The following is a 72,089-nucleotide window of genomic DNA, read 5'->3' as shown; positions in this document are numbered from 1 at the left end:
GCTACAAAATTGCAATAAAATATACAAATATTTAAAAGAAGTGAAAGAAGCAGATAGGAGCTCAAGCGAGGAGGGAGAGAAACTCTTACAATGACGCCTAACAACTTATATATAGCAAACTGGTCATAGAGGAGAGACTAATGGTCAAGGAGAGGAAGCCTTGACCCTAGAGTGGATAGAGGAAAGTAAGTCATAGACAATAGGGTGGTGCATAGACCTGACACGGTCTACATGCAAGCAAAATAACCATACCCTGACAAGGAAATCCCAAGAAGAAAAGTAATTCTACAAGGTGGATTGTCTGACATTCCAAAGTCAGGATAGGTAGACCTGACATGAAGGCCATCGAGTAACCATAAATAAGCATGGCCTTGGACTTCTCTTGATCATAATCCTGCAAATATCATTAAATGTGCCCATGTAGCTCCATGAATGAAAATAGACAAACTGTAGGAATTGGCGGAGCATTAAGAGCCTTGAGTGTTGATCACGCCATCTAGAAGTGTAGATGTCACTAGAGGTTGGATGTTCGGCCCTATTGCAAGGGGAAAGGAAATGAGAACCCCAAAATTTTGGTATCTTGGGTTCAAGGAAGGAAAAGAGCTTGAGAACTAGGAATTTTGAGATTTCGGGTTCAAGGAAGAAAAGGCTTAAGAACTGGGAATTTCAGGATTCTGAGATTTCGGGTTCAAGGAAGAAAAAGGCTTGAGAACTGGGAATTTTGAGATTCTGAGATTTCGGGTTCAAGGAAGGAAAAAGGCTTGAGAAATGGGAATTTTGGGATTCCAAGTTCAAGGAAGGAAAGGGCTTGAGAATTGGGAATTTTGGGATTTCGAGATTTCGAGTTCAAGGAAGGAAAAAGGCTTGAGAACTTGGAATTCCAAGATTCTAGGTTCAAGAAAGGAAAAGGGCTTGACAACTGGGAATTTTGAAATTCTGAGATTCTAAGTTCAAGGAAGGAAAAGGGCTTGAGAATTGGGAATTTTGGGATTTCGAGATTCTGGTTTCAAGGAGGGAAAAGGCCTTGAGAATTGGGAATTTTGGGATTCTAGGATTTTGGGTTCAAGGAAGCAAAACGCTTGAGAACTGGGAATTTTAGGATTATGGGTTCCAGGAAGGAAAAGGCTTGAGAACTAGGAATTTTGAGATTCTGGGATTCTAGGTTCAAGGAAGGAAAAACACTTGAAAAGTGAGAATTTCGGGATTTTGGGATTCCAGTTTCAAGGAAGGAAAAGGCTTGAGAACTAGGAATTTTTGGATTCTGAGATTCCAAGTTCAAGGAAGGAAAAGGGCTTGAGAATTGGGAATTTTAGGATTCTAAGATCTCGGGTTCAAGGAAGGAAAAGAGCTTGAGAACTGGGAATTTCAAGATTCTAGGATTTCGAGTTCAAGGAAGGAAAAGGCTTGAGAACTTCTGCCTCCTGACAAGACAACGCTTAACATTTTATGATTTCATTGATTTTTTCCTTGATCAACTGGGGAAGCGTTGGTCCATGGAGCATATCTTTGATTGGTTACCACTAATAGACCAAGGATGTCATAAAATCATAAAATTTTAGCGACCTTTGTGGGATGCTTGCCTGCTAAGCATGAAATCCAAAAGCCTTAAGCATCTATTTGGCACTGAGTCATTGGAAGGTCCCAAAACATGTGAGTGCCAACACTTGGAGGGAAGCTAGAAACTAGAGCATACATTCTCTAAAGGAGAATGCAATAGGTGCAAAAGCACTTAAGAAAGAAAAACAACCTCTAATCTAATATTTACATTGTCATCAAGACCCTCTTTAGAAGCAAGGTTTGAAATGAATCCCATCACTAAAATTGGAAGAACTTCACCATCCAACCTAGAGAGATGAAAAGCATTAGCCTCATTGCAACTAATTATGACATACGAACCACTCCAGATAGCATAAAATTTGCTCGCCCTTCTTTGGCTCTATCTTCATCCCACTTGAGGACTAGATCTCCCTCTTTCAAGACCCTATTAGTTGCCTTTTTTTCAAGACTTCTTTTGACCTATTCTTTATGAGCCTCAAGTGTATGCATAGCCTGACCTCTAACCTCTTCCATCTCCATTAGCTCAGCTAACCTTAGTGTCATGGCCATATTCTCTATCAACTCTAGTTGATGTGCTAATTCAAGAGAGGGTAACCCATGGAAAAATGGGAACCTTGATTCCTTTCCATATACCATCATGAAAGGGGAGTTACCAATCACCCTCTTGGGTGTGATCCTGTCAACCCAAAATGTTGTTCTCAACTTAGTATGCCAAGACCTTTTTTTGTCTTCAATTGTCCTTTTGATTATCCTGATGAGGTTTTTGTTGAAAGATTCAGCTAATTCATTACCCTGAGGATAATGATTATATGATGTTTGTAAGTATATACTATGCTTAATTGTCCAAGAACTAATTTGGGTTCCAACAAATACCTTAGCATTATCTGATATGATGGTGGAAGGGACATGAATCTTATCACAATTCACCAAGGAATTCCAACATTAAGGCCTTAATGTCATATTTCAATGCAACTGTCTTTGTCCACCTGGTGAAGTAGTTTGTTTTGGCCAAGATCCACTTGTGGACAGCACTAGAAGGTGGATTTATCATTCCAATGAAGTCTAAAATCCATTATGTGAATGGCTAATATGCTTGAATAGGGTGGAGAGGAAGGGCAACTAGCCTTTTCTTTCTAGAGAAGATAACACATTTCTTCCAATTCTTAACCTATCTATGTGAGTCACTAATTAAGGTTGGCCAATAATAACCAACCCTCATTATTTTTATAGTTGTAGTCCTTGCATAGAAGTGTCCCCCTGAAGAACCATAATGAAATTATTTTAATAATCTGATGACTTGATTTTGCTCAATACATCTTAACAAGACTCCATTGGAGTCTCTTCGAAAAAGGGTGTCATCCACTAAGTCATAGGGGATGGATTGAAACTTGAAGTGTCTTCGTTTGGTCCTATCTAGACCTTGGGGGTATCTACCTTCCATTAAGAAGTTGGTCATGTCGCTCACCCAACTGACCTGAGCGTCATTGCTAGTTGGTTGACCTTCTTATAACATAAGGGCGACCTCTGAAGGAGTCTCAAAAGATAAGACAAGATTTTCACATAGGCCCTTGCATCTTACAAGTTGGGTGATATTTATGTTAATTTTGTATATCATGGCCTTAGTTATCCACCCAGCCCTCTTCTCACTGATGTCCTTGTTTAGAAGGAAATTCTTGACACTTGCATATGGAGCTAAGAGCTAGATCCTTTTTTCAGGCAGCATGTGTGTAAACTTTTTCAACACTCTTACAACAGCAAGGACCTACTTCTCTACATAGATATACCTAAGCTCATAATCCTTTAATCCCTCACTGAAGAAGGCAATAGGTTGCTCCAAATTATCATTGTTCAACTGTGTTAGGACAGTTGAGATGTTGGATTCTCCTCCGAAGGTATAGAGGATAAAATCATTTTCATAGTTAGGATTGACAAAAGTAGGGGCCTGAGCAATTGCTTGTTTAATTTCTTCAAAATTGCCCCTGCTTTCCTTGGTCCAAATGAAAGCCAATTTTTTCTTCAGCATGGAGGTGAGGGGTTTTACCATGGTGGCAAGGTTGTGAATGAACCTCCTCACAAAGTTGATCATACCAAGGAAACTTTGTAATTTTTTTGTGACTAGGGAGTGGAAGAGAAAGAATGGCCTCCACTCGCTCTGGATCAATGGCTAAACCATCCTTAGATAAAATATATCCTAACAATCTTCCTTGATCAGTAGCAAATACACATTTGATTGGGTTCAAGGACACACCATATTCCTTGCATTCCATGAACACATGCTCAAGATGACCAAAATGATCAACTGCATGCTTCAAATAAACAATTATATCATCAAGGTATATAAGCATAAACTTTGCTAATACACCCTTGAAAGCCATGTATATTGCTCTTTGAAACGTGGAACCTACATTGGTTAGCCCAAAAGGCATCTTCCAATAAGTGTAGGTATCCCACCTAGTAGTAAATGTAGTCTTGTATTGGTCCAACTCTTGGACTAGAATCTAATTGTAGCCTGAATACCCAGCCAAGAATGAAAATCTTTGTAAGCCATTGACCTTTTGTAGAATTTTCTCCATGGAGGGAAGGGGATAATGATCCCTAAGAGAATCCCTATTGAGGCCCCTAAAATCTACACATAGTCTTATTTCCCCATTCTTCTTCCTTATAGGGACAAGGTTAGCCACCCAAGAGGAGTGTTTGATAGGGAAGATGATATTGGCTTGTATGAGTTTGGTTAACTCCTTCCTCATCAATGGCTCAATTTTAGGGTTTATTGGCCTTCGCATTTGTCTAACTCATTTTGCATCTAGGTTTAGTTCTATAGTATGTTGGGCTAAGCTAGAGTCAAAACCCTTCAAATATTCATTGGTCCAAGCAACTATGTCAGCACATCTTTGACAAAGCATAACAAATGATTCTTATTTGGTTGAGGAACATACCTTTGACAAATTTAGTGACCTACCCTCGGCAACAATAATTGTCTTATAATCACCCTTCTTTGCAGCCAGATTCATCTTCTTCTTCAACTAACCATCTAAGTTGAAAATACCTTCCAAGGTAACTAGACCTTTAGGAAACTTGTTGGAGTTAAAATGCATGATCTAATCTCCATATTCGTCTTGCAGCATAGACTGATTTTTAGCAAAAAATTGACAATCTGCTTCATTTTGCAAAAAATTGACAATCTGCTTCATTTTGCAAAAAATTGACAATCTACTAATCACTTTCGAATACTTACCAGTTTGCTTGATTGTTTGAGACAAGAGGCCTCACAACAAGTCTGATGTGTTGTTCCTTCTTGTTTGCAATGTGAGTTGGTATTTCAAATAAAGCATAGTCAACCATTGCAATCCTATCAGCATGCTTATTCCGACTCCTGGGAATGATTTGGATGTTGAAGGCCTCAAATCTTGCAATCAAATCCCAAACTCTTTGTTTGTACGATTTGAGTAGGTTGTTCTTTTGTATGCTTTGAGATCTGATATGATTAACAACTAACTCACTATACCCAAATACTTGCAAAGATCTAATCTTTCTTTTTTGTGCAAGTTGGAGGCCTTGGACTTGGGCTTCACACTCAACCACATTGTTGGTGCAACCAAAATGAAGCCTAAAAGAGAAGAAATATTTATTTTTCTCAAGAGAAGCAAGCATCACACTAGCACCTACACCATTCCTATTTCTTGAGCCATCAAAAAACATGTTGCATAACCCCTCTAAATCTTCTTTTGTCTTGATGAGGTTAGGAATAGGAGTATCATCCTCATGAATACAATAGGTACCAAGCCCAGTCTCCTCACTCTCAACTAATGGATCGAACTGGAAAGCATTGCCCCACTCACCTAGTAGGCAATCAGGAACATCTTCTAGAAGAGTACCAGGCTCATGGACAATACACAAATCTCCCTCTTCACGCAAAGTGCAATTCATGTTTTTATGGATGGGGGTGTAGGGCTCAATGTGTCTTTGTGCAATGGGTTCTTCTTTTATGGTAACCTTGGTACCCTACCTTGTTTGAAATAGCATGTGGGACCAATCAGAAGACAAGTATCCACCTATCTTGGTAGTGAAGTCTCTAAACAAACAGATGGAAAAGAAGGAAGAGAGGTCAATGACTGATATGTCTTGTAAGACAGTGCAACCAAGGCATGCGTGCAAAGTTAACTTCAAATTTTTAACAACCCCTACTATCATAATAGAAGTGTCATCCAATTGGACAACTCATGTAGTCACGGGTTCATATTTCATACCAAGAAGGTCGGCTACCTTCTTAGGCATGACTAAGCTTCTAGCTCCTGAATCTATCATACAATTGTGAACTAAGTTATCTCGTGTGATTAAAGAGGGATCAAAGGGGGGAGGCTTACTAATCTTTCTTGAATCTTCTTCCTCCTTGGGTTGTACCTGTTGTCTCAAAGGATTGCACCTGTGATGCTAAACTGAAATCTCAGCAATCCTATGAAATGGAGACTTGTGGATTTTGTGGTATCGTTGTCGCTTTGTCTTTTACTTTTGATTTGATCGAACTTTTTGTGCATAGTGGTTGTGTGTTATGCTGCTTTGTCCATTGCTCTTGAATCCCACTTTATGTGTTGATAAGTTGTTTTGAGGGATTCATGATGTTAGACTTTTTGTTCTTTATGCTTGCTTACTATTACAGGCATGTCAATGCATTGCTTTCAACTATGTATTCTCTGTCACTTCATGATTTTTCTTCAAAATGTGAATTGTGCTCTATTTTCAGAGAAAGATAAACAGCATGATAACTGGAGAAAACGAAATACTACATACCCCTTGAAAGTCTCAGTTGAAAGCATGCACAATTTTAGTCTGAGCCCCAAGAAAGAATCACTTCAAAAAGAAAACCAGTTCGAAGTCCAAATACTAGTGAGTGCATGGCGGCAGAGGAGTTTTCTCCGAGAAGAGCAATATTGCAAAATGAAATGATGAGATTAGGGTTCAAAAACTTTTTTTTGCATGCCCTAGTTTCACCGAATGGGCACTTATTTTTCTTTTAATTTGTTTCTAAGAAAACAAATTACCACCATGGTCTTGACTTTAAGTCAATTGACCTAGGTAATGCATGTAAAGCCCCTCATGCAAGCAGGGTTAAAGGCTTGAATAAAAGCTTTTTTATATTTTTGTTTGTATTTTTATTTTAATATAACTTTATTGAGATTTAGTTTAGAAAAATCTTAATAAAATTCTATTTGTAGACACCTAAAATTGTCAAGTCTAATTAAATAAAAATTATTTTATCCTAAGTCTTCTATTAATTAAATAAATTCTTATTTATTTAATTAATCCATTAATCCTCTTCTAAGCCTTTCCTCATTTAAATAAATACTTTTATTTATTTAAATTGTCATTTTCCTAAATTAAATAAATATTTTATTTATTTTGATCCCACTTCCTTTATTAATTAAATAGATCTTTATTTAATTAATTTATTCATTAGCCTTTTCTACCCATGACACATGTCATTCATCTCTTAATTCTTCTCTTACCCACCCTCTTTATCATTTAATTATTTCCTCTACCTACCCTTAAATCCTAGTTGACCATTTATCTTTACACCTCTTAATCTTATCTCTCCATTTCCTAAAGTGTCTTCTATATAAGAGGATACTCTCCTTCATTATCAACCCTAATGACACAATCAAGCCTTATTGCGATCAAGCTATCAACCATATTTCTATTCTTTGTTGAGCTCTTGTGCACACATAAAATTTGAGAGCAAATATATCAAACAAGATCAATGGAGATAGGAAGAAATCGAGATTGAAACCCTATTAGACATGTGAATGGTATATTTGATTTATTTTGTTTATTTGTATGGTCTTAGGTATCTTCATTTGTGTATAGTGGATTATTTTCATTGTTAGGCTAGGGTTTTGTGGTTGGATCTTTGTTATTCTTTTAATATTGTTGTTTTCATTATTCCATTTTCACCGTATACATTGTTAAAATACAAAATTGTAACTTGTAAGAATAAATAATTTTACCTTGATATTTTTTTAAAAGACAATTGATATTGTATTTTAATAAATATTAAAATAAAATTGTTTAAGGGAAAATTAATATTTTTTATTTTTAGCATTTAATTAAAATGAATTGTTTTAATTAAGTGTTAAAAATAAAATTATTTTTAAGGAAAAAAGAAAAAAGTAATGTTCCCTTTCATGCAATTTTTAGAGGAGCAGATTTTTTTTATCTTGAGGCTATATTTAGCAGAGTTGGCATGCAGATTGTCAGTGGACGGGGTTTTCTTTTCCTCAGAGCTATTTTTGGACATTAGGACATGCAAATTTTTGGATAGGGAGTTTGCTTTTTTTCAGCTATATTTGGCAGCGTACATCATGCAGATTTTTTGACAAAGAGTTTGCTTTTTCAAATGGGCTATTTTGAGCAAAGGTGGCAGTTCTATTTTCAGCAGGGGGTATCTTTTTCATGCACTATTAGTTGAGGACCTATTTTAGCAGTAGAGGTTATTTTTGGTAGGGTTACACATGAGTTTTTTATGCTATTTTGGGCAAATTCGCCCAAGGCTTTTTCTCATGCAGTTTTTTATTTTAGGGTTTTGGAAGAGATGTTCCGTGATATCTATATATTCTTCTATTCTCCTTCTTTTTTCCCCGTGGTTCTTTCTTTTCTGCTACACAAATAGCAGAAAAAACATTGTATCTCAGCACTTAGCAATTTTTTAGTTATTGTAATAGAGTTAAACTTTATTCAGTTTTGCAATACAGAATTATTTCCTTATCAATATTTCTTTCTTTTTCTTTCTCAGGTGAGCGATTTGATAGAGTTATTGTGTTTTTTACAATCCTTTGCTTTGTCTCACTTTTTGCTTTGTAGAAATAGGATAATTTCACAGTGAATTCAAGTTGTGGGTTGTGTTCATCTATTTTCCAATTCTTTGCATGTTGTGAAAAAATCACTTTTTCGACATGCAGAAGTTGGATAACTTCGAACATTTTCACGAAATATTTATGAATTTGGTGATTTAGTTGATTTGTGAAGCGTTTTCATTCTTTATTGCATCTATCATAGTTTTAGTGCAGTAGTTAAAAACTCCATAATCTCGGTGTATCACCTCCATTAGAATAGGTTTTATTTCGCATGCAAGTGTTTTAACCCTTTTCTCACAAAAAGTTAATTGTAGGAGATTCATCAAGACAGGAAGTCGGTCTGGTCTCTGGAGGTTTACTTTCAGTATAGGTAACCCACAGGCCTGAAAGTATTCTCATGTTTCACAAGATTGTTGAGCTTTCAGTTTAGCATCGCAGGTGCAATCCTTCGTGACAACAATACCAAACTAGTAGAGACTGTCTTCCTCTTAACTACAACCTCATCGCTTGATTGGTTGATGTCCTTCAATGCATCCTTAAGCAAATCCTTTTGAGATGGGATGGAAAGGGCCTCCCACATAGTGACATTGAGATTGGCCTTCTTCATTTGGTTAACTATATAGAAAGGAACACTAGTTTTTGAAGGCCTCTTTGAAGCTACAAGGTCTATCTTTGTTCTTGGGGTACCTGGGCCTCCTCTTGCCTCCTGCTCCCTTGAATGGTATTTTGACTTTTACCCTGGACAACTACCTTGGGTGTTGGAGCTTGGGTGGATGTTGAAGGTGAGGCACCCTCTACTGCTTTCTTTTTTGACCTTGTGTATTGTAGCATAGCATCACCATTTGTTTGGTTTATACCACAGAACTCTACCTCTTACCAATTGACAAAAGTAGAATCTCCTTGTATGTGAGTCTGATAGTCAACACTTGGCTAATTTGGATCATATTGTTGGTCAGAGGTAGTTAGCTCATTTTGTACTACTAGAGCTTGGACAAACTCTCCATTTTGGCATGCACCTTGGTTGTATGGTAGATTGCATGGTTGACACCAATTTTGCTCTTGGACGAGAATGTTCTACATTGAAACTATCGTCTTTGAGTTATTTGCAATTGCAGGATTCAAACTATTCAAAGGCATGGTATTACTCCATTGGTTTTGTCCTTGAAAAGGTAGCCTATTCTACTGGTAATTCCGATTGTGTGTTTGATAAGGCCTGCTATGTTGAGCATGTTGCATCTTTAGTGTCAGCAACTCATTGCCAAAGTTCTGCAATAGAGTCTTGACCTCATGGAGCTTATTTGAGGATGAAGTGGATGTAGATGAATGGCTTTTGGGTGTCATGGGGATATGAGCCAAGGTGGGTTGTTGAGTAGGAGCCTCTAGGAATAGAGGCATTGGTGTCCTTGGAGCTATCTTCCCAACCTATATCAAACTAATTTTTGCCTTTATGCCTATGTCATATGCATCTAGTAGAGAAGTTTCACCCATTGATTGTATCATGATAGCTACATCACTACTGAGAGCTCTTAGATAATACAAGAAGGAATGATTGGGAGATGGCTTCACTAGGGTAGGGATTCTATCCCATGTCTTTTGGAATCTGAAATTAAAGTCTCATGAATTCATGAGATGCCCTCTTGATTGTAGTTAGTTGTTCAACAAGGGATAGGTGATCACTTTTGTCTTCAATATGGTCACACAATTTTTCCCCTAATTCATCCCAATTATGAATGGAGTTAGGCAGTAACCCTCTATACCACTGCAAATCTTTTCCTTTCAAGGAAGTGGCAAAGAGCCTAACAGCAACATCATCCTTGGTGACATTATGGATAGAGAAGATGTTTGCAATTTCTTGAATGTGCTCTATAGGAGTAGTAGTTGTTTCACCAGTGAAATAAGGTATTCTCTTTAATGCAGTCAGTGGTATATCACTTCTTTGGGTTAAAATGAGAGGACTTCCCCCATTGAAAGTAACAAAAACCTGATTTCTAGCCATTTGAAACAATGGTCTATTGATATGGGTGGTTGAAGCCCTAGACTATAATGGTCTTGTAAATGGAGGGGTAGAATAAGACCTAGGTGATGGAGTGCTTACAACCTTGACAACCCTGGCCGGTGGCAATAAAGGCTCTATCTTCTAAAATTTGAAAATGAGTTTCGAAAATTGGAAATTACCTCTAGAAATGCCCTTGCATGAATTATGGGCATGAAATTAGGAACAGATCATGAAAAAGAGACTAGATCTGTGAGCAGAATCCCCAAGTGCTTGAATGATGACTACCTCCAAAGGCTAAGATACTAAGAACATCACAAAGTTTCTACATCATCCATAACCATAGTAAAATCAAGTAAATAGCAATAATTCAAAGCTTACTACCAACATGAAAGAATATAGCAAACACAAAGTTTTGATATATTAATTCACTTCAGAGATGTCCAGAAAACCCCAAATTCTCAAACGATGACAAACATTTCAAAATATAACTTCACCCTTTAGTATTTTCCTCCCCTTTTTACTATCTATCATTTTATCTATTTATAACTAAAGTCTATTTCATTTTCAAAAACGGTTTCTTTAAAAGTAACGGTCTTGAAAATGACCGCTCTAAACATGATTTAAAACAAAAATTATCAAATAAACCCTATTCATGAACCACTAAACTCATGTTCCTTCTTCTTCATCAGGCACTGGATTTAGTCCTGCAATCTGATGATTAATCTTGTCTGTTTTCCTTTCTTCTTCAATTAGCACCCAAAGGACCAATAAATTTATCTTCATCAAGTATAGTTGCTCGAACGTAGTCACTCATGTCGAGAAGGATATCATCCTACAAATACTCAACATCATGTTAGATCAAGTGACCTTTGCCTTTGAGCACCATCCTGATGCTATTTGAACAAATTAATTATCATGAATGCTTTGTACAGCAAGCTCTTCCTGTAGACATCATTCGTTATTCTCAGCCTGCTCCGCGATTTTCTCTGACAAGGTAATAGATTTTCTATATTGGTTGAAGTCGGTATGCTCTTTGCATGCAAAAGATTGTAATTGTCGGATGATATCTTCCCGTTCAATTTCTGGCCAATTCAAGTATGGGTTTTGAAATGGCAGTTCGTCGTCATGAGGTAAAACCATTCTGACAGGGACAACTCATGATAGCACACGCTCCTTTAGTCGTTTTCAAAAGGTGGTGTATTAAATTATGTTTGCAAGGGTGATAATATCAAGTCCTACAACACGTTACCACCTTTATGTGTCCTCAACTGCTTAATCCTTTTATTAATGATAAATCTTCCTAATCTACTTCTCAGAAAATGTGTACCGCATGTTGGCATGGCAGGTCGAAGTTGGTAACGGCAGAAGCAATTGCCAAAGTAGATAAACTCGAACAATTTTCGTTGGTGGCTAATTATAACATGTTCTTTGTCAACACTCATGTCGCCACCTCAGCAGGCCTTGAGTCGTGTTCTTGAGAAATGTGTCGGCTTCTAAGTTAGGGGGTGGTCTCTCCTTGAAGACTTCATGAATTAACACAAGTGCATCGAGAAATCGTATGGTATCACAACCTACGAACCGCTTTAGCAAACAACCAGAAACCCAACCTTCTCGAATCTTCATGAAGAGCGATCGACCTTTTGTGATTTCTCTCAACCATGTCGAGTGATTGGGTACTTTTGAAACTTGAGAACCCCACGACAAGATCAATAAGGCAAGGGACCAGCTACTTAGTTTTGAAAATGCATAAAGTTGCGACCCGGGAGCCACATTATTGAAGCGGATGAAGGAAGTCCTTAGAGAAAACTACAAGGCATAAAACTTTATGACATGGTAGCAAAATCTAAATTTTATGGGTAACACTAACCATGACCAAAGAAGGTCCCATTCACCCAGGGCTACCTAAAATTATGGTCTTCGCACTTTGATTATTATGTTACATGGTAAAGTAATTGGCTACCTAAAATTATGGTCTTTGCCCTTTGATTATTATGTTACATGGTAAAGTAATTGAATAAACTTAACAGTCATACGATTGATGAATATGGTTGTTGTATTTACAGGTTAATAGTATCTTATTCAAATTTTCAGAAAAGAAAAATTGCTCTTCATGGCTGGGTTTTACAGCATTGCTCTTTCAAAGCTGCACTTGATAGAAAAAGATTTAATATGCAGTATGCGAATTAGCATTGGCTCCAGGTAGCATTTTATTACAACAAGACACAAGAATCTCACAACATCTACCTACAACTACTAACAATACCCCACAAAAATCTTAGCAAACTGGGTATGTCAAAAATTAACAAAAGCTGCATCATAAACGCAGTGGGTTATGCAAGTGAAGCACATTTAGTGAATCTTAAAGTTCAAAGATAAGGCCACAGACAAACTCTGAACATGTCAGACTAAATTTATAGATTTGTAGTTCAGTTTTACAAAATAAATAATTTCTATAGGCCATTCTTGGAATTTAATTTAATTTTCAGACCAAAATATATAGATATTCATACAAGCCCAGTAAAATAACGACTTATATTTTTAGATTTTCAAATCTGGCTGCAACAAATAAAAGCTTTAACTATGAATTAAAAAAGTCATTTTATGTCTAGAAGGTTAAACTATACAAAAAAGATAGAATATATGAGAACACGGCATTGGACTCGAAATAAAAATAAGGGATCTGCATGATTATTTAACCTGTTTATCATTGATACAACTAAAAAAATGTACAGGCACCAAAGCGACCTGATTTGGGTGGGTGCCGTTGGGAAGTTTTGTGTGGGTGCCCTCAATGGAGTGGCCTGTTCTACTCTTACCTTGGATTTGAATTGGGTTTGAGAGTCAGCTGTGCCCGACATCCCTGATTTTATTGTGGAAAGATCTTCTAAGGTGAGGAATGCTCCCATTGGACTTTTTCGGAATCCAGACCTAATATAGACGTGTTAAAAGAATTGAGGGAAATCACAAAAGGCCGATCGCTCTTCATGAAGATCCGAGAAGGTCGGGTTTCTGGTTGTTTGTTGAAGCGGTTCAGAGGTTGTGAAACCATACGATTTCCCAATGCACTTGTGTTAATTCATGAAGGCTTCAAGGAGAGACCACCCCCCAACTTAGAAGCTGCCGCATTTCTCAAGAACACGACTCAAGGCCTGCTGAGGTGGCGACATGAGTGTTGACAAGGAACAGGTTATAATTAGCCACCAACGAAAATTGTTCGAGTTTATCTACTTTGGCAATCACTTCGGCTGTTACCAACTTCGACCTGCCGTGCAAATGTGCGGTACACATTTTCTGAGAAGCCGATTAGGAAGATTTATCATTAATGACAGGATTAAGAAGTTGAGGACACGTAAAGGTGGCAACATGTGTTGTAGCACTTGATATTATCACCCTTGCAGACAGAATTTAATAAGCCACCTTTTGAAAACGGCTAAAGGAGCATGTGCTATCATGAGTTGTCCCTGTCAGAATGGTTTTACATCATGGCTAGAAATTGAACAAGAAGATATCATCCGACAATTACAATCATTTGCATGGAAAGAGCATACTGACTTCAACCAATATAAAAAGCTATTACCTTGTTAGAGAAAATCGCGGAGCAGGCTGAGAATCACGAACTACGTCTACAGGAAGAGCTTGCTGTATAGAGGATTCATGATACCTAATCTGTTCAAAAGTGTCAAGGATGGTGCTCAAAGGCAAAGGTCCCCTGATCCAACCTAATGTTGAGTATCTGCAAGATGATATCCTTCTCGACATGAGTGACTATGTTCGGGGGCAACTATACTTGATGAAGATAAATTTATCGAAGTCCTTTAGGTGCTGATTGAAGAAGAAAGGAAAGCGGACAGGAGGTGGGCTTGGGGAAAGTGAAGTGTTAGTGGACAGAGAAATATTGGTTATGCCTAAGGTCTTTCTTCTTGATATCGGGGCTTTGATTCTAAGGAAGTCTTCAAGCAAATCCCTCTTAGGGTTAAGCTTCCCAGGTTAAACTTTGAAATATTGGGAGGAGGAAGTGTTGGAGACATTGTTAACTTGCTCATACAGTACATTACTCTAGATTCAATGACCAAATCAAGCAAGCATATGTTTGTCAAATTCTGTGTTAATGTGGATGTTGACAAGATGCTTACGTCTTCAATCACTTTATCTTCCAAGCTAGGGGTCTGGACACATCAATTTGTTTATAAAATCTCTTTGATGCTGCCTCAAATGCTACAAAGAAGGGCATGCCATAGGTAGTTGCATGATTAATCAATGGAATTGAAATTCAAGGAAAAAGGAGCAACCAGTGCCCTCTCTTCCTCAGTCGTATTTTGGCGTACCCATGGCTCCGAGTGGTGAGGACATTCACCCATCTCTGGCTAGGGTTCTTTCAGTTGAAATATGTATCTAAACTCGAGCCTCATCCCAAATTTAGCTATTTCAAGAAAGTTGCAAGGAGTCGATTATGGTTGATCCTAGATCAAGTTGGAGGCTGGAGTTTGAGGAAAGGATCTCCTCATGCCCCTTATATCCTCCTAGTTCAAGTTTGGCTTCAAAGAATGGGAGTTCTGCCAAGAAGAAAATGCATGTCATCAAGTCCATGCGTGGGAGTGTTGTGAGAGTCCAAATTCGAAGTACCCTAAAGCACTTCAACTTCATGCCACCTTGAACTGGCTGGTCTTTGGTCACTGTTGGTGGATGGTTAGCCCAGTGGTCAGTTGGTTTTGATTCACTTTGTGACGTGCTATTAGTTTGCCTTTAAATAAAACCTTTTGCTATTTATTTATTCTTATCATTTGATATGTCCTAGCTGGGCTTCTTCATCGTATTTGCTCTGATCTCTGAAAAAGAATTTAGGCCCTTCCAGAAAACCCATACTTCTTTATCCTATTTATTTCATACCTAAGGTATAATGTTCCTATTTTACATTCCTCAGCCTTTCACTCAATTTTCCTGTGGTCAAACCCACTTGTTCTAAAGGATAAGACCACAACCCATCCTAATTAATAAAAACAACATTTATCAAATGAATAAATCTAAAAATTGTATAAATCAATGTCATAAAACAGGACTTTTTCCCCGTGGCATGAATCACTATTTCCCAAATTTAGAAGGGATCGTTCAGAAATATTCCGTTGACAATTCTTAACCAGAACTTGCGCAACAAGTGAAAATAAAAGTTTAAAAATCTCATTTCTAGAATTTTCTTGATGCTTCATTTGCTAACTTCCAACCAAACCCATTCTTCCACTGTTGGCACTTTTCAGTAAATCAAACTCAAATGTTTCAAACCTTGGGAACAGGCGGAAAGGACTCGTTGATTTATTTACTTATGCAGCCTGTCCTCAAATTAGATTACTACTCCCATTTCACAACATGATGAGCTCACAAATTAAGCAGCCCATACTTGCCCAGCTACAAAATATTCATCTCATGATTAGTTCGTTTACAAATAGATCTTCCAGACCTTGCATAATAGGAGATGGCCAATATAATAAAAGCGGTTGAATTGAGTTGGGTAAAGCCTTCAGAAGAAAAGAGTGCACCATTTTTATGTGCTAATATGTCTCAAAGTCCTGAACCAGATAAACGACTTTCAAGATGGATACTTATAATGAAAAGCGTACTCCAGTACTTCATTATAATGAATGCTAAATACAAGCAACACTAGACAAATATCTATATTATGAGGTAAATTTGTGCCACATCTGCTAATATAGTCTTATTCAAAACCTTCAATTTCCACCAAAGCAGGCATGGCAATTTCTTAAACTGTCCATTCAAAAGCTATTAGGCACATCTCAAAATTTCAACCAAGTTATCATCCAGGCTTGAAAAATGGCTGTGTTAAATAAAAAGCCAACACAGAAACAACAGTTATTCTATTATAAACATTTACTATGTTCATAATACTATAATTGAATAGAAAACTGTTTGGTAAGATGCATTTAGTTAGATGCATAGAATGCAGCTCAACCATTGCAACAGAAGAAAATGAGATAATGTTTGACGTGCTATAGTCAAAAAAAAGGTCATGCGCAACAAAAGAACATCATGTATGATGTGAATGGAAGCCTTAAAACACTATATGTTTCATATTTCTTTTGGATTGGTTAATCATTCGTACTTATTGCACATTTCTTCTGGATTGGTAATCCTTCACACGTAATAAAGATTTCTTAAACATGAAGAGTTTTAACGTGGGCGTGATACATTCGACACTGCATAAGAGAAACCATCGTTTGGACTGTATACAAAAGTCAATGCTTCACATTTCTTTTGGATTGGTTAATCCTTCACACATATTACACACTATTTTCACATTTATTTGTATTTCTATAATAATGTATAGTTGCAGTTCCCTGCAAATTCTTCTAGACCCAAAAACAAATTTGAAATTACATTTTTACAATATGATTACTATGAAAAAATATCTCCTAGTCCTCATACCCAAAGACAGCTAGATAGCCCAAAAAAGCCGCTATCAATAAGTGTCTTTAGCCAAAACAGAACAAAATCAATGACAATGCATCTTGACCAAACCCACTAGCAGCGCCGAAGTTCAAAAAATAAAAAAAGCTTACAGTTTAGAAATCGGGTATCTCAAAAGCCCAATAGGAACACTCCTATGCAATATCAGTACTATCCAATAGAGGCCTACCACGACCCATAGTGAAGCCCCGTGTTCCATCTGGCATTCTTGGTCCTGGAGGTTGTTTGACCACAACTTCACTACCTATAGAATTGCTAGATGCTGCAGTACCAACTGGATGGCCACGGCCATTGCCATGATATTGCCCACGTCCACGAGATTTTCCTCGTCCTCGCCCCCTGCCTCTTCTTCCCCCATTTTTATCACTTGAATGATGTCCGTCCCCCTGTCCATTGAAAATTACAAATTTCAAAATTTTATAAAAACATAATTACTAATTATTTTGAACAAACAGAAACAAACCAAAAAAAAAAACATAGAACTCACTTCAAAATCATCATGCCGTTCAGAATGATGTGCAGAAGCTTTTGTCTGCTTATCATTTCCTGCATCAGGAACATTTGATGTGTCCTCCTCTTCCCCATGTACATCAGCATTGTCAGATTTCCGTGCTTTTGTTTGATGTCCATACTTGACCTGCAACAGAGAAAGAAATGATTTATGCTGAATAAATACTATTGGTATGTTATAGAGTATGTTATATAAAAATGAAAACAAATGATACCATCCGCTTGGAGAGCAGTTGCACTTGTAGGCCACTTCTCCAGTTTCCTTCATCATTTAATTCTATAACCTGACAATTTTTCAAAACGATGAACATCAGCCCAGAAAAACAAAAGAAAAAACAAGCAAGTGTTTTTGCTTGTCAAAAAGAGTGAATCCAAACAGGAACATCAATCTGTCTCTGAACACAATAATGAAAATTCTTGTTTGTGACTTACAGCTTTCTCAGCTTGTTCAACAGTCTGGTACTCCACAAGTGCATGCAGCTGCAAGGAATACAAAATCAGTGCTCAGCAATCACAATATAAATGATATCTAAGAAAATGCAAACATAGTCCGTAAATACTACTTTTGCCTTCTACTTCTTATGCTATACAACAATGAACTTATAAGAATGACAAGATATTACTAAAACCAACAGAAGGGCGCATGCCGTGGATTGAAAACTACATGTTGGTTCACTGTTAGTAAGCATAATAACAACAAACAGTACCAACATAGGTTTATGAATTAAATTTCTCAAGTGACTAGGACAGTTTGTAGCATTTACCCTGTTGCTGACAAGCATGTCATTCTTGGAATGTCTCATTGACAATGAGCCGGAATCATTATATACATGAGGATCGCAAACACGCACCATTTTGACACTGCACATGCGTGCAGCAACACAATTAATGTTTGTCTCAAAAAAAAATATCAGCAGTCTTTTATCATAAAATTATTAAGGAAAGTTTGATAGAATACATACTTGCCGACACCACCAAAAAGCTTTTCCAGATTTTGAATGGAATAATCACTTGGCAGGTTTTCTGCAACAATAGTGCGTGACTACAAAAGCAAATAGTGCAAAGTCAGACAACGCTTAACAATAAACTAGGTAAATACTAGGTACATTACAAGAAAAAGCATGTCTTAAGGAATTACCTGCACCTCCTCAATGTCAATATCAGGTAATGGATGCAGACGCTTCACTTTCTTACCATCTTCACTTACAACCTGACAAAATACAATAAATAAATGAAACCAATGTTACTGAAATTCATTTTAGGATCTCATTGGAGAGAAACTGATAAAGAGGTTCAGTCCAAAAACTCACTAGCTGGGAAGATGACCTCAGTGCAGCTCCCACCAACGCATGATTATTGACAAGATTTTTTATTTTTCTGAAAGATGCCACAACCGAAATAGGTACTGGCATAGCAAAATATTAAAATTAAATAAAAAGAAAATTAGAATACCAATGCTGATTAACTAGTTGAGCAAAATGAAACATTTAGACAACAGCCAAGATCCATTTATCGTATATTGCTATGAGCTGTGTTTTCCAATTTTTAAACCAAAAAAAAAGGCAGCTATAAGCAGAGACCAAACAACATTTATTCTCCTAGAGACTTGCAGATTGAAACCAAACAAACAGGCAATCATTAGGAATTAGAAAACTATCATAATTTGCCAAGCTCTCAAGGATAACATAATTGTGGCATGGTACAATGAAAAAGACAAAACTACAATACCTTATACTACTCCTGACATAAGAGTTTGCTTTAGCATTGGCATTCAAAGGAACATTTACACAAACCCAGATCAGCTAAATCCTAACTCATTTGTTACACACACATGCACATGCACAAACACACACACACACACACACACATTAGAATTTCAGCAAACAAAAATAAGATGCTTCCAAAGCATCAAATCTAGTCATATTTTGTCTGCTAGTTATGATCTACATGCCCTCAGTCTCATGTCAATAGAATAAGACTGGCATGCATATTATTTTAACAGAATACTTTTCATTCTTACTTCACAACTTGGTACTCTAGCTCCTTAACCCATTCCTGGGGCAAGCTTGGAGCTATCCTATAGATTGTCATTTCTTACTTCAACAACTTTCTGACAGCTTCATTTAGCCATGTAAAGCACTCATTCATTTCTTTCCAAGTTAAATTAATAGCCCTATACAATAATCTGAGTTAACATAAATATTTAACATCCAGTTACAAATTTACTGTAGATGCCATGGATTAAATTATAATTTTGCATACTAAGCTTCTTCCAAGACTGAGATTGGGTAATGAAAAAAAGCTCGCCAGAAACACAGGCTTACAAGTTGGTTTGTTAGCAAAATATCAAAATTTGACAAAAATCCTTTTCTGTGCAATTCGCTTCCAACTTTGTTTCCTGTTTTCATCTAATTGAACATTAGCAACCCTAGCAGACTTGAGATGTATAAAAAATTATTTAGTATGAGGTGTGAACACCTAAACACAGTACAATAAAATTATAATAAAAAAAAGTAAAAGATGGCAAACTTTCAACGGTACAATATATTTTTTTATGGCAATTTTTTTAACAATCCCTGTAACACTAGGGAACCCTGCAAAGTCCTAGGCTATGTAATTTATGCGCATTTTCTTATAGCTTCATTGAATGCATAAAAGGCCATATGGAAGATAACTGATTGTGACTAATCCTGTACATGCTATTATATAGGGCTTCTGTAATTTACATTTTCACTGCAAAGTTGCATGGACACAGATACGGATACTGCATTTGATACAGATATGGCAATTTTTGAAGACAATATGGATATGGCTGCATACAACATTCATTAAAAAACCATGCACATATATTTAACACAATATAGAAACATAGACACGTAATTTCTTTTCATTACTTTAAAAGCAATATAGACACATAATTGCTACATATATAATTATAAATTGATTTAACAATTTACAACATGCAAAAAATAGTAAAGTTGCATTGGAAGATCAGCCAAAAAAATGAGTCGCTGAAATGGAAATATATTTCATTTGTCTTCCTCATTTGGTCTAAGTTTGGTTTATACCCATAGAAAAAAATTAAAAAAACATAAAAAAAAATTGCAGGAGTGAAGTTTTTTTAAATCAAGTGTACAAAGATTTATGTCAAATTTAAGAAAAATCAAATCACATAGTATCCGGCATGGTTGGAAAATCAAGGTTTTTTGGGCATGTGTGAGCACGGTATCCAACGTGTATCCACGCCATATCGTGTCCGTATCCAAGATGGATACAGGGATACGCGTGCCCAGGGAGGGGCAGAGGTGTATCCATTTACTCTGTTTAACTGTAGTTGTCAAACCGATATGTGTTTCACCTGATGGACTACTGTTAAGAAACTCTGTTAAGATAATCCAAATCTGAAAGATCTGTGTTTGAATCTTCTATGCAAAACTGTAAGTCTATGATCGAGGAACATATTCATTATGAGAGATATTCTTATGTTGAACTCTTCCTTGACATAGAGGACCATGTAGCATATAAAGGCTAAAAGTCTAAAACCAAAGAACATATTTTGCAACGTCCATAATTAGAATCTGCAACAAATCAAGAAGCTCTAACCTTGCCCTCTTTTAAACTTGGAACTACTCAGAACCATGACACTAAATACTGTTGAACTCAGAACTATGCCAATGTATCGAAGTTAATTGTAAAGGAGCACATTTCTTAATAAACATTAAGGCATATTACCAGCAGTCCTCCATTTCTTCTGATGTTATCCAAGAATGTAGAAATAGTACAGATACATAAAATGAATATATATTTCTTAATGTGCATTCTTATCAGAATTTTTTCAAACACGGAACGCAGACCTAGATACTGAAGATTTGGTCAATCATCAAGGCCTTGTGATTCTAGTCTTCAATACAAGAATCACTAACTTGCATGAAATTATTTCCAAAAAAATAGCAATACATTATATTGGACTAACACAAGTGGGGTCTTTAAAATGATTATTCATGTTGCCTTTTTCTAATAAATGTATAAAAATATATCTTCTAAGGAAATTTAAAATGACCAAGAGGATTCAAGGCTAGCATAGCTAGTGACTAAGCCCTCTGCCTTTTTCCGATTATGCTAGTTCAGAATTTCATTGAAAATAAAGAAGCAATTAGCATTCCCCATTAAAGGGATAAGGAAGAATAAGACTGCAAGAATAAAGAAAAGAAGCAAATTAATTGTAAAGAACAATGATTGCCTCCTGAGGATAACTATGTCAACTTCAATTTTAATGGGGCTTCAAGAGTGAATCCAGGTCTAGCAAGGGGAGGGTCACTATTCTTTGTCACAAGGGCAAAGAATGAAGTGGAATGGGAAGATATGCTTGCAGGTCTAGACACCATGGTATCTCAAAACCAAAAAAAAAGGTTGAGGATAAGTGACAGTGCTGATAAATGCAATCAATAAATGGAGCAGTTCGAACTAGATGCTCAGTAAATATGTAGAAGAGGACTCTGGATTGAAGAAGAAATTTGATTCTATAAGAAATTAACATTACATTTGACATTTAAATTCTGCAGCAGATTATCTTGCTAAGAAAAGTAATATTAAGATCCTATAACAGCGACCTATTGTCAATTCCAAAGCCCTTGGATAATCTAGAAAGGCTCCCAATTGTTTAGCCACCGTGAGTATGTTAAGTGTGCTTATGTTGGCAGGCCTGTTTTATGTCATTCTATTGTTTTAAAAACCTGAATTGCAACCATCTTATACCATCACCAAATGAAGAGATGCAAAGTCTGCACTAGGTGTGAGGCATGTGCAAAATATCAATTGAGGAGTAGAATGCCAAATGCTGTGCAGGAGATGAGGATTGGCAGCAACATAGGCATTTGATCCTTTGGCAAAGGTATGGTGGAGGGTGCTATTAGTTGTGGTAATTGCTTGAGCATGCTAAGGGGTTGCTATTAAGAGGAGACAAATGTTCTGTAGTTAGAGCATGTATTTTGAGGGAGGCTGGTTGGTACTTGCCACAGTTGTTTGTGTATTGGATGTGGTTTTGTGCTCGATGGCAACCAGCATAGCTCAGGAAAGGGAAAGGAACTAAAGGAATGCAGTAACGTCTTCAACAGGAGGCTGAAGGTCATCTTTTCCTGTGAGTCAGATGCCACAATAGGTTTCATCAAAGGTGTGATAGGAGAAAGTGGGTTGGAAACAAGCCAGGCAATATGAGGTGACTTCATTACCAATTTCGCCTTTTATATTGAATATGCAGAATTAAGGCTCTTGCTGTTGAAATTGTCCCTGCCAATCAGTTTGAGAAAGATAGTAAAGGCAAAGGCAGAAGATACAATCGGGTTGGCAATGCATACAAATGTTGTACACGTGGTATTTGTGACTTCACTACGCTTGCTAGTGCCAAGGTATGATAGATTGGAAGTGGGCAGGGATTTCACAATTACAATTCCCCTCGTTGGAAACAGCACACCATTGGAGAATGACATCTAGGGCAGCAAACTAGATTAAGTGATCAAAGAGGAGCAAGCTGAAATTGCCAACCAGGGGGACTGGGATGTCATCTAAGGGTGGCTCTGTTATGTTTAGTTAGATCTGGCTGTGTTTTGGTCTGTTAGCGCTGTGCTTTATGCTGTCTAGTACTGGGTTATCACCATTCTGTAAGTATTGAATCCTTCTGTTATTGTAAGGTGGTATACATGCTGTACAAAAATTATGCTTCGTAAGGGCAGGAGCCCCAATAGGACCCCAACTAAATTATCTCAAAAAAGAAGCAATAATCAAGAGATGTGATAAGATGGTGGCAATACAGATTACCTTTAAAAAGTAGTTCCTATAAAACTAGACTCTGTTTGCACTTGTATCCTATTGACTGAATTTGTTTGTTTACATGTGTTTTCTGGATATGCTGCTCCAAGCGAATTTGAAACATGCTGCAGTTACACACAATATTGGTCTCCCTTTTACAAATCCTCAAAAATCTTATTTGGCTTCCTATTTAAAACATGCTTTGTATAATAGAAAACTTGAAGGCCTTGTGTCATATAGCTCAGTTTATGATTTACAAAATCTGCTTTTAAAATTGCTGATAGAAAAATGACAAATATAAAAAATCAATGCCTAAAGCATTTCAAAGTTATAAAAAACAAATAATTTTAAGTTCCAGAAGTACAAAGATATTATACAAACTAAAGTGTCATATTTAACAAACTGTCTCTCAAAAGGATTGTATGCTCATACCAAATCCATCTGGATCTTTCTTCACAAATTTCATTAGATATTTGTCGGTGGGCAGATTTGCATCACTGAAATAGAACTCCACCTGGAAAATTTTAGACATTGCAAAGTTAGAAAGTTTCCAAAAGTGCAAGGGTCATGATATTCTATTGCCAGACATAATTTTTTGGTAAGAAATTTACATCAGAGCACATAATCAACAAGCTATAAATAACAAAAGGTTATCATTGATGTTACACATAAAATATGGCATCCACAAGCAAATTGAGATGTAGTAATGACATCAGTAGCATAGCCATTGGCACAATATTTTATATCCAACCATCAAAATATTTCATTTGAAGCAACCCTTTTTCAGTGGTAGAAATTAGATAATGCTATAGATATTTCTGCACTAAAATGTTCACATTCCTAACTGAGAAAGTGTTAACAAATACATGGACTCAAACAAATACACCAATTAAAGACTAGATTAACTGGAATGCAAACCAAAAGGATGTATATTATTGTTCAATTGAACAGCCACCATCTAACTTCAAAGCCATATTATATTTTTTCGTCTTCTCTATTCTTTTAATATTGAAGATTTACACACCCCTTTCTACATCTTACTGACATAATGCTCATATGCCACCCAGTTGACCAAAGGAATTAAACCCATGCTTATTCGTAGTTGATTTCATATTTGACTAGGTTCTTCTCACCCAAAATCAGGTTTCCAACCCTAAAGACACTAAAATCCAACTTTGAGCCCTCCAGAGACCAGAATCTTGTAGATAACACAATACATGGGGAGAAGAGGTTATTAATCGACTAAGATAAGCAAAATCAAACAAGAAACAAATAATTGCCTATTTTAACTTACTACACTCTTAATCTAGGCTTATATATAATCAACATATTAACATACTCTCCAAAAGTAACGTGTCCATTAAAAAGCAAAAGGCAACTAATAACATATTCAAAATTATCAAGGGCACAGTTATAATTGAAGGCTTAAGAATTTCTAAACCTTGTACTATTATTTTGTATCACAGTAACCTACATATGCCCAACATCGACATTCATATTTGATCTTTTTTCAAATATGTGGTATCAGCTTTTGCTTTCTCTTGACAAAGAACATGAGGATTATCCTAGTCAAAACTTTAAGGAATTGACAGAAAAAAGAAGGAAAGAGAAGGACATTCTTCCCTCTCCAGGTGTCCAAGATGTGAATACTCACAGAAAAACATGTTACAAATGGATTCAAACTTTCATGGAAAGTTAACAGATACAGTATTGGATAGGGATGTGACGAATTTCAAGATCCTCTGATATAGATACAGCTAAATATGGAAATTGTTCAGTTAAAATTATCAGATTTCCACAATCCATTATGATATCTTTTGCTGCTTCTGGATTTGACTGTGTCACTTTTTTTGCATCAACGTTCCAGATCACACTCTGTGATCCATCATCAGGATGTTTAGAGAATGCCAGGATATGAAAGAAGGTAAATTGCATTCTCTAAACATCCTGGCATTCTCTAAACATCCTGATGATGGATCACAGAGTGTGATCTGGAAGGTTGATGCAAAAAAAGTCACACAATCAAATCCAGAAGCAGCAATAGAAATTATTTAGTTATTTATAATCTAAGACTAAGAGTATAGAACATGTCTTTTAAATGTTTATTTATATGATTATATCTGTTTTGATTTTTATATTTTAGTACATAATATTTATTTTGTTAAATTATGTTAATATTTAGTGAATGTGTCTGTGAACCATACTTAAATGTTTTCTTTGCAATTTTTTAATGTTTTTAAAGTTTTTTTATAAACTCTAAACCCAATACAGCACTAGACAGTGTGGTACCATATCCAGATGTATCATTATGACCCGAGTACAGCAATATTTTAATACTAGGAGAAGCATGCCTGTTAAATACATGTATCTAGACAGAGAGAAGAAGTATCCAACAACCTGAACATATCACATCACTAATCTGCCTCATACTCTTTAAGCAAATAATAGTCAAACTGTACTTTTACCTGGTAATGTGCTTATCCCTTGAATCTCCTGTCACATCTCATGAAAATACTCAAATTTCATTTCATCTTACAATGTACTTTTTCTAGCACGCATGTTTTCTACATATCCTAGAACCCACCCTCCTCTGACATTCACTTAGCCTCTTCTCAAATCATTGTCAACCACTTATAGAGGAACTTGACTCACCCATATTTATCATCCTTCCATTCAAGGATTGTTGTTCTTAAATATAAAAAATTGACTTATGTTGCACAAATATCTAAGGCCTATTCGAAACAGAATTATGTGACACAAATATATAAGGCCCATTCTAAATATTTTTAGTTATGGCTAACCCCTTCCTTACTGCTACTGTCACCTTTTGTTTCAAGCTATAATTCATCTTACATGCCCATAACATGGGAAACCTTTTACTAAATAACTCCCAGTGGACCTTGTTCCTAAATTTCTTGAGGGTTACCTTTTCATGGTAATATTACAAGCCAAAACCACATACACTATTGAGCTGGTATAACAAAGTTGTTTTATCTAGTCTTTATACCCCTATTATCTCAGTAACTTAAACTGTGTCAATTTTGGAATGTCTTCTGTAAAGGCAGCTTTGGAAGCATATGTTTTCAGAATTAATTGCTTGAAAATACAACTCAGCCATACTACAGCCTGAATTCAAGCTTTTCTGAATAAAAAAATAAACCAAGCAGTGGAAAACGGTAATAATTTGGTAAACTGTACACTTGTAGTTACAAATAGAGAAGCATTTATTCAAATACCTTTTTTAAAACATCTATTCACATACCACATAAATTTCAAAAACAAAAGTTCCTTTTACATGTATGATTCACACTCTCTTCAAGACCATAATCACAAAATCCATTTGGCAAAGTTGTGTAATGAACATGCAGTACATTCAATAGTGATGTGCCTTAAAATCTTGAAAATATGGCCCAGTTTATCACACACTACAATAAAGACAATAGCAAGAACGGAGGGCATGTTCTGCGTCAACAAAAGAGATAACAACAAAAAAGCAATGAAAGGACGGCTATATAAAATATATAGGGAAATTTTAAATGTTCATATGAAAACATGGATAAAGCATGCATATATGAAAACATTATTGAACCTTAAGTTTCAAAACATGGATATAGCATGCATATGAAAACATTGTTGAACCTTAAGTTTAAACATACAACATTTATGCTCAAAATGTCAATACCCAATATGTATTCACAATTCAGAAATCATTGTCAATATGCATGTGATATTACATAAATATCATACAAAATGCCCAAAGGTTACACTCATGCCATAAACCTTCATTTTCAACTACAATATGAAAATACAGAATACAAAATGCCCGTGCATCCCTTGGCTGTCCCCACATCCCCAAACGTCCCTGGGGGGATTTAGGCACCCCGGGGACGCGTCCCCAAGTAAAGGGTAATAAAGTTAATATATATAATTTAATATTAATATTTTAACTTTTTTGATACATAAAAATGGCAAAAAAGGTACAACCATGTACCCTTACCGCCAGATTTCAAAGTTTCTGAAACAGACAAACAAAAACCACCACCAAAAACCAACTCGCGGAATTGGATGCAGGGACTCAAAAAAGGTAGCTATCCATCCCTGTTAATTTCTTACAGGTGATACTGACTTCTCACTCCTTCCATGATGGGCATCACTGCTCTTATTTAATCACTCCCACTCCCTTCTCCTTCAAAAATCCCAAGCCTACCTCTGCCAGTGCATTTCGATGATCTACATCTCAAAGATAAGGGGACCAGAATGTTGTACCTATAGTAAATTCGCGGCCAACAACCACCATGAGTCTTGAAGCCACATCCCTTCACCACCATGTCCAAGTAAAACTCCATATCTCTTCACCATTTCCTTCTCTTCAACCTGCATCACCCAAGCCATGAATAACAATGCCAAACTTGTGTTTGTCCTATATTTTCCATCGAACTCGATGTAGTCATCACCTAGCATCATCTTCAAAGCCTTCAATTCCTCAACATCTGACACTAGAAAATGCTCTACAACCTGGTATCAGCTTTGTTGCCACGGAAAACAACTTGCCTTGCTTTCACTCTCACTACAAATGCCACCTCCATCTCACCCAAAATTTTGCTCCATACCAAGCAAATGAACAAGCAACCAGTATTAATGCCTTCCTCACCCAACGGGGAGCTCTATAAATTGGCACACATATGCTACCAAGTACAATAAATTACCTTCCCTATAAATATATGACATTTTGAATTTTTCCCATTCCTCTAAAATTTGCCAAATAGAGAAGAGATATTTGCTAAATCTCCAATTAGAAATTTCTTTTGCCTGATTGCATTAACCACAATCTGAGAATCATCTTCTAAGTGGATTTGATTAAATTTCAAATCCCCACCTAACCTCAGAGCCATCCAAGCTAGCTACTTGGAATTTTGTGTCATTATTAGTTCCCTCTTTAAGGGCTTTCAATTCAATTGCCACAATGCCTCCTGTAAATTTTCTGACTACACACCCAACCAACCTGGACAAGCTCGGGTAGCCCTTCTCATCTCCATTAAAGTTCACCTTCACCCAACCTTCCTTGCGCAAGGACCACTTCACCTTTGCCCTAGGATTAGAGAGCAGGTTAGCCTGGGAAACCCCATTAACAAGAGGGGATTAATATTAATATATTATTAATTAAGCTTATATATAAGTAATAACAGAAACTTAATAAGTAATAATATATTAACTTTAAAGAAAGTTGATAAGTAACAATTTATTAACTTTAAAGAAAGTTAATACATATTAATAAAGGTAATGTAAGTACATAATATATTAAAGTGAATAAGTAATAAAATTAATATATGATATAGTATAATAAATTTATGTATAATTTTACAATATAGTAGTAAAATTATAAAAACATATTATTTATAAATAATATATTATATTTTATTAATGCTATTTATTGACTTTATTTACATAATTTTTAATCTATTTGCCTCGCACTCACTCAACCCAAGGTGAAATGTGAGCATCGAAGTTGCACAAAAAGACAAAAATTATTTGTGGTTGCAAGTAAAAACAATGAAATTAGTCACAACTGCAAGAACAAACGACAAAATTTGTCACGATTGCAAGGAAAATCATTGAAATTCATTGCAAATTCACTTGGCATCATCCTAGACGAACCTTTAAGAAGAATTTAGAACCCTATTCGCACCCCATGCCGAACCTGATTTTGGGCTAGATTGGACCCGAATAGATAGGTCCAAGAGTGAACTAGTAACAAAGGATTACAGCTAAGGAAAACATAATTTCCAAAACAGCAGTGTTTCTCCAAGTTTAGAGAACAAGGGAATAGGGAGACAAGATTTCGTCAACAGGAATCTTTTTCCAAATTTTAGGAAATGGCTAGTAGTATTGGCTAGTAAAATGTTGTACTCTAAGTTGCCAATTCGAGTATATTGGTATGCCAAAAAGTTTCCACGAATGTGTGTGTGTGAGCTTAATAGAGGGCCTATTGTCTCGAGTGATGAAATAATGGGAGCTAAATCATTGATTAGAGTATGTAGAGGGGTGGATTATAGTGAATAAGTGACTTTATTTTTGGTAGGAAAGTACTACATTTTACACCCTACCTAGTACATTAGGTGCTCAACATTTTGGAAGATACAGTTAAGATTATTTTGAATTTGGAAAATATAGACATTTTTTGGTATTCATTGTTTGCACATTTTCACAACGGTTGGGATTGTCAACATTTTGTTTTCTTGGCACCTATTCCCCCAATCCTTGTGTTTGTGCCTTACACATGGCCTTGTCCTCTAGTAGCAGGCGGGGAAAGAAGAAATGCCTAGACTACAAAGTAGCAATGAGAGTTTAACAAGGAAAAGCAATGAAGGCAAGGGTTGATGGCACCAAGATGGTGGGGCGGAGGATCTCAAATCCAAACCTGCATTCCTAGATGATGTGGATCCAGGACCTTGCCAAGGAGATGGACAAGTCAACCCTAGACTGGAATCAAAGACACTATAAGTATGCTTCTTCTAGATCCTAGACAATCACTAGGTATGAGAAATGTGTTTGACATCACTCAATCTCTTAGATTTGCTACTGGCAACAGACACATACTATTACATGAAGATATTAGTAACCTTCTATAATTGCAACTTGGAACATCTCCATATTCTCAAGGAAAAGCAAGCACACAGACATTGGGGGATCAAGGCAATTGCAAAGGTAATTACAATTAAGCTCCCTCTAAATGCTAAAATATCCTTCTTTTTTGTTGTGATGAAAGCGAGGATGATGAAAATCTCTAGATGCATTTGTCATTTCAACAAAACCACCTTTCTGTCAAGAATCACACTCCATATGTAGCAAATAGTAGTCAATACTTATTGCCATAATTGTCTGCATAGCACAATCATATGATGATTGAATGAGTATTTTTATTAGGCATTATTTTCAATAGCTTTTTGAAAGAATCACGGCAATCTAGCAAAATTCCTGTTGAAAAAAGAAGGATGATTCATTACTATAGATGGATCTGGTGAAATTGAGGTTACCAAAATCTAGGCTCCAATGCTTTTTTTTGCAGCCCATAGGTGTCCAACATTTACTAGCAATATATATAATATACAAAAATACCTATTGGTTACAAATATATATATATCTAATGTTATATATAACTATGCCATTCATGGCATAGTGCAATGGTTAAATCATGGCATTGTTGTTATAACTTATAGCCACCATGGTTCAAACCCCCACAAGGCCTTTGTAATCACAAGCATTGTGCCCTCCCTATTGCATTGGGCTTGTGGGTTTAAACTTTTGCATTGAAGTTGTTGGCGTCCATGCTAATGACTTCATGCTCAAAACTCTCATTGGGCCAATATGCTTGCAAGCTTTGTGCCCCTACTAGGTTACTGAGTTCACAAGTTTGGACTATTGTGTCATGTCCCCGACTTGATGTACAAATGTCTTGCCCTGTGTCAAATACATATTTCCTTTCATCATGAATACCATTAATAGAAAACAGGAACATCGTATGCATTTGGTCAATGTCGTGTAAAGAATGACATGGATTAGTTAGCACCTGTTAAACAGCAACATATACAATCCATTAAGATAATAGATTAACCAAACAAATTGTTAAGAATAACAAATAATTAAGTTGTTGCGGTTAAGAAGATGAGGAGATGCCACTCCTCAAGAAAGGACCCCACCCAAAAGCCACGCCTTCACCAAGTAAGGGGTATATGAAGAAATTAATATCTAGTTACAACCAGATCCTTTCAAGATTTGCTTATAATCACCTGATGGTTAAAGTCGGTCGACATTAAGTTGACGAGCTTTGGCTCAGATGTTGTTTCGACACTGGCATCTCACACGTGTGTATTCAATTGGCATGAACCACTTGTCAGGTGTCGTATTCTCTGGTTTGATGTCTTGCTATTTAACAATGGAATGCCCTCATTTTTCCATCAAACAATTGCTTTCTTTTCTCGGTGACTTGCTATGGAGACGTCTGCAGGAGGTCCTCTTCTCTCGACATCCTCTTATTCTCCACAACCTTAAAGAGGATTTTGGGAAAGGAATTCCTTATGGCTTATCACAGGTACAGAGCCAATGCCGATATCCCAGCGTTTTTCCTTGCAATGGTGATATATATGGGTACTAGCAAGCAGAGAGCAAAGCTGTTAACTCAAATGATGTTTAATCATCGCCTGTTGGGGGAAATTGATGTTGTATTGGACAATATTGATGCCAATTTGAGAATTTCGCTTCCCCAAAATTATTATATGTCCTTAGGCAACGGGGCGGAGGTGAGGAAGCTTGTGATTGTTAACTCTCTGGACTTTGATACTCTTCAAGCAACCTGGCCTGTCATTACCAAGAAAATTGAATTTCTGCTTAAAGCGGTTGGCATCCAAAACGGCTTCACGTCGGAATGGAGGGCAAATTTTCTTTGTGATGAAGAGCTAGCGGGTGCTGACAATTTAGGGATTTTGGAGAATGGAGATTTGGTGGCTGGTAATGACTGGGGATTTGGGATTGGTGAGGAGTGGTTCCCAAACGACTACCGACTCCCTGGGGAGAAGGCAGAATCGATGGCTCACTCGAACTGTGGCATTGAATGCCCTATTGTCCTGGATGCGACTCATGCTCCGGTGGATGGTGTTTCTGAAGACTCCCTTTGACTCCGGTTGTCATTATTCTCTCCGGTTTCTTTGAATTTGTTATTGTCTGTTTTTGTTTTAAAGCCTTTGTTATCTACTTCTAAGAGGTTGGTATCTGATGTCTTGTACTCATCCAGCCTTCATTGCTGGTTTTTCTTTGTTTAAAGAATAGAGCTAAGGTAGGGGGTTTTCTTCCTGGTTCTTTCCCCCTACCGCTCTCACTGAATCAGGCCTTGTATTCTCTTTTTTTGATTAATACAAGGGTGCTGCCCCTCTGCAGCTATTTACTTATTAAAAAAAAGGGGGGGGGAGGTATATGAAGAAGACACAGGGGTGGTAGAAGGATAGAAAAAAGGTTATGGCGTTACATTTGGAAAAATATCAATAAGCAAGAAGAAAAATAATACAAGCAAGGTTACAATCATTCGCACAATAGTCTGAATTCTATGTTACTATATTAATTTATTGTGAAATGAGAATATGCATTAGCAGAACCAAGGGAGCATAAAATAAATATATATAGAGATCAGAATTGCTGTCTAAGACAAACACCCAACCGTAAATAATGTTAATGATAATTCGATTAATTTGTAATCTAACCGATACCTGGATTGCATGGTTTATTATCATGTGACAGCGAATTAATTAAGAGAATAATCGGTGGCTAATAGATGTGAAAGGGTGCAAGGAAAGTGGCGGTCATGAACAGCCAAGAGTCATGTCTTTTGCAGCATGACTTTCATTGCCATTGAATAGTATATAAGACAATCGTTCCAACTACAAGAAAGGGCAACCATAAGTCTGGCTCTAAAACATTCAGTGAAATTGATTTATAGTTGCAAACAGCATACGGCCAGGTATGCGGCATTACTTAATAACATAGTTTTAAAACTCGCGGACTCGCGAGTCCTTGGGAGCCGCGAGTCGACTCGCCTTGGACTCGCGAGGCGAGTCTAGGCAAGTTTTGCTCGGACTCCCAAGTCTTTCGCAGGGACTTGCGGGCCCAGAAAAATACGCCCGTAAAGGGTAAAAACCGACTTTTTTTTTAATTTCTCACTTCATTTTGGTTTTTCTTTGGTTATAGCAGGTTAGAAGGGTTTGGAGGAGTAGAGGGAAGAAGGAAAAATCAGCAAGAGAGATCTACGTAAGGATTTTTTCTCTCTTTTTTTTTCATTTGAATCATTTTAATGTTTTGAAACTCAAAAAAATCTTGAAAAACAAGGGGATATGCTGCCAAATGTTTTTCTATTTTCTTTCCTAAGTTATTTCCTCATTTTTTTTCTTGTTTTTGAATGCTATTTTTTCCCAAATGATTCATTGTCATTTTTTTTGTTGATTTTCCATAAAACCATGCTGATTTTTTTTTTCATGTTAAATCAGCAATGGCAAGTTCAACTCCAAGGGCAACCCCAAGGTCAAGAAGACAAAGAGATTAAAGCATGGAAATATGGGATTGCAGGAAGCAAAAAGGGGGAGGTCACTTGCACCGAATGTACAAAATGGATGATTGGTAGAATCAATAGATTAAAATACCACCTTGCACAAATACCTGGTTATGGTGTGGAGGCATGCCCCAAATCAACTCCTGAAATTATTAGAGAGATGAAGGCCATTCTTGCTAAGAATGATATGCATAAGGAAGAAAGGCAAAAAACAAGAGAAGCCATGGCAGCTGCAATGAATCCCACATTGTCCAGTTCGGGTCCCATTGGTCACACTTGGGGTCATCAGTCACTTTCATCTTTTGGTGACAATGAGGGTGAGGCTAGTGGCACTCCCGTTAGATCAGAGCCTAATTTTTTTGTACCACGCAATGTTCCAGGTTCACAACCTTCACTTGAAGGTACAGGATGGAATAAAGAGAAGCATGAACAAGCACGGATAGCAACTTCAAACTTTTGGTTTTACAATAATCTATCTTTCAATGCAGCAAACAATGTGTATTGGGAAGGTTTTGTTAATGCAGTAACAATTGTGGGTAAGGGGTTTAAGGCCCCAACAGGTCAAGACTTCAGTGGGCCATTGCTAGAGAAAGCTGTGCAAAATACACAAGGTGTGGTTGATGATCAAAAAAGGTATTAGAAGAGAAAAGGATGCAGCATTTTATCTGATGGATGGACAGATGGACGAAATAGGACTCTTCTCAACTTCTTGGTGGCTTCAAATGGTGCAATGGTATTCATAAAGTCTGTTGATGCCTCAAATGAAATACAGAATGCAGAGACTTTGTGAAATCTGTTGGATGGTGTAGTTCAGGAAGTTGGAGTTGAGAATGTTGTCCAGATTATCACGGACAACGCAGCTGCATATGTATCTGCAGGTAGAATGCTTATGGAGAGGCATCCTTCGATTACATGGAGTCCTTGTGCTACACATTGCTTGGACTTGGTGCTAGAGGGCATTGGGAAGATTGGATGGGTGAAGAAGGTGGTTGAAGATGCAAGAGTGTCACCAAATTCATCTACAACCATACTTGGGTGCTTGCTTTGATGAGAAAACACACAAATGGCAAGGACCTTGTGCGACCTGGAGTGACACGATTTGCTAGCCACTTCATCACTTTGCAGAGCATTCTTAGTGCCATTCCTCATCTTAAGCAGATGTTTGTGTCAAATGCTTGGTTGGGGTCTGCATACTCCAAAAGACCTGAAGCAGAGAAGATTGTGAGCATTGTTTTTGATGAAGGGTTCAATAAAAGTGGAGAGGAGTTGACTGCGGTAAGTAACAAACACAAAAGTAAAGTTTATACAATCTTGTCTATTTGCTAATTTTATTTTTTAGGGGTTGATTTTGTACTAATTTAAAATTTGTTTTCATTTTTTTAGGTGACAAAACCTTCGGTAAGGGTTCTTCATATGGTGGATGGAGAGGGCATGCCAATGGGTTTCATTTGTGAGGCCATGGATAGGGCCAAAGAGGCCATTTCACATTACTATCGTGGAAATACAAGAAAATGTGAATCCTTTGGCGCATCATTGATCGTAGGTGGACAAACCAACTCCACCAACCGATACATGCCTTCGCCTACTTTTTGAACCAGAAATTCTACTTCTTTGATTCATTTAGGGCTGATGAGGAGGTGATGGCAGGTGTTATTACATGCATTGATAAGATGACACCTGATCCTAAGTTGAGAGACAAGGTTCTTGATGAGTTGGAGGTGAGATTTGACATTTGCAATTGCTCTATCTTTATTTATGAATTCGGAAATGTTCATTATTGAATTTGAGTTTGACACTTTGACTATCTATTTCTGAATTTGGAAATGTTCATTGTTCAAGATCTACAAAAGCGCAGAGGGGAGACTCTTCTCATCACAAGTAGCAATTGATAGGAGAGGAAAACAACAACTAGGTAAAAAATTTAGTAACTTAGTTCAATAGTGCAAGAAAAAACCTACAAACTTGATTGTTACATTTTTTTCTCAATTCTAATATTTCTAAATGTTTTTTGTAGATTTATGGTGGGAGAATTATGGTGCTGGAACGCCTAATCTTCAAAAGATAGCTATCCGTATTTTGTCTCAGCCATTCAGTTCTTCTAGGTGTGAACGAAATTGGAGTGTATTTGAGAGCATTCACACAAAGAAGAGAAATAGATTGTCACAAAAGCGGCTCAATGATCTAGTATTTGTTCGGTACAACCTTTACCTTTGAGTTAGACAGGTGGAGGGTGTTTCACATGAGGCCATTGACTTGGATGAAATTGATCCATATGGTGATTGGACCATGAATGAACAAAATGATGGTGACGATGTCCTCCTTACCGAAGAAGAAATTGCAGAAATAGAGAGAGGAGCAGCACAAGATGCAGAAGGAGCAAGATTGGATGAAATGGAGGATGAAGATGAGGACGAAGATGAGGACGATGATGACTTTGACTTTGAAGAAGAATCATCTCACCATTTAGATACCACAACACCCACTGCTACTACTTCTAGCTCAAGGCCTGAAAAATTGAGCTATATTAGGAAAAATACAAAGAGGAAGATGTAGTCTTCTCTTTGGTTTGTTCATTCACATTGTTGTTTTTCACATTTGGAGTTGGACTTGGACATATCATTATATGTAATTTTGTGAACATTTATATACTTATGCTGCCTTTATAGTATTATACATTTTACAGTTGAAACTTGAAACTTGAATATGCTGGAAAACTTGAATATGTTGCCATGAATGATGAAATTTCAAATATTGCGTGTTTGTAGATCATATGACATGTGTAATATTTCAATTATGGCACCTATGTTCTCTAAATGCATTAATTTCTTTATGTTTTTTTGTAAAACTACGGTTTTTTTCTTGCCGAGTCTTTCGCAAGTCTTTCACGAATCCGAGTCCGAGTCCAAATTTTTGGTTTGCCGAGTCCGAAGCAAGTCCGAGATTTTCAACTATGCTTAATAATTTAAGCAATTCATTATTGAAGATTTATAAGCTAATAATTAATGAGAAATAAAGTTAAGCTGTAATGTATTAATAAAGCAGAATTATGTAAGAATTAATCACAATTTATAATTCATAGTAGGAGCAGAATTTTATAAGGATTGATAACAGTTCATATATATATATATATATATATATAATAAAAACAGAAGTATGAGAGCGTAACAATAACATTAGTATAGCAAACTATATTAATTAGAGGAAAATACATATACATTTATAAGTTGTTATATTCCATATGAGATGTATGTACTTGAAGAAGTGGTTCAATCTATTTGCTGCATCTTGTGTGGAGAGGTTTGAGGTGTGATCCAGTGGTGACGAGGGGCTCACAAGTGGTAACAGGGGGCCCCTTGGAGTCAAGGAACCAGATTGCACTCTCCATGCCGAACTCGCAAGATGTTGTGTGTATGGGTAATGGGCTTGAAGGGCAAGCAACATGAGCCACCAAGTCTAGCAAGGAGGTTAGAAGCAACCATTCCTTGGGCTTGGTAGACAACGGACCCGCACAACCCCTCTCATGTCTCATATACCAATTTCTATGTGTTTTTGCATTAGAATAAATTAGGTCTAATTATAATTGAACATGTATGTAGGTGTTTTCTTTTCTTTTTGGGTGCAGGTTGTCCTCACAAGACTACACTCATCTGACATAAGGTACATCTCAAACCTTAATCCTACTTATGTCATTCATGATTTCTTGATTACGAAATACTTACATTGTACTATTGAAATAATGATTTGATTCAAATAATAAGAATATCAATTGTCTCCTAATTAATCAATTTAAAGCATAATTGTATAGAAACAGATTAATTATTAAACTGGCCTATATCTAGTGGCGGCACAAAGTTCGGTGTACCTAACCTCATCATTCATTGATCGACATTCAAAGAAAGGACATGTGTCCTATAAATGTAATTTTATCATTGGCCAGGTATTAAATGTTATGTAATGGGTGTAACAAACCCTAATTAGGGTTTCTATCTTCAATCTTGGCCATTGATGTGGATTTGATCTTAGCCATTCGATTGTATTGAGAGCACTATATAAGGCTCCACTCTCTCATTTGTAAAGGTTAATAGACAATAGTTATTAGCAGTTCAAAGTAGAATTGGAGGAGAAAGCAGAAATTGTTGCCAAGCTTGTAAATAAACATCCTTTTCATTGAATTCATGGTAGATAGTGGTGTTTCTTCTACATATTGCATGGTTTCTCGTTGTATACTCATGTTAGATGAAGTTCATTATTGTAATGGAGTAATGTATGGATGTTGATAATTCCTTGGTTCATACTATTTGTGGTTGGATGATTTTCAATTGCAGTGCATAGTTAGCCTGAACCTTGTTATTGTGCTAAGTGCAATTGTGGATATATGTTCAAGTTGTGCCATATTTGGGTTTTTAAATGGAAGTTCATGATATGAAAACCTTTTATCATCCTTAGAAGATTGCACTAGTTTTGTGAAGTTGTTCCTAGCATGACAAAGCAAAGCTTAGTTTAAGGAATGTGTCCACCAAACATCGTCCATTGTTATCATTGATCTAAGGAGTAGTGTAGTCTCTCTAAACTCTCAATCCCTTTTGTCCTTTTTTTAATCAAGTACATTTCCACGTTCCAGCCGCATTCAAGCAAGTTCATGCAAAACATAAGTCCCCCTTGTGATTCCAGCAATATCACATCAAGCATTGAGCTTATCCACATGCCAAGACCTGACATTTGGAACCTTGGAATCACCTCAAGTGATCACTTAGTTCAGCATTTGAGAGGATTTTGTTCAAGAGAGGATAAGATACCTTGGTATTTTATTTTGTGTATGAACTGCATAAAAACCACATCAACAAAAGGGAAGAGACAATGCAAACTAAAAGTTCAGTTGCAAGTGTCAGTACCGGAAAATTTAATTGTCATTCTAAGTTGTTGGAGAAATGAGCCAAGGGAGCAACTAACAAAAAGAAACTTTTGCAACAGTTTGCTACCATCATTAATATAAACAATGGCAATTAAATTAGGAAGAAGTTGGTTATTAAAAGTTCAATATTTGATCTCTTACTTATCATGGCAATATTAGCAAGGGGTCAATGCATGTTTCATCATATCATTGCCAAAGGTGTATTTGTGAGAAGCTCACACTTGATCAAAAGGCCAAATTACCAAAGTGTCTTAGGCAGATTTCTCCACTCCACTACAGTTTGCTACCATCATTAATATAAACAATGGCAATTAAATTAGGAAGAAGTTGGTTATTAAAAGTTCAATATTTGATCTCTTACTTATCATGGCAATATTAGCAAGGGCTCAATGCATGTTTCATCATATCATTGCCAAAGGTGTATTTGTGAGAAGCTCACACTTGATCAAAAGGCCAAATTACCAAAGTGTCTTAGGCAGATTTCTCCACTCCACTACAGTTGCACGAATTTATCCACAACTTCTAGGAAGGTTTAGTTTCACATTGTCACGTCCCCTTTTTGTAATAAATTGTGTTATGGACCAAAATGCCTATTTCCTATTTCTTGCATCTCACCTTGTCCAATTTCGTATGAGTGTTCGTCTTCTTCTTTCCCACTATTACAATCCAAGGTCCCCAAAGTCAATGATTCAAAGTTCCTTTTCCAAGCATGCCTTCCTATTCAAATCCGCATTTCCTTGGTCTTCACCAAACTTTCAAATTTCACCATCCCAAAATGCCTTTCCACTTGACTCCACTTTTCCTTATGCTTGTCTAACTATTGGACTTTATCCCCCTAACATGCTTTTCCTTCCATCTCCAAACTTTTCTTGGCTCTTGTCAAGGAATCGGACTTCCTCATCCAAGCACACCTCAAGTCCATCTGTCATGTCCCCTTTCTAAATTTAACAACTTACTATTTATAGTAAGCCCAGTTCTCTAAAATAGTCAATCACAACCTTCAAATAAACTGGGAAAGTCTGACTGCCAAAAGGAATTCTTCAAATCTGAATAAATGGAAATTAATTTGAATTGTTACTAATAATCAAAAAAAAGGGCATGAGTTTGGAAATAGAAAGTTTAGTTTATGAAGGGAAATAGAAGTTGTTAAATAAAAGGAGAGAAACGGATTTTGGAATGGAATGTGGAAACGTGGTTGACAAATGCCAAGTGAATGTTCTAAATTTGAATTACAAACATATTTCCCTCCTGGGCATTGGATTTGGGCGCCAGGATTGAATTCATTCATTCTATCTTATCATTTTAACAAGGTTTTGTTGTTCTTCTTCAGAGGCTGAGAAACCATTGAAGGAGTGAACTTCCAGGCTGATAAACCAGGGGGATAGAGGCTTGCAGGCAGTGCGTTTACAAGTCTTCAGGGTCAATCGCATTCAAGGTTTGCAGTTGTGCTTCAAAGAGACTTCATGTGTGCTGTTTTGACAGGGATTGTAATAGTTAGTGTGTTGTAGTTTCTTAGTTCATTTTCAGATCTGTATTACTGGTAATAACAGTGTATATTGTTGTTCTTGGCTGTTGTTAGACATTTATTTTAATGCATCTTTCTATTGTGGGAAAGTGTGAGGAGTTTGGAGAGTATCTTGGATTTTATAGTGGATTTGTGAAGCTTTGAGCTCCATTTCTGGAGTCTATTTTGTAATGCTTCATGGCAGATTTGTAGACTGTCATAAACATATATTTGCATGCTGTTATAATGCCAAAATTTCTGCAGAATCTTCTTCTTATGTTTTTATGAGGGTTTTAAGTGTTTATAAATTCATTGGTGCAATTTTCAACATACATGATTTCCCCATTTGGTTGCAAATCATAAATTTGAGTTGGGTTATTAGAATTTTGCAAATCTGACATAAAATTGCAGCAAGGTTTATTACACCATCCCCCCCACTCATTTCCCTTGCCTTCTCGGAGTTTCAAACTTGACCCCGCCAGCATGCCTCTTGCCCAAACTCTGATACCCAGCCAATTGTATTTGCACTGTTCATCTCACCTACCTTCTAACTTGTCTCAAAGCACCATTAATGCTTGAATCTGATGTGCCAACTCCCAAGAAGGGTTTTCCCTTGCCTATAAACCATTATTTAATATTAGGGTGCAGTTCCACATGTACATTCAATGATGCAGAAAAGAAGGTGATTGCACTTGCCAGCTAAGTTACCGGTTCAGGTTCGGGCACCGGTTCGGGTTCGAAGAACCCGGTATGCCGGTACGGCAAAATTTTGAAAAGGGGTTTGGGTTCGTTTGGGTTCGTTAGTACAAAAACATGTAAATTATATATATATGCAACCTATAAGCATGAATTAAGATTAGCATGTCACATAGCATCATATAAACAACAAAACCAACATAAACTTGTAATCGTAGCATCATGATCATACCATAACAGCATCATATACATCAAGTCTAATATCAAAATGATAAAATATTCAAGTATCATTGTTTCAACTTTCAACAATTTAAAGTTTGAACATTAAATGGATTCAAACTAAGAACATCCAAGTTTAATTTTTCAAACTGAGGACCTGGATTTTGCCAGCAACGCCCCCAACGGGGTCAAGGGGCAGAGCCCCTTGCGGGGTCGAGGGGGCAGCGCCCCTCGTAGGGTTCCGGGGCCAACACCAAATCACAACCTTCAAACCCACATGGAACTCCATGGCGTGCATCAGTTTTCTGTTTTTTTAAGACTTCTAATTTTCTGCTTTTTAAGGTTATAACTTTCACTTTTTACAAGGCGGAATTAAATTTGCATTGTTTTTTGACTTTACGGGCCGCCCAGGTTCGACTGGGTCCGCCCGGGTTCGACTGGGTTCGACTAGTCGAACCCACTCTGGGTTTTTCGAACCCTGGTCGAACCCAGGTCGAACCGGACCCGTACCACAGACCCAGTCGAACCCGGACCCGTACCAGGGGGGCCCAGAGGCGAACCCGGTAACCTAGCTTGCCAGTAATAAGGTAGTTAGGTTGAGTAGACATTGCATACACTTCCTACAGTCCTATCTTTTGGGGTGAGTGGAATGGACCTTAAAGCCAAAAGAAAGACCATGGGGTCATCTTTTAATCCACTTATATACATGTTTCATTTACAGGCTTCAAACAAAGCAAATAATACCTTTGGCAAACTCTTCTTTGCCAAAAAGAATTATATTCCATTTTGCTCACTCTCCAGCAATGACTAAGGTAACCAAAGCATGCAACTTTTTGATGTGCCTCTTAGGAAGACAAAATTTTGCATCAACTTAGATAAACATTATTCCAAGGTAAATGTGCTAATGGAAGGAAATGAAAACCACATGGATCTTTTGTCACTACAGCATCGTCATGAATTCATGGACAAATATCAAACACCACCTGCCCACTCATCAATGAGATTGGTCCTTCCCTAGGTTGAATGACTACACAAGAAAATGCATGTATGCAAAATTCTAGTTACATATCCTTTAGAGATGCCATCCAAGAGGTTGGTTTTCATAATGTCGCATAAATGGTTGCTAATGCAACGTGTGTGCAAAGAAACAAGCAAATTGGTGCAATCCACCAACAAACACATCTTTGGGACCCCTAGTTGTGTGTGTTCCTTAAATAATGCACTGAAGGTCACCAACAGAATCAAGTGAGCCAAGAAGGTTGATGCAAGGGAGGTTTCGATGTCCTTCTTACAATTGTTTCCATCCTTTTGAGGAAAGAACTCCACAAGCCAATTGAGACCCAATTTGTTTCATGCTTCATTCTACTATAGAGGATACTCAAGTTGTGGGAGCCATTGCAACTTATAATCTTGACATAAAAGTGAACTAGGCAGGGGAAGCCCAAGACAAGGTATTGGAAGAGGTGGAGTTTGTGGTTAGTGATGTATTCTAGTTGGAAGTAAGAGAAATCATATCCAGTTTTCAATGTCATCAGATATGGATATTTTGATAGCACTAGCCTTGGGGAGACCTATGAGTATGTCAAAACTAAAAGCATGCATGGCCAAATAGAAGTTAGCATTTGTGGGAGAGAATCCATCCTAGGGTTCTACCACTAGCATGTTCAACTCATTATCTAATAGTGGTAGGAGAATTTGCACACAACTTTATAGATAGCCATATGTAGTGATCCAAAATGGTAGAGATGTTGTCAAAAAGACAAGGTAAAAAGGGGCCTCATGAAGGGTATCACAAAATCTTAAGGTCTTGAAGAAGCATCCATGATTAGAATAGAGTGATACAGATTAACAAGACTCAATCACTATAAGAGTTCAACATTGATAGACATGGCCAACTAAGCACAAGTAAGGACAAATAGCTAGTAACACTTATATGGGTATCCAAGATTGTTGTGTCCACTTTCCATTCAACTTCGCTCACAAGTTCTGCTCCTCTATTGCTGACAAAAATTGATCAACACATGTGGTTGTATTGATGAAGCAAATAAAATACTATTTTTTAAGTAGTAAAGGATGGAGCGGGAGCTAGGGTTTCACAGAGATGGAAGATTTTGCCAGTGTGGCAATACAAAGGTTGAAGGATTGAAGGTTACCGCAACAATGTGTCCCCCTTATTGAGCATAAAAGGATCAAGCAAACAGAGAAGGGGAGGTTTCAGGATTTCGGAACAAGTGTTTTTCTCATGGAAGCGAGCAAAGGGAGGAATCGATGGGCATTTGTCACGATTCATTCGGGACCAAGAGTCGATTTCAAAACCATAGAAAAGAAATTTTGGAAGCCCAAACAGCAAGAAGCAGAACCGCAGGCAAAGAAGGTATGCTCTTGTTTTGAGCACTCTTGTGTAGTTTCTTTGATAATAGAAAATGATGAATGGAAAGAGTCGGTTAAGATGTTCAAAAAGAGGGCTTTTTTTATGAAATGGAATGGGGAATGAGCAGCATTTTCGAGGGTAAGAAATTGGTGTGATGAAAAATGGGGAAATGATTGCATTTTGAAAACCCTACCAAATGGGTTTTAACTGGTTATCTGCCCTAGCGAAAAAGATAAGCAATGGATTCTGAATAGTGATCCTTTCCTCATGGGGGGGAAACATTTTTTTATAAAGGACTGGATTCCAAAATTTGACCCTAAAAATGCAAAGATAGAGGAAGTTCTGGTATGGATTCGACTGTATAATCTTCCTCATGAGTATTGGGATCTGGAAACACTCAAAATGATTGGGAACAAATTGGGAGTTTTTTAAAAGGCGGATGAGGCTCTTGAGTCTAAGGAATATAGCATGTATGTGTTGTGACATATTCACACATCGCCCCATTGCAAATGGGGACCCCTACTTTTTTGCTTTCGGGGGTTTGTTTCTAGGTCTTTTAGGGTTTTGTCTATTAGCCTTTGCATGTTGAGTGTTGCCAGAGGGATCACTAAGAGAGCAGGCTCTGTTTTAGCTAAAGGTGAGTCAGTGGATGCTTCGGGTTAGGGTCATCTTTGAAAGTCTTCCTTAGGACAAGGTTTTTCTCTTGTTACTAATTGTGTCTTGTTTGAGTTTGAGGAGGTCAATGAAGCTTGGTGAGTGAATATCATCTTTAAAGGCCTGAGTTAGGTCAAATTGGTGAGTGATAAAGTCTGGAATATCATCCTGATCTTCCAATGTCCTGAAATTTGGCTAAGTCTGGAATGTCATCCTGATCCTGAAATTTGACTAAGTCTGGAAAATTGAAGAATCCTCCAAAAACTAGATTTTGCATTATAACTCCTCGAGGTCCGAAACCACTCTCAAACATCCTGACAGTAAATATGGAATATAACTTAAAGTATAAGTGCTTTCTTCTTTCTTATACTTAAATGTTATATTCCATATATGAATCCTGACGGAGCATCCAAAATGTCAAATTTCGCTCCTGACCCTTCCAAAGGGTCCAAAGCGAATTTCAATTTCACTCCTAACCCTTCCAAAGGGTCCAGAGCAAATTCCTCTATAGGACGTTCTACTTTGATCCAAACTTAGAACTAACTCATTCCCAGGCATTATTGAGGGCAAAACACTTGTTTGGAAGAAGAAATGTGAGAAATGAAGTCAAGATTTGAGCCTAAATGTGAATTTCGCTCCTGACCCTTCCAAAGGGTCTAGAACGAAATTCTCCCTAGACACTATTTTCTCCCTTATTTGGGCTAACATCCTTGTTCCTTGGACATGGTGGGGGTAGATTGATATGTTCTTGCCTTAGGAAGTGATTGAAAGCATTGAGGAATGAAGATTTTGACCTAAGACATGGATTTCGCTCCTGACCCTTCCAAAGGGTCCAGAGCGAAATTCATATTTCCTCTATTTTGCTCTTTAACTTGACCAAGTTTGGAACTTCTAAGGCATGGTTTGGAAGACTTGGATGCATATTGGCTTTGGAGAGGAGGTTTGAGGCGATGAAATGATGGAAATCAACCTAGAAGGAGAATTTCGCTCCTGACCATTCCAAAGGGTCCAGAGCGAAATCCTCCATTTGACCTTCTTTTTTGCCTTAAGCCCTAGGTTAGCCTTGTCTGGAGCTAGTTTGATGGTGGATTGCCTTAATTATAATGAAAGGACCTTGAAATTGATCAAGTTTGAGAGAGAATTGGATAAATGAAGTGGAAAATCAACCAAGAATGAGGATTTCGTTCTTGACCCTTCCAAAGGGTCCAGAGCGAAAATCCCCATAACTCTCATTTCCTTCCTAGTTTTGGTTTCTAAGGCATGTTGGAAGGTGGATTGATGTGTTCTTGCCTTGAGAGGTGGTTGAAAGCATTGGAAGATGAAGATTTTGCCTAAAGGATGAAATTTGCTCCTGACCCTTCCAAAGGGTCCAAAGCGAAATTCATTATAAACCTCATTTGCTCCCTCGCTTAGGCTACAAACCTTGTTCCTTGGGTGGAGAGTGATGTATTTTTGCCTTCCAGAGAAGATTGGAGTTGAAGAGATGAAGAGTCTAGCCTAGAGTAGGAATTTCGCTCCTGACCCTTCTAAAGGGTCCAGAGCGAAATTCCACAAAACCACTCTTTTCTCCCAGTTTTGTGCCAAGTCAAGTGTGGGTCAGGGTGAGATAGGATTGGATATGTCCTTAGGAATGACTTTGAGTTGCTAGTGATCAATAAATTTGAAGGAATTGAGCAAAAACTAGGATTTCGCGCCTGACCCTTCCAAAGGGTCCAAAGCGAAATTCCTAAGATCACCTATTTCCCTTGCAAATCAAGTCAAACTTTTGGTTTTTATGGCTTAGGGAAGAATGGAGCAACATTTCCTTGACCTTTGAGGTGAGTTGAAGTGAGAGACATGTAGAATTTGTCCTAAAATGCAAATTTCGCTCCTAACCCTTCCAAAGGGTCCAGAGCGAAATTCCAAGAAGACACCCATTTCTTCCTTGTTTGGACCAAGATCTTAGTCCCTTGGGCATATTTGGAAGTAAATCAACATGTTTTTGCCTTAGGAAGTGAATAAGGGCGAAGGGAATGAAGAATCAAGCCTAAATCTTGAATTTCGCTCGTGACCCTTCCAAAGGGTCCAAAGCGAAATTCTTGCAAACACCTATTTTTCCCTTGGAGAAGGTCCAATCCTTGGTTTTTATGGCGTGGATGGAAGTGAGATGATGTGTCCTTGCCTTTTGAGGTGGATTGGGGTTGAAAAAATGAAGAAATGTGCTCAAAACTAGAATTTCGCTCCTAACCCTTCCAAAGGGTCCAGAGCGAAATTCCCAAAATCCCTCTTTTCCTTCCATTTTTGTGTCAAGCTAAGTGTGGATCAAGGTAGATTGAGCTTGGAAGGACCCCTAGGCATGCCTTTGAATTGATTGTGGCCACCAATGATCAAGATTTTGAGCTTAAACTAGGATTTCGTTCTTGACCCTTCCAAAGGGTCCAAGGCGAAATCCTAAATAGGTCATGTCCCTGGCTATGATTTTTAGCGAAATTCTCCTTTCTAGCCATTTTGAGGATCAAGCAAGTTTTGCCATGTTGAGAGAGGGATCCAAAAATGAAAGTCCAGGTATGAAAAGTGAAAAGAGTAGACTTAGGTGAAGGAAAACAAGCAAGTCAAGAATTTCGCTCCTAACCCTTCCAAAGGGTCCAGAGCAAAATTCTCAATTTCACCTAATTTGCTCATGATGAAGGTCAAGAGATGGATTCCTAGGCCTTGGTGGAGAGAAGACTAGTGTATACTTGCCTTGGGAGACATTTTGGAGTGGAGAAGTGATAGAACTTGAGCCTAAACAAGAATTTCGCTCCTGACCCTTCCAGAGGGTCCAGAGCGAAATCCTTAAAGACTCCATCTTGCTCCAATTTTACCTCAAACTTGGTATTGGTTGAGATTAAAGGGATCCTTAGGCATGCATCTAAGCAAGCATGGTCACAAAGTGAGAAGAATTTAGGCCAGGAATGCAAAATTCGCTCCTGACCCTTCCAAAGGGTCCAGAGCGAAATTTTTATAGGGCCTGTCCTTGGGAGAATCTTGAGCAAACTTCATTTTAATGTCTTCTTGTTGATGATTTTAAAATAGGGAATGCTATGTTGAATGAATTTATTATGTGTCCTTAATCACCTTTTGGTTTGTTTTGCAGATGGAAGAAGATTAGGACTAGGATGACCTATTCCAGTCCATCATCATCAAGGACGTTCCAAAGGCATAAAGGTGGACTCGAGGTGTTTTGAAGCCTTGGAAAACTACATGTGTTCAAGAAGTTGCCAAAACCTTCACTTCGCCACGCTAAGGGACCACATGATGACAAAGAAAGGCTTTGCCAGCACTTCAAGGCGAGATATGCTACTGGAGAAGGAAGACTTGACAATAAGGAAGCTTGGTCAAGCAAAGGAAGTACATCATTCATCATATCAAAGACAGAGGAGGATCAACCAAGTCACAAGCATTAGGCAAGGTGGCATCCCAATCACTTTTCCTCCAATCGGATTGGTTCACCTCAGCATGTCCAGATTCAATGTACCTGACTCATCAGAGGCGGCACAAACTTCAATGTACCTACCCCGGCTTCCTATTGGTCCTCGCTCTGAGAATGTAATTTTCTAATTGGCTAAGAAAGTTTGTTGTAGCAAACCTTAATTAGGGTTTCTATCTTGTAATCCTAGCCATTGGTTCTAAGTCAATCAGAGTCGTCAGTTTGTAAAGGGCTCCCTATATAAAGCCTTGGCTCTTCATTTGTAAAGGTTAATAGTTAGCTAATAGTGAATAGTCAGAGAGTAGGAAATAGTTAGAGTAGAGTAGAAAGATAAGGCAAAGATTGTTGCCAAGATATTGTTGCAAAAGACTTGTAAACTTCATTGAAGAAATGGTGAATTCTATGGGTCGATTCAACAATTTGCATGGTCTCTATACTTCTCAAATTTGATTTCAGTTTATTAGGTGAATGGAAGAAATTTGTATGACCAACAGTGAAATTTGTATATCCATACTACTAGTGGTTTGTTGATTGCAAACTTGCCTTGCATAGTCAACTGGAATCATTCAACTTAAGCTTAACTTCAATTATCGCTTCTTCATCGATATGCATCAACCTGACAGTGTCCATGCTTGTAGCGGTGATCTAAACATCATAAAGCTTTCCTCAGAAGATCGCACTAATCTTGTGAAGATGATCCTAGGATGTCAAAGCAAGACTTAGTTAGAATTTCATCAAAGGTCATTCATTGCTCTTACGTTCTTAGTGTTAGAAATAGACCCTTATCCTTTTTCCTTTTTATCAAAATCAACGGCCAATGAAATTCCACGTTCCAGTAACATCCAAAGCAAATCAGACGTTCAGGTCATCGAAAGTAAGTCCCCTTGTGATTCCAGCAAAATCACATCATACCGCAAAGAGCTTATCCACACGTAAAGAACCTACATATCAGAACCTTGGAGTTACTCCAACTGATCCTTTGGCAAGATCTTCAGCAATCGGGAAACTTTGTTCAAGAGAGGATAAGGTACCTTTAGGTATTTTATTCTGTGTTTGGTCGTGTACAAAAGACACATCAACAGTATGCTCGAATATGCATTTTGTGGCAGTCCATTCACCCTCTTCCGCAAACAGTGGAGCTGAAAACATGGGAAGGAGTATGGAGACAAGAGATAGAAGTTGAGAACATTTTGGAATCATGCCTAGTTTATAAAGGAGGGCATACAGGTGGGGAGTGTTCAAAGGAACCGAAGGGAAAAGGGTTAGCACAAAACTCTTTGAAAGATTTGCTGGTCAAAATAAGTCAAGCAGCGAGAGGATAATACTCAGGAAAAAGACACATCCTTGGGGCCTGATGACTCATTCAAAGCTGCTATAGATCAAAAAACAATAATTGATATTGGAGCGCAAGGAGGAATGCCAGGAGAAGTCAATAAGTTTTCAGAAGTAGATGTTGTTAAGACTGATGGAAGGTATGAAAATGGGTCCCCAAAAAACAAGGATGGTATAGAACAAAATGAAGTTAGATGGGACAGCGAAATGACTGAGGAAATCAACTTTGAGATTGTGAACCGAGGTATAACTTCAAGGTGTCAAGCAAGGGAGAAGGTGATTGATGGTGCAAATATAGGTATTAGAAGTTCCTACAAGCAGGTTGATACCCATGGTAGAAATTTGAAACCTACTATGCTTGGACCTTCAGGAGAGGATGATGAGCATATGAAACTTTTGTTTGAAGGTGAGGATATAGAATTCCCAGATGATGGTCTGCTTAAAGATATTCAGATTTCCCCCATTAAAACTCTTGATTTTTCAGAAGAGGATTTGAAGGATTTGGATACAACTAGAATTGAAAATTTAGGGCTTCAAGGAGCTTCAGAGGATGGCAAGGAGTTGGATAATTTAGGAACTCAAGCTGAAGTAGGGATAGCGGAGAAGCAATCTCTAAATCAAACAGACTCGTATCAGGATAAAGTGGTGATAGGAGAGAAGAAACAAAAAGGCCCGAAGCCTAATCGGGTACGCCAAGAGATAGCAGGGAGTGCTAAAGGGTAAACAAAATAGAGATCGGGAAAAGGCTACGCCTTTTCTCGAAAGCAATGAAGCTCCTTTCTTGGAATGTCAGGGGCTGCAATGCCCCTAACAAAAGGCGGCTGATCAAAAGATTTCTTGATCAATCATGCTCAGAAATACTTTTGCTACAAGAAACTAAACTCAAAGGTGAGGATGTTGTCTCGTTTCAAAATAAATTTTTCTTATGGGGTAGTCTTTTCATGGAAGCGAAGGGAGCTTCCTTGGTATCCACTAGAATGCTTCAACAGTTAGTGTGGAGATGGTTAGGCAAGAAAGGAATTGGCAATGTGTGAAGGTTTTTTCGAAAACCTTACGTAAATTTTTTGGGTTGTTCAATGTGTATGGCCCTACTAATACCATTAGCAAGAGGAATGTTTGGCAACAAATCTCAAGTCTACTGGCGGATTTGGAAGATGAAGTGTGTGTGTTGGGAGGTGATTTCAACGCAACTTTGAGTCCAGCAAAAAAAAAAGGTGGATCTAATTGGTTTTGACTAGTTCAAAAAGATTTCAATGACTTTGTTACTGAAAATGGTCTGCTGGACGTGAAATTTAAATCGGGGGTTTTCACTTGGACAAATAGACGTTTTGGTTTTTCAAATATTGCAGACAAGTTATACCATTTTTTCCTAGTTGGTGATTGGGCTAAACAACCTTGGGGTTTTGAGGCTGATATTCTTCCACTTCATGGGTCAGACCATTATCCAATTAGCCTTATAGTACAGGATGACTTTGCCCCTTCTAGGTGTCCCTTTAAATTTGAAATGATGTGGCTACAGGATAAAGGTTTCAGGGATTTGATAGTGGGGTGGTGGAATTCTGCTTTTGTAAGATTTGGAAATAGGGCCTTTATTTTTTTCAAGAAACTTCAGTATCTCAAAGAATGTCTAAAAAAGTGGAACAGAGAACATTTTAAGAATATTTTATGGAAAAAATCAGGTTAGAACAGATGTTGGAAGAGCTTCATAACAAAGTCATCAAAAATGGTATGGTTGATGCTGACTTTGAGGAAGAGAAGAGGTTAAATTATGAAACACTGAAGTTTAATCTAGGGAGAAGACCTTTTGGCAGTAGAAATCTCAGGAAACCTGGCTGAAAAATGGGAATAGGAATACAAAAAAATTCATAATTTGGTGAAGGCAAGAAGATCCAACAACAAAATCTTTTCTATAAAGAATCATAATGGTGTTTTGGTGACTAATCAGAAAGGGATACAAGAAGAGGCTACAAGGTTCTTTCATGACCTCTTGAATGATGAAGGGGGCGATGTGATTGATGATGTCGATTTGTGGAGTGTGGTACGAAAATGTATTTTGCAGGCTCAGAATGATATGTTGATGAAAGCAATGACTAAGGAGGAAGTGAAGAGCGCCTTATTTGCTTTAGGTGGAGACAAGGCTCCTGGATCGGATGGCTTTCTAGCAATATTCTTTCAAAATTTTTGGGATATCATTGCTGATTATTTATGGGGTGTGGTTGAAGAGTCTTGATGTGGTGGTTTTATGTTATGAGATCTGAATAATACTTTCATTGCCCTTATCCCAATGAAGAAAGAGGTGAAATCCTTTGAAGCCTTTAGACCTATCTCATTATGTAATACTATATACAAGGTTGTTTCAAAGGTCATTGCAAATAGATTAAAAGTAACTCTTGATTCTGTAATCTCTGAAGAGCAAAGTGGTTTTTCTCCTAATCGGTCTATAGTGGAAGGGACTATTCATTCTGTCGAGATAGCAAGCACAGAAAGGATGATAGTTAAATTGGCTATTAAAAAGGCATATGATCAAGTCAATTGGAATTTTTTGTTTAAGGTTCTAGAGAAATTTGGGTATTGTCACAAGTGGATTGAGTGGGTTAGGGGTTGTATATGCTCTCCCCGTTTTTCAGTCTTAGTGAACGGTAGTCGTCAAGGCTTTTTTGAGTCCTCTTGAGGGTTAAGGCAAGGAGACCCAGTTTCCCCCTTTTTATTCATAATCATGGTGGAAGCATTAGGGAGAATGATTTCTAAAACAAGGGTGGAAGGTGTGTGGAAAGGTATAAGGGTGGCCCAGGGTCTAAGATCTATATCTCATTTACAGTTTGTTGATGATACTCTGCTAATGGGGGAGGCCTCATTTAGGGAAGCCAGAGCAATGAAAAACACTATTGATACTTACAGCAGATTGCCGGCCCAAAAGGTCAATTGGAGGAAGTTTGAGGTCTTTTTCTTCAATACTTTTGTTCAAAAAAAGAGAGAGATTCCAAGGATATTTGGGTATTCCTCTTTTTGGTGAGGCAAGCCAGTCAAACTGTGGAAACATTTGGTATATTGTTGTTTGAGTTGGATGGATGGATGGAAAAGTAAATGGCTCACATCGGTTTGTAGGATTATGATGTTGAAATGCCATCCCTCTCTATTCTATGATGTGTTTGAGAATCCCTATAAAAGTCATAAAAGTTGTTGAGCAAAAGATGTGAAAGTTTTTTTGGAATGGGGCAAGAGAGGAAGATAAAATACCACTTTTAGCATGGGATAAAATTTGGGGATCAAAGCAGGCAAGTGGGGCTGGTTTGAGAAATTGGCAAACTATGAACGAGGCAATGGAGGCAAAACTTGTTGGAAGCATTTTTAAAAATCCAAATCATTTATGGGTGAAGATTTTAAAGGCTAAATATTTTGACAGTCAAGATGATCAACGGATTCTCACTATTAGGAATCCTCCAAAAGGTTCAGCCATATGGAATTTTATTGTACCGTGCAAGCGGATTATTATTGACCATACTCCTTGGTGGATTGGAAATGGGCAGCTTGCTGATTTTTGGATGGATTCATGGGATGGTTTAGAGACACTGGAGGATGATCGGAATCTGGAAGAGGTAAAGCGTATTCTCAACACAAAATGGGTGTCGAAAGTTAGAGACTACATGGAGCCAAGACTTGTTGAAGGTAAAATGGAATGGGTATGTAAATCAGTGGAGAATATAATTGTGGATGAGAATCACAAAAGACTAGTTGCAAATATCTTTAGTCGAAGGAGGGTGATTTTGAAAGAGGAGGATAAAGTTGTATGGTGTGGAGCAAAGAATGGTAACTATTCAGTTAAAATTGGCAATCAGCTTCTTGACAGAAATGAGAGGGACGAATGTTGGCCATCGAGTTTATGTTGGGGGAAGGATTGCCTTCCAAAGGCTGGAGCCTTTGCTTGGCTAGCCATAAAAGGGAGAATTTTAACGAGGGAGAGAAGGAAAAGATCGGGCTTCATGGAGCCATCGAAGTGTGTGTTGTGCGACAAGGTCGAAGAGTCTATTGATCATTTGCTGTTAAATTGTGATTTTGCTAGACAGTGTTGGACGATGGTAATACAAAAATTGGGGTGGAGTGGCCCTTTTCCGGAATCTTTAAAAGAGTTCTTTATTGAATGGCCTTAGCCAGAAGGAAGTCTGCCTTTTCATGCATATGGAAGGTAAGCCCCTCGGTGATTGTTTGGGAAATTTAGAAGGAAAGAAACAGGCGTATTTTCCAGGAGAAATTTGAATCTGTAGACATGGTGTGCAATAGGATTAACCACTCGATTGAGGAGGTGGTGGGAGTCCAAGAGCATGTTTTATTTACAAAGGATGATAGTCGTATTCAACAATGCTGGCCAGGCATCAAGTTTTGGCCTATTAATGGGCCTTACCAAGTCAATCCAGGTGAGAGTCAAACATCTAATGTGAAATGGATTGCGCCTCAACGGGGTTGGTACAAGGTAAATTTTATCAGGGCTCTAAGGGCAACCCAGGGGTATTGTGGGAAAGGTTTGTAATTAGAGATTGGAAGGGTAATATTATTGTCATGGGAGCGAAGAAATTGCTAGTAGGTACAAAAAATGTAGCAGAAGCACAAGCGGCTTTGCTCGCAATACACTTAGGGGGAGAAATTGGGCATTCAAAATTTACATGTGGAAGGAGACTCTCTGATAATAATAAATGCAATATTGAAAGGGGAAGCTCAAGCATGGTACCTAAATAAATACATTTATGCCAACACACATGTTTAAAAAACTTTTAATGATTATTGTGTCACCCATGTACAGTGTGAAGGAAACGAAGTTGCTGACGCACTCTCAAAAGGAGTGCTACCATGTCATGATGAGAATGAAGTACATATTGAAGATTTTTAAGACCCTTTAAATGACGATGTGGATGCTTGGGAGTACGTCGCCGCCTAATCTAGCAATGAATTTTTAGCATGGCCAAATGTGATGGGGCAAGGTTTCCAAATTTGGTATTTGAAGGTGGTGAGGGTTGGTTTGGGCATTGTTTCAAAGTAGTTGGTGGATAGGTATCTGTGTAGATGGAGGCCACCTTCACACTTTATACTTCCAGGCAACAGCTGGCCTTTGTGGGGGTTATCTCTACTAAAAGGTTGAAATGCATATTCAAATATGGGGACGGAGCTTTTCTGCAAATTGTGGAGACACTATTGGGCAACTGTTTCATGCGAACAATGCACAAATATAGGACCAATGTGGATATTGTTACAATGGTAATGGCCTGGGGTCTAGAATTGGGTGAGGAGGATGTCAATGAGTGGGTTTTGAATGAATGTGTGGAGGTCGACTAGTTATGTGGGTTGAAATCAATTCTGGAGTGGGCTTTACTTGGGGTGGGGTTTGATGTTGGCAAGGGTTTGGAAATTGATGCCGAGAACGAGGTTCGTGAGCTAGTCCCTTTCATGAGATGGGCGTTTGGTGGAACAAAGATGAGAGGAGAGAAGAGGTTGTGATAGGGTGGAACTCTCTAAAGAATTATTTGAGGAAGTAAGAAGGGGAAAGACGAGTGGCGAGGGAAAATCCAAATACGATGCAAGAGGCAAAGTCGACAAAGAAAAGGAAGGATTTGGATGGGGTGAAGGCAAGGCAAGGGCGAAAGAGGAAGGTGCTAGATGGAGCGAAGACATTTGCAGCTGGTTCGTATAGGACAAAGTGATGCCGCAAGGTGCTATGTGGTTAATGGGCAAAAGCTATCTTTTTGGGGTTTTGTATTGTCAATTATGGGTAAATCATGGCCTGGCTGGTTCGGTTTTTTGTGTGGCCAGCAGACAATATTTTTGTATGTATATATCTAGGTAAACAAGCCCTAAGCGTTTGTAATGTCGCAAATTTTGTTTGTGTAGGGGTTTCGGAAAGGTTGCAAGTTGGGTAGGGTTTTCTGATGAAAAAATCAAACCTTTTATTTCTGTTATGTACTCTTTCTATATATTAATAAAATAATGCTTATTATCGACTGAAAAAAAAATGATCAACATATAGCTTAATCCACTTTGCTAAGAGGAATAGACTTACCTCTAGGAGAGAGGGCAAGTTTGTTATACACAATGTCTTAGAACTCAATGATCATAAGACACCCAAGCATCCACCATAGTAGCATGCCATACCTCAAATCATCCCCAAAATCCTTATCACTAGAACTATTGGACTTGACATGATCAAGCTTCTCCAAACCAATATCAACCAGCCTTATCTATGTAGCATCATCGTCGACTTTTGCTAGTTCTTCTAGCTCTAAGTCCCATCGAGATATTGGACTCTCCTTGTGTGTAAATGTGTTCCAATCAATTAGAAGCAAGGCACTGCGTACAACCACAAGTTTATTTTCCCTCCTAGAGGTAAGCATGTTCCTCTTAATGGAGTGGATGAAGTAATAAGTAGATCAATTCCTCTAAGTAGAAAAAGAACTAGTAACCCGAGATAGCAAGTAAATGGTTAGAGAGGTAGTCAAAGAAGTATGTCCATGCATAGTCCACCTAAAAATTAGGTCCTTCTATACCATAATCTCCCTATCTTGGCCTCTTCAAAATATCCCCTAAGAGTCGCAAATTTTGTCCACTCAACAGGAATGATGTTGGCCTCTTTAATATCATACATCTTTTGAATGGCCTTCATGAGTGTTGCCTTCACTTGAACTTTATACACCTTTTGAATAGCCTTCATGAGTGTTATCTTCACCTCAACATCCTGTATAGGTGTAATTCTATGAGTCCTTTGCATGTACCACTTTGAGTTCAATGCATAGAAGTGAGTGTTGAGCTTCTCCCATCTATATGAAGGATTGGTTGGATATGTAAGTTGTAGAATTGCAATGTGTGGTCCTGTTGCACAATAGTTTGGTCAAGCATTGTATCAATGCGCTCATACAACTCTCCAAGGCTAGGTGCATTGGCATCCTCATATCTAATCATTCTAAATATTGGAGTAAAGATGTAGATAATATTTTTTGCATCACCCAAAAACATCATTCTTCCATCCTTCACCCATTCCTTGCTTTGTCTTGGACTCAAGCCACTGATTCCCTTCTACTATCATATCCATTAGTTGTAATGCCTCTTGTAACTCAAGCATCCTCTCTAAGAGAAAGAAATATGATGCATGTTTAGTCTACATTTTCAAGAATTCCTTCTTGGAGAAGGTCTTGAAGACTGCATGTGATGTGTGGTGATTACAAATAAATATTTGCACATCTCTACCATCACTAACAATTGTTTTAATCCAACCAATTTTCCCTATGTCCTTGAGTGCTTTATTCATGGCATGCACACAAGGAGCCCAATTATGTTTATAGACTACCTCAATTAACTTCCTTGCAACTTTGTACACATGAGCCCCATCAATCACTACTTGCACCACATTTTGTTGTTCAACCTCCTTTATAGCATCTTTAAGGATTCGGGATTGAAAATCAACATCCTTGCAATGCCTTAAACAATCAGCAGCCCTAAAGAAATAAGGGCACTCTATACATGTAACCATGATATTGATGAGTGGATGATGCCTAATGTTCGTCCAGCCATCCATGACTATGCTACATCTACTTGTGACCTAGGATTCCTTCATTGTATCCAATAAAATATTAATCTTGGAATAGTTCTTAACCAAGCTTGTTGTCCTCAATTTAATCTCTGTTGGTGGCACATATGATGGTCTTGCCCTTATGACATGGAATGAAATGTCATTGGCAAAGAAGAATTTTCCAATGGCATCATCTATCTCATTCTTCAAAAGCACACTAAATAAATCTACTAGTAGGTTTGGAGCATCAGTAGTCACCCTATGATTCTTCATAGACATGTTGCCCCTAAACCAAAAGAAAATGGAATATGTGCATATGGCCTTTGCAAAGTAGAGAAACAAAACTTTGATGAACTCTCCCCCTTAGTGGCAAAGAAGCAAATGTAGGTGCACCTTCTTCACTACCATCCCATAATTTAGTTATTTCAGCCCTATATTTGAGGTTTTATGTAAACTTTTCACATACTTGTTAACCTTTGTGTTGGATATGACGGAGGAGGGCATTAACTCTGGTAATGTTTCCATAAAGTTCAAGTCTACAAAAGTGGCACTTCCATAACTTGGTGCGCCTAGATGCCCTAGGCTTTGTTTGTAACTTGGTTGCAAATTGTTTTAAAGAGACTTAAGATTGAAGGGACCTGTTGTGACGTTTTCACACATCGCCCCATTGTAAATGGGGACCCATGTTTTTTTTTTGCTTTTTAGGGTTTGTTTTCTAGGTCTTTTAGGGTTTTGTTAGTTAGCCTTTGCATTTTGAGTGTTGCCCAGGGGATCACATGGATAGCAAGTCCGGCTTGAGTGATGTCTTGATCCTGAAATTTGGCTAAGTCTGGAATGTCCTGATCCTGAAATTTGACTAAGTCTGGAAACTGAAAAACCTCAAAAAACTAGATTTTGCAATATAACTCCTGGAGGTCTGAAACCACTCTCAAACATCCTGAAAGTATATATGGAATATAACTTAAAGTATAATGTCACTTATACTTAAATGTTATATTCCATAAAAATTATCCTGATAGAGAGTTCGAAAAGTCAAATTTCGCTCCTATCCTTCACTGAGGATCCAGAGCGAATTTCGCTCCTGTCCCTCTCAGGAGGACCAAGGCGAAGCGCTCCTGTCCCTCAGGTAGGGACCAGGGCGATAATACTTATTTGAGCCATTCCTGACCGTGTTTGGACGAATTGAGACATCAAAAGCATGGTGAAGGACGAAATGAGCATGATAGAGCATCCAGACTTGATCAAAAACAATGAAATGATGAGGTTTTTGCCTAGAAGGTCAAATTCGCTCCTGTCCCTCACTGAAGGACCAGAGCGATTTTCTTTAGATACACAATTTTAGACCTTTTTTGGACATTAACTTTTATTCATAGCATTAAGTAAGATGATATCTTCCTTAGCCAAGATATTTTTTGATGAAAATTGTAACGATTTGGCCTAGAGAGCAAATTTCGCTCCTGTCCCTCAGTGAAGGACCGGAGCTTAAAATCAAATATTATTTTGTCCTTGCAGGATTTTAATGACTTGACGATTTGAAGAGGTCCAAGGAGATGTGTTTTATCAAATGAATATAACTTGAAATGCCGTTATGAAGGAGAATGAACCAAAATGCAAAAATCGCTCCTGTCCCTCAATCAGGGACCAGGGCGAAGTCTATTGTAGCTCCCGTCCCTCTCCCAGGGACCAGAGCGAAATTCTTCATAAGGCACGTTCTGGGCAAAGATCAAGCAAGTCTTAAGTTCGAAGGCAAGAAAGGAGGTGAGTTGAACCCGTTGAAGACAAATTGAAGATTATGAAACATCAACAAGGGATCCAAATGCCCAAGTTCGCTCCTGTCCCTCAGATAGGGACCAGAGCGAAATTTTCATGAGAGCCTAGATTTTGAAAGTTGATCATGTTTTAAGTGTCCAAGGGGATCAAAAGGACTTCATTTTACACGATGAAAGTAATGGCAAGTTTTTAAAAGCAAGCATGGGCCCAGGACATTCAAGTTCGCTCCTGTCCCTCACCCAGGGACCAGGGCGATAATCCTCCAAACATCAAATACGCCTTGTAGAAGTCAAGTGAAACAAGCGTTGAATGGAGAAACAATGTTATTGCTTGCAATATAAAGAAGATTGGTGATTAAAGAAGCGAGATCAAGGAGAGAAACACCAAGATCGCTCCTGTCCCTCACCAAGGGACCAGGGCGATATTTGCTAAATCACTAGTTATCCTTTGAAGATCACGTCAAAGCAAAGTTGCACAAAGTTTAAAACATCATTTGGAAGGCGATACAAAGGAAGAGAACGTTAAAATGTTACCAATTTGAGCTTGAAATGGAGAAAACATCAAGATCGCTCCTGTCCCTCTCCAAGGGACCAGGGCGATGATCCTCTAAACATCAAATATGCCTCGTAGAAGTCAAATGAAACAAGCGTGGAGTGGAGAAATGATGTCATTATTCGCCTTATGATGAAGATTGGAGATCGAAGATGCAAAATCAAGGAGGAAGCATGAAGATCGCTCCTGTCCCTCTCCAAGGGACCAGGGCGATATCACATCTAAAGGGCATTCGTTTGCAAAAACAAGTCAATCAAGCTCGAAATCCCTAGCAAAAATGCCAAATTCAACGTAAGAATGGAGACTTTGAACGTCAAAATTGCAAGAATCATGACCAAAGGTGATGGATCGCTCCTGTCCCTCAGTCAGGGACCAGGGCGATGAGGTTTGTATTTTTTTTTATCTTCAAAATTTGGCGCTCAAACAAATATTTTTGAATTTATTTAGATGCTAAAAAATCGATAACTTGGAAAATTCAATTAAATTAGCATTTAAATATTGCGCTTGATATTTATTAATTATTTTTGCCTTTGTAAAAAAATCGAATTTGATAATTTAAATAATAAAGGCATTTAATAATTAATTATTAATTAATTAAAAAATTAAATAGAGCGCTTGGTATTTATTTGTTTTATGAAGGTCGGCCCTTGTTATTTATTTAAAAAATCATTTAAATTGTCTTATTTTATAAAAGTCGGCCTAAGTGAATTGGTGGTGTAAGCGCTTATAAAGGGTGGTGAAGATTGTTATTTTCACATTACCATTTTATCATTCAAGTGCGATTTGAGGAAGACAAAGGAGTAGTGCGAATTGTGTGTTAGAGGTACGAATTTCATTTCAAGCAAAGGAAGGCGCTAATATCATCGAAGGAGTGCGAACTTAGTTTCCACTTGAGCGAACTTGCCAAGGACGTTGAAGATCACGTCAAGGACATATCAAAGGTGGCAAAGTTCCTAATTTGAACAAGAGATCACGTTGAAGCCATCTAATATCAATTTTGCCTGGGCGAATTTTCTTCATTTTGCATTCTAGAGTTAGCTCTCAAGAGAGGTATGGCGATATGGATTTATTGTTTTGATTTTGAACGTTGATCGTCATAGCTTAAATTTTGAATTTTGAATTTTGAATTCCAATAGCTCAATCGTTTTTTAGGAAATAATAACTCAAGGATTTATTATGAAGTTTCCTAAAAATTAATCTAATCTATGTTATATATTGCAAAATCATGTTGCTAATTATGAAATGTTGTGTAGGCATCGAATGGAGATCTCATCAAGAAAAATCAAGCCGGATCAAGGACGGTCTTCGTCGGGACGATCAAGCCAGGACAAGGGTGACCTCTTTCAATCCAGCGTTCCAAGGCGAGGTACATCATCATCCTGCACATCAAGGACACATGGAGTTAGAGCAAGGGCTCGTTGAAGAAGAAAATAGTTCCGGATGAATTAATTAAAGCAAGCTTCTCAACAACATCAAGTTGAATATCTACCAAGTTACAAGTGTCAGATGAGGTGGCATCCTAGTCATCACGTCTCCAATCAGTGAGGTCCATCTCAGCATGTCCAGATTCAATGTACTTAACTCATGGAAGGTGGCACAAACTCCGATGTACCTACCCCAGCTATCCATTGGTGGAATTTTCTAGAGAGGACATGTGTCCAAGCAATACAATTTTATCATTGGTCAAGCATTAAATGTTATGTGATGGTTGTAACAAACCCTAATTAGGGTTTTCATTGTAAAATATTGGCCATTGATCTCGAATTGATCTAAGCCATCGAATTGTATTGTGGGCACTATATAAGCCTTGGCATTTCATTTGTAAAGGCTAATTAGAAATAATTAGAGAGAGTTGTAAATAATAGAAAGCAGTTAGTAGATAGAGAGTAGTTAGAAATTGATAGAATAGTAATTAGAGTAGAATAGGAGGACAAGGCAAGAAATTGTTGCCATTGATTGTAAACAAACTCCATTTTCATTGAAGTAATGGTGAAGTGTGTCGTTTCTTGCAATTTGCATGGTTTCTTGTTGAGTCTTCAATCCTAGATGGTAGATGATTAGATGAATGGAGGAAATGCGATTGATTAATGGTGGAATTCGTATATCCATACTACTAGCAGTTTGTTGATTGCAGACTTGCCTTGTGTAGTCAACTGGAATCATTCAGCTTAAGCTCAATTTCAATTTGTCGCTTCTTCATTGATATGCATCAACTTGATGGTGTCTATGCCTGCGGTGATGATTTGAACATCATAAAGCTTCCCTTAGAAGATCGCACTAGCCTTGTGGAGATGGTCCATTGATGTCAAAACAAGACCTAGTTAGAGTTTCATCAAAAATCAAATCATTGCTCCTACATTCTTAGTATTAGAATTAGAACCTCTCTTCGCCCTCATCCTTTTTCCATTTTTTCAAATCTAAGCCAGTAAGAGCCTGTGTTCCAGCAAAGCAGATCGGAAGTTCAATCATCAGATGTAAGTCCCCTTGTGATTCCAGCAAATCACATCATACCACTGGAGTTTATCCACACGTAGAGACCCTACTAACCAGAACATTGGAGTCATCCTAACTGATCCTTCATGCGAATCTTCAGCAGTTAGAGACTTTATTCAAGAGAGGATAAGATGCCTTTAGGTATTTTATTCTGTGTATGATGGTGTACAAAATACACGTCAACAGGACCCTTAGCATATTTTTGCAGCATTTTGGAAGAGCATCCAATATTCGCACTCCCAATGGAACTAAAGGCTTCACCTCTATCTGCTTCTTTTTGTTTTTCTTACTTCTGGTCACATAAAATGCAGAAGCAAAAGATACACAAAACAAATCCTTGTTTTTAAATTTTGTCAAACAAGCATTTCACTTTTGTTTTTCTTACTTCAAGTCACACAAAGCATAAGGTAAAGGATACACAAAAGTTAAAATCCTAATTTAAAAAAAAATTGAACATTTAACAAATGAAATATTGTTGTTATAAAATTGAAAATTTGAAAATTTGATCATTATTCATTTGTGAAACTAAAATAATAAATTTAAATCAAAACATGCATAAAGGTAAATTGTAAACCTCTTAAGTTAATCACTAATTTTGTCAAGTAAAATTAGTAATGACTAATTAGTTACTAAATTGAACAATGAAAAAAAAGTCATGAAGGAAGCCTACATTGAGGCTTGAATAATGCTTTGAATCCTTTCATTCAATAGTTTATTGGCATCAATCTTCCTCTTGCTCTTCCTCTCACTATTCCTCAATCCTAATGTTAGTTTTTATATTTTAATTCGTTTTTATTTTTTACATCATATTAAGGAGTTGAGACTCAATTCACATCAGACAAAATCATTTCGAGACGGCTTTTGAAGGTGCAAGAAACATCAATGATCAAGGTCATTATCAACCTTTAGAGTGTATCAAGGCAACCAAATTCATAGAGGACCCAAAAGATATGAATTTCAGCTTCTTTTGGTTTGTTTAAGTTATTTTTAGATATTTTTAACTTATCTATAATTTAGATATTTAAATATTGCTTTTCATATTTTAATAGCTCGCCTCTGTCCTCGAAAATCGATGAACCACTGGTTCAAAATCACCTAGGACCCACTGGACATGCATCATGTATTAAATCTATGGATATGGGGAAGCAAGTTAAAAGGTGTACGCATTCTATTCCAAGCAGCCCCATTTCTGTCTCATTGAGCCCAAAGGGGTTTTTCAGCTATCGTTCATCACTTGAGAAAAAAATTGGCAATAGTTTTCATGAAACTTTTGATTAGGTAAAGCCCATACAAGAACATCATGATCCACGTAACAGTTTATTTCTTTAATTAAAACCAGCTTATAGATATTTCAAAATTCAGTTAAACTTTGAACTAGACCATCCTCTAATTTACATTTAATTTGTTTAATGAAAATTACAGACAAAAAAATGTCTATTGTGTGGTGATGTAGTGGTATTTGGGTGTGTTCTGGAGTACATAGAACGAGGTTCAATTAACACCCAGTATAAGGCAAATGAACTCCTCATTAACAGGTGTCATGATAATGTGGTGGAAAGTGTAGGCACACTTAGCATGCTAAAATAATCATCCTTGGTATCATGCTATGTTTAAGCTAGGACCAAGTGATGTTCCTAAGTACCCCTAAAAACAATTGACAAGATAATCAATTGCAAGCAGATAGTATAAGTTCACTATCAAAGTCAACGATTTGATTTGACGATTGTATTTAAAGCTAGTTAGCCAGATCATGCCTTAATTCAAGCTTACATTGTCTTTTGTTAATAGCTCACTTGAGACTTGAAACAGGCCATGCTCTAATTTATATTTCATTTTTCTAATGAAAAAAATGAACAAAATGGTATTGCAAAGATAGGGAATAAGACCATTATCAACGTCGCCTTTTTTAATTTTCCAATTGATATTAAAGCAAAGCTACCAGACCATGTCCTAATCTAAAGTTACATTTTCTTGTGCAAAATTATGATAGATGTGGAGAGAATGAACTGATCTAAGCCAATTTCAATTGTGTATAATTATTTTAAGCTAGAGAGGATAAACTTAGATAAAAACATTGACATTTAAAATTAAAATATTGGCAGTACATGGGGGAAGCATGAAATCAGGATCAATTTAAATTTGTCTCTTGTACTTATGATACGATACCACACATTTATGGAATGATTTGTTTTATAGCTTTCAACCAGATTATGCCCCAATTTAAAACCTGTTCCACCTTGTGAAGAAGCCGGAAAAGTGCAACAAAGCCTGAGATGTAGGCCAGATGTAATTTCCTATTTAAACAAAAGCCAGGGCTAATATTAATCCTAACGACTCTTGCTTATAGAAAGATGAATTCCAAAGGTTTATGCAAACCTGTTTCACAGACTTTTGTCTCATTCAACTCTGATTTGTCTGATGAAAAACTTATGGCAAAGGCACGACAAAGACCACCATTTATGTCAATTTTAAATTTTCCAATTGCAATAAGCACATTTCAAAAATTGTCCACTTTAAAAAATTGAACCATACAACGGCTTATATTAAACTTAGTTTTCTAGCACAATTACTATCAAGGGCATTGAAGAAGGGTGAAATTAAGGAAAACTTAGACATTTTCTTTAAATTGGACTACGAATCAAATATTTCCGGACATTTAATTGAAGACTTTAAACTGTTCCAGCATGTACATTTAAATTAAATTGTCATACAAAAAATCTTCCGATATAAAATTCGGAAAGTGACAATTTACACTAATTTTCAAATTGCCTTATTCAATTAAAAGCTCGTGCAGGATGTATGTTTCCAGAATGATTTGCGTTAAAACTGTAAAATAGGCAACCCTAAATCTTTAATTAAGGCAAGGGAAGCATTGAAATCCAAAGTCTTCTGACTCAAACTTTGAACTGAACCATGTCCTGCTTGAATTATTTCACATTAAATCATCTTCTTGAAAATTTTAGCCTGGACTGTGCCTGATTTTGACCTTTCTGATAAGCTAGGGAATCATAAATTTCCAAACCCATCCACTTAAAACTTTGAACTAGAATATACCCTGATTTAAACATTTCCACTTAAAAAACCTAAAGAGCTTAGGGAAGCAGAACAAAGCCTAGGGAAAGTGCAAGGAAGAAGACCGTAATCATCAAATATAAGAGCCAAAAAAAAAAAAAGACTTTCTGACAAGGCTTTCTGAATTTCAAATTTTCAATCAAAATGGACATGAAACAAGCCAGGCACTTCATACCTTGAGCCGAAACGTCCATGCAGCAAAAATTCATCAGGTTTTTCCAGAAGCATTTATAAATTAATTTTGGAAGTGCTGATACAATAAATAATTTTGTTTCTCAAAATAAGAAATAACCTAGGTTTTGGCGTCTACATACCTGTTTGACAACCTTTTGCCTCAATTCGTCGGTCAGGGTTTTCGAAGTAGAGGCGACCGTGGGCTCGGTCTCGTGCTGCTGCTCAACCAACTGCACCGACGGCGACGTCGTAAGGTCGACAAACGCAGGCCTGTGTGTGTGAATACTCGTTTGAACAACAGGTCCTGGTGTCTGCACCCTAGGAATAAACTCAGGAGCTTGCGCATTGAGCTTACTGAACGACAAGTTTTTCTCAAGACCAACCGACGACGATGACGACACCTCTGCTGCGTTAGGGCTCAAATTTTCCAAGCTCTTCGACAGTAAATCGTCTTCCTCTTTTAGGGTTTCGCCTGAAAGATTTTCTCCATGGATTTCAACAGGAGCAAAGCTTACTTCGCCCGATTGTTGTGCCGATATAACTTCGATTGATTCGGCCATGGACGGTGTAGACAACAGCAAACCCTCGTCGGTTGCCTCGGAGATGCCCGCTGGGCAGCCGCTGCATGAAATTAGGCGTGTGCGGGAGGAATTGAGCCCGGGGGCTACGGAAACAACAGTGGAGTGCTAATAAGGCTCTGCTTGAAGAAAGGCGCAGCTGGTGGTCACATGGGGCTGAAGATTAAGGGCTCCGGCGCGTCAAGACGTGTCAACTGTGTTTTTTTGTATTTTGTTTGATTTGTCAAAATCTATTTTCAGTGTGCTATGGCGCCATCCAATTGTTTTCCGGATGAAAAAAAACTTGATGGTGAAGTTCGTTAAATCGGATGAAAATGACACGATGTAGGTACACAATATTTTTTTATTATTATTTTTGCAGGTCGCCTTCCCGCACCCACATCGTCGACACCCCACTATTCATGTTTTATATTAGTAAAAACAAAATATTCCGATAACAACAAACATAAAACTGCCCATGCTAAACTGCCATCGTGCACCGAAATTACTTGCACTCTAAGGAGGTGTAAGGGTTATGTCGATAGGAAACAATAACTTATAATGGTAGATGGTTATTTTAATATGTGATTTGTGTACAAAATAGTTTATTTTAAAAGATAAATAATCAAAGTATTTATATACAATCTTGGTTGAGACATAAAAAAAACTATCAATTTTATACATTTGGATTGTGAAGATGACTTTTTTCCATGTTTGATATGAATGAGTTTGAGGTTAGCTTTGTTTTGTTCTACACAGTGAAACAAGTAGTTGGTGTTTTTTAAGGAGGAATGCATGCATGGTTTAATATAGATGGTTTAAAAGTATATAAATGTGGAAGTTTGCGAAGCAAAGAAAGGAAGCATTAAGCATTTGATGTAGCAATTTCAGAATAGCAAGTAATAGGTTTTTTTTTTTTTTTTTTTATAGAATATAAAATTGAAATTGCATACCTTTTACTCATTACAATGAGAGTTGTAGTCAAGACTCCTCCTTTTTCTTGATAATTGTGTATGGATTATTCTTCATTCTTGAATATCGATCAAAAGAGAATGGTAGTTCTATACGGAGGTCCTTTATTGATTTAACCCTTGATATAGCTGTAAAAGTTAACCCTTGTCTTTCTGTTTTACCTATATCAACTGTTGCTTTTGGTAATGTTAATCCTTGGGATTTATGTATGGAAATTGCCCAAGCCATGGATAGTGGAATTTGTCTATGATTACCTAGGGATATTGGTGTTATAGGTATACTTTTTGGGTCATCTTGGTTCCAAGGTGGGCCATTGTAATTATCAAACCTGACAACTACATACAAAGGTAAATCGGGTGGCTTAGAACCAATTGTGTATACAATATCTAGCACCTCTCCAAGTGATCCATTGACAAGGCCTAATTATACCCATAGGTTTGTTGTTAACATTGTTCGTTGGCCTCTACATAGCAGGAGTTCATGGGGAAGTTGGTTAGCATCATTATCGGCATTTGGTTTTATGTGCGTTTTGTTTGCAACACTAAGTGCAACAGGAAGATTTAGTAGTTTAACCATTTTTTTGTTGTGCATTGTAACTAAATCATTAGTGGAGCAAAGGTGCATTTCTTTGTCAATTTTTTTTTGTTCATCAATACATAGTAGTTTGTTTGTGCAGTTCATTAGTAATTCCCAATCTTGTTCAATTGGTTGTGCATCATGCATGTTTTTTAGTATTCGATGGAAGTCAATTTGATCTTGAGAATCACCTTATTAACGAAATATTGTTTGAAGTGTCACAATTGTAGTGAATTGCTCCCATAAAAACTTGGCATTCGAATGTGATGCATAGATAGGCTTGTCTATAGCATGTGGTAGTTATGCTAGGTTACCAACAAGTATGATTGATGTCCCACCAAAGCACAAGTTTTGTTGGTGGGGGAAAGCTTCATGCAATCTGTTATCTATTTTCAATAGTAGCTTTGGTCCTATGAACCTCATCTCATCAATAAGGAGGTATTTTATGTGTCTCATATGTTCTTGAAATATTAATAGTGATTGGCCCCTTAGTGGTTGAATTTATTTTATTGGAATCTTAAGGACAGAATGTATAGTTGAGGCATGTATGTTGAATGCGGCAACTCCTGTAGGAGCAACAACAAGGAGCGGGTTATAATGTTTTGATGCTAAACTCAAAAGTGCATGTCTAATGCAACATATTAGGTAGGATTTGAAAGTCCCTGATGTTTCTTGTATGATCATGTGCAAGGGTTGGTTGAAGGATTTTTCATTATAATGTTCTTGAATAATGGTAAGTGCAAGTTCTTGTTTGGATGATAGTGGATATGGCGAATCATTGAATTGTAACGCGGTTTCTTCATCTTGTTCACACATCCTGTTTATGCTTATGAAATGTTCAGCAGTGTCATGTAAATGTGGGGGAATAGAACATTCATTCCATTTGTTCATATTGTCAAAGTCACGTCTACCAAGCATTTCAAGGACATTTTAATTTCCAACAGTACAAAGCCCCATTTGTGATAGCAACTCCCATTCATTCATATGTACAGTGGTTTCTAGATTTATCTCATTGTCAGTGTCCTCATCTTGTTCATGGTTTTCCTCTATATCAACTATGTGATCGACATGCCACACAAAATATTTATTTACATTCGTTTGCTTCCAATTTGCAACAATGTCATCTTTGGTGAGACCCATTTCCATTGAAATGTTACGAAAATGCTTGTATAGATGTAGGTCACTCCGACAAAAAAATTTAAACTGTTCAGAATCCTCGTTTGGAATAGCATAAAATTGAGGAAAGGCATTGACAATTGTATTTTCTTTCCTTTTTTTCCATTTGCATCCTTTGCGAGTAGCAGAAAATGAAAATGATCCAGCAGAATCAATCAATGTTGTTGTTTCCATCTCAAGAGGGCGTTGTATGTAGGAGTGTAGATAGTTCAATTGTAATGCAATTTCATTTTGGTTTCTTTTGATTCGATGGAATAGTTTTCTTCCAACAGTTAGTGTCATAAATGAGCAATTGCAAACAACAAGCAATAGTTTTTGAAGCATATGCAACATCTCTTGTGCACTTATATCACGATCTGCAATGATTTCAGCTATAAATTTGTGATATGCTACTATTGCTTGTTCCTTAATTGCTTGTTTTTTACAAATTCGTGTTAACATATCAATACAAGACTCTGATTTTCTTTCTGCTTTGGATGCATATTTCGTAATATATTTAAGAACAAGTGATTTTGATACAACTAGTTGGCAATCCATATTAGCTCTCCATATTGAAATCATTTATGGGCAATGTATATTCAACCTATCATCATTTCATGCAGGGATATATGTTTTTTTTCTTGATTCATCACATGACAGGGAACAGCTATCACATTCGGTCCAAGGAGCTTTGTAACGACACTTTGTAAGGTGACCTCGCTTGCATAGGCATGTTGCCTCAGTACATTTTGTGTGCCTTTGAACACGGTTGATCAAGTCTTCATAGTCAACAAGTGTATTTCTAGAGAAGATCTCACTTGTATTTAGCAAACAAGGATCTTCTTCTGAAGATTGGTGCCTTGTGTTGTTTCTATCTAATGATGCACAAGGTTTGGATGCACTAACATATTTGTCAAAGAATGATTTAGCTATTTCTACAGCAACAGGGTTGTCCCAGTCGAGTTTGTCCATGTCTAGTGAATTGTCAAGCCAAATGAATTCATGTATATGTGCAAATCCTCGATGTTGCTATTCATATCTATACCAATATATTTTTTTGTACATAGGAGTTTCTCTATTACTTCTTCATGAAAGATTGTGAACTGTTGATGCAAACATAGGGATGTTTTATGAGGGATATTGATAATGTTGTTTGTGCAATCTTTGTTAGTTTACGGTTTGGTCGACATGTCATTCACAAATAGTCATTGTAAATCTGGCCATTTTGTATTTGCAGAACTTAATGTGAAGAAGAGAGCAGGGGATCCTATTTGGTTGATCATATTTGACAACTCACCATGACACTTGTTCCAATATGAGCGGGTCCCTCTTAAGGAAGAACCAAAATGCATCAATTCTTCGGCTAGCTGAGTATTGGGCATTTGTTGTAAGTGCAGGTGAAGACTATCGATGGTGTTTGGTATGGAATCATCTACATTTTCTTAGAAAAAAATAGAGGAAAGTCCTTGGTTGTGATGTCTCGTCATTAGATTGAATACAAAATATTGAAATCTTGGATGGCATCCAAATCTATTATCATGAAACCTCATCAAGTGCAGCACATATTCATGCATCTGAACTTCTCTATAGTGTGGTTGCAATTGCAATGCAATACCATTTGGGAAGAGTGTGGGAAAAACCATGTCTAGAAGGCCCTCAGTATTGTATTTATTTATTGGTGAAGGTTCAAGTTGTGGCTAGTGAATAAGGCTATCATGTTCATCTGTAATTTGCAAGGTATCGTTGATGATTTCTAGTTCAGGACAACTATTTGGTAATTTAGCCATAAATGATGTTGAGTAAGTTATTTCATTTTAGCAACCATATATTTAGTGTTTGTTGCTTCCATTTGTTCATGTTCAAAACCAATGGTATGAAGCATGTTTGAAATGTCTATATTTGTATTTGGTAGTTGTGCTAGAGAGTCAACGTCTATTTGAACATCTTTGTAGTATGGGTCATATTAGATCTTATATTGTAGTGCAGCCCACATGCATGCTCTACTTACATTTCAATCATAATGGTCCCCTTGTGCACACAGTCTACGAACTATAAGGACATCTAAGTTCGTAATTCTATGTGGGAGTTATTTTTCTATTGTTTTGATATCTTGTGGGAAACTAATTGTATGACCACTATATTTGTATTGTCCTCCATGAGCATGACTTACTTGAACCATTGGACTTACTCGTGCTATGAGCATCTCTTTGACTTGGGTTAGATTTTTTAACTCATCTAGTTGTTTGCCTGGGTCTAAATTATTAGATGTCGAGAATTGATGTCTACCTTTCTCATGGAAACATCTAGTACAAATTGGGCCATTGTTTATTGCATTTGTATGTATTCCAAGGTAGCATTCACAACATATTGTGCATGTTTGCAAGTCTGATAATGTGTATTCTATTGCGAAATCTTGTTGAGGCTATTATGAAGTCATTGTTTGGTTGTGGTTTGGGATGATTTGTTGTCTTTTTTTCTTTGTGTTTCATATGACGACGAATACTTATTTCTTCTTTATGGCGAGCATAGTACTCTTGACTTCTTTTACGAGTTTGTAAATTTTGTTTTTCAATTTTAGAGGATCTAGTTTGAGAATTTTGAGGGGCACAGTTCATCATCTGCAAATGAAATTGTAAGTGTCATTATCAGTGGTAAGAAAAAAACTAATATGTACAATTACAAATCATTAATCTAAATGAAAAAAAAAAGTGTTAATTATATGCATCATGTAGTAACAAAAAATAATTTGATGAAAGGTAGTAGACACATTATTTTCATGAAATCCACTTAAGTTGTAATATAAATAAATGTGACATTGTCTTGACACATATTATAACAAAAAATATAGAAATTTAATATATAGATATTTTTTGAATTATTTTTGTACATATCATAAGAAATGAAGCTTGATCTTGGTACTATTATTGTGCATATCATTGATTTTGGCCAACAAGGAGTTGTTCTCTGCAACAAAATCTATCTTCTCAACTTTGGTGATTGTTGTTTTCATTCGACCTTGAACACCAGTTGAATCATTTTCAAATGAGATAGTGAAGATAAATTACTCGAATAAAGCTTGCTTAATTATAGCCTCAGCATTGATCTCCGCTTCTCGGTTGAATTGTAGCATACGTAAATCCATTGTATAAATTCCAAGGAGGTAGGTGATTGCTTCTTCAAAAGCAATAGCCCATAGTGTGTATGTATGATCTGCTAGCTTTAGTTGAAGTGTATATCTATAAATGCAATTTACGAATGTAGCCTTGCACTTAGAACAACTCCATGTCTTATCATCATTTTGCACAACTCTTTTTTTACATTGTTTACCATCTATCTCAAGTGGGAAAGATGGATAAAAATTTGAATTTGATTTAATGAATTGTATTGTTGCTTTTACAATGTATTGAACAGGTTATTTTTAATGCATAGTTTGTTCTTCAATATCAACAATTGTCTTCCTTGTAATTTGTAGGGGCACATCTATAGTTTCTGTTGATGATGAAATAACATCACCCCCATTTTGTTCAAACCATGATTTTAGTTGTTTTGTTTCTTATATGCTTGGGTCTATAAAAAGGTGGGTACTAGCCAAAGTGCTTATGACCTTTCCATTATACTCAGTGACTCGTCCACTTTTAATTGCAAGCACAACAACATGATGTGAGTGGTACATTTATTGCAGTTGTGTACCTTCCTTTTGAGTGGTTGGACCCCATAAAGTAGCATGAATAGTAAATGAAGACATATACATTAGCTTGATGCTTCTTCTAATAACTTTTGTGCTATCCCTCCTTCTTATAGTGGAGCTTGGATCTACACAAATAAGTATTCCAATAACATCAAAAAGGCAATTATTGGTCATTTGCATAATTTCATGTAGAGGTTTGAAAGAGAACTGATGTTTTGGAATGGTAAGTTCATCGTCCAATAGAGAAACCTTTGAATCATCTCATAGGCAAATTGTAAGTTGGCTATTAATTTTGTTGTACAACCTATTTGTTGGCTTAACAGTTCTGCATGTTATTATATATATAGCTCCAAGTTGAATATTCATGTAATGAAGGTCTGCAATTTCATTGAAAGAAGTGATGTGTATCTCAGTGTTCTCACAGTCTATAATATCAAAAGAAAAGACACATCATTGCCCTTGTGGTTTGTTGAAGTGATGCATTTATTTTTTTATTATAACATGACCCTTTATAAGCCACCTTGTTTGAAATGGATTCAAACTTCTAATAGGAATAATAGTGGAGGGGAGGGATTTTTCTTGTAAGGATGGTGATATTCCAAACAATGGCCTTTGAGAAGGTAGTTTTGGTACTCTTTCATCCTCAACGGGCACTATACATGGAGTGTCTGAGCTTGTTGCATGTAGTTGTAGGTCATTGGCTTTGAAAAGGTAGGTGGGTTGACCAATAATATCATAGTGTATGCAAGTAATTTCTAGTTCTGAGATGACAATCCACCTATATCAGCATATAAAAAGAAGTGTTAGAAAGTGGAATATATTCTAAATGATGAGTTTATGAATGTCATTTTTTTGTAATCAAATAAGTTTTTTTTTTACTTAGTTAACTAAAGACATTGCTCACCTTGACTTGAAAATAGTTGGGCCACTATAGCCTATGAGCAACACTATAGATCCTTCAAGGATCTCTTTTGATATCACATATTGATTATATTTTTTTAGAATTGTTATCTTTTGTTTATGAACTCCATCAGAAAGATCCATTTTGTATCGAGTTGTTGATTTGAGGCTATCCTCAATCTCAGCGATGTGTACGACTTGAAGATGTG

General features: G+C 37.2%; 2 protein-coding genes across 2 annotated transcripts; both read right to left on the bottom strand.

Moving 5' to 3' along the window:
* Positions 1-16,627: 16,627 nt before the first annotated feature.
* Positions 16,628-64,919, bottom strand: LOC131044984 (la-related protein 6A). The gene is made up of 10 exons (XM_057978485.2): positions 64,173-64,919; positions 23,626-23,707; positions 18,699-18,793; positions 18,527-18,598; positions 18,351-18,430; positions 18,153-18,249; positions 17,821-17,868; positions 17,604-17,672; positions 17,366-17,515; positions 16,628-17,264 (listed from the first exon to the last, which is right to left on the bottom strand). The coding sequence occupies exons 1-10, from the start codon at positions 64,590-64,592 to the stop codon at positions 17,013-17,015; spliced, it is 1,365 nt and encodes a 454-aa protein (XP_057834468.1). The 5' UTR covers positions 64,593-64,919; the 3' UTR covers positions 16,628-17,012.
* Positions 64,920-67,067: 2,148 nt separating this feature from the next.
* On the bottom strand, positions 67,068-67,850 carry LOC131857945 (uncharacterized). Its single transcript, XM_059210740.1, has one exon. The coding sequence runs from the start codon at positions 67,848-67,850 to the stop codon at positions 67,068-67,070; it is 783 nt and encodes a 260-aa protein (XP_059066723.1).
* Positions 67,851-72,089: the final 4,239 nt, after the last annotated feature.

Source organism: Cryptomeria japonica, chromosome 1, assembly GCF_030272615.1.
Source record: "Cryptomeria japonica chromosome 1, Sugi_1.0, whole genome shotgun sequence".
NCBI classification, from domain to species: Eukaryota; Viridiplantae; Streptophyta; class Pinopsida; order Cupressales; family Cupressaceae; genus Cryptomeria; species Cryptomeria japonica.
The sequence above is the reverse complement of the archived record's forward strand: the minus strand, read 5'-3'. Positions and strand labels throughout refer to the sequence as shown.

What these genes read in the sequence shown, in the direction of transcription:
- LOC131857945 (XM_059210740.1), bottom strand. Translation starts at nt 67,850, where the DNA reads ATGGATTGCCAACTAGTTGTATCAAAATCACTTGTTCTTAAATATATT.
- LOC131044984 (XM_057978485.2), bottom strand. Translation starts at nt 64,592, where the DNA reads ATGGCCGAATCAATCGAAGTTATATCGGCACAACAATCGGGCGAAGTA. An exon ending in TTGACATTGAGGAGGTGCAG is followed by an intron (nt 18,431 to 18,526) that starts GTAATTCCTTAA and finishes TTGCTTTTGTAG; the next exon opens with TCACGCACTATTGTTGCAGA. An exon ending in ACATGCTTGTCAGCAACAGG is followed by an intron (nt 17,869 to 18,152) that starts GTAAATGCTACA and finishes TATTCCTTGCAG; the next exon opens with CTGCATGCACTTGTGGAGTA.